Raw genomic sequence first — 72089 nt, forward strand, 5'->3', positions numbered from 1 at the left:
ATTATTGGATGGGTTACTTTCACAAATTTTACTATATTTTTATAATTTTTTAAAAATATGTTTTTTAGTATTTTCAGTATATTAACAATTATTTTTCTTGCTATCGAAAAAATTTATTTATATTTCACACTTGATTTCAAGTCCAATTGAAATATAGGAGGCTATTGTATGTTTGCATTTCAATTGCTTTTGAAAACAATTAAATACTATTTTATATTTGGAAATTAAACTTTGAAATTTTCAAAAAGATTTTCATTTAATTGTGTTAGGCCCCGCAGAAGCCAATTAATTACACGCGCATACCCTATCCAAATGGATGGATAATGCTATAAGAAATTTTCTTGTGCGGACCTGCTTGACCACCGAGTCCATTGGTCAAACAAAGAGCTCAACTCCCAAGTTCATCTTACTTGCTTAACTTGCACCTTCTTTTTCCAACTATAAATAATGCTAAACCCATTCCACATTTTTCATTCTCCATTCCTTCAATTTCTCTTCACTGATCAGCCACATCCTTCAAATTCAAATGGCTTCTTCCCTCAAAACCCTACTTCCAATAGTGTTTGTCGCTCTTTTGATCTTGTTCTCTAAAACTCTACCTACCTCGTCTGCTGTAGTTCATAACAGAGTTTCTGATTCTCTCACTAAAATTTTTTACCGAAACCTCCTTCAAGTGACGGATCGTCATCAAGCTAATGGTAGAAGGCGAACTCGACGAACCGTTGTGAGAGATCAAGCCCAAGCTCCGAGTCCATCGACTGCAAATCGGAGTCAAACCTTGTCAATTGGGTTTGGCTCTATCCTAGGTCTTTTTATTATTGTTACTCTATTTGTTTGAGTGAAACGTTACCTTTATTATTACTTCTTTTTTAATGAAAAATTAGATTGTATTATTATTGTTATTGTTTTATTTCATCGAGAAAGTAATAGATATGTGTATTTATTTGATGAAAAGAAAATATTGGATTGTATTTATATATTATATATTATTTTATTGTGATCTAACCTAACTCACTCCAAATTTTATGCTGCCCAAATTATAAACATAGCAAATATAATTTCTAATAAATAAAAGAAATACACCACAAACATATATAAAGTGACAGAAAAAAAAATGAAATGAAAGCATTGCAATTAAAAACTACCGCATCCCAGTTAGAGTTATCTATTCACAGCGGAAGATATAGTCGAAGAAGATGAGGTGAAGACGATCAAAGAATTCAAAAAGTAGAAAATGAGAAAAACGAATTTATATAATGACGATTGCAAATACGAGAAAGAAAAATGAGTCTTTCAAGATCGTATTTGAAAAAGAAAACGAGATAATTAAATAAACCTCTAGTTAATTAAGTATTTAACGTTTGTAATAGCTAGAGAGACAGTAGATGAAAATAACACAAAGAACTTTGGTGATCCAGTTCCACAAATATTGCCTACGTCTTGGAAGCTGCACATAGCCTTGATGAATTATGATTCGCACATAGTCAATATACATTAATACAGTAAATGCTCTGTGATCAACTATATGACTATATCTTAACAAGCGTAATAACTTAAGACTCCAGGCTTCCCTTGAACGTTTGAGTGAATCTCCTTGACGACGTCTTCATACTCCCCTTGAGTTTAAAGTGACCACTTTGGTCACAACTATATCTTTCAAATTACTCATCAAAAGAATCATCACAAATCAACTTGTTGGTACCATAGATAAAAGGTCGCACTATCTTGCTCATAGCTTCTGCAACAAAAACTCTCTACTATTCTTCTGCAGAGGATTAATATATATATATATATATATATATATATATATATATATATAATCAAAAAAGATATTGATAAAAGATTCCTAAAATAAAAGAAGATCTTTTATTTTTTTTATAGTTAAATAAAAGATAACCTCATAAAATATTTTTAATAAAAATCCAACAATATTGAATTTTAAAATACATTTTCTTTCAAAAATTGTGATAGCGTTACAACAAAACATCACGGTGGGAAGGCACCTATGGTGCTGAAATGGCAAAAGAGTAAGAAAAAAGCGAAAATCTTGATAGAAATTAACTTGGAGTGAAGGCTGGCTATAAGAAAAAATGTTAGTTTTTATTGGAATTTTTTGGAGCATATCATTCTTCGATAGCCTGCTTGAGATAGGATCATTTATACAAAAATTTCTAAATTACGTCATCGATATTTATTTTAGCTAGAAATGGATATACATTTTGCATTTTTTAAATATCTTATTCAATCATTCTATGGCATTTTTTAAAATATAACTTGAAATTTGCAATTATTATTCATTATTCATTATTATTATTGTTATTGTAGAAAAGTAAAGTAAATTACATACTAATAGTTTCAAGATTTGCAAATTGATTTTATTAGAAATCTAATCTTTGGTGAATGATACTTATAATTCAAATCTTTGTATTTCTCACCTTTTTTTTCATGAAATTAGAATTTCTAACTACTTTTATTTCCTAACTAACAAAATTTTGAATACTAATTTCAACATTATATTGCTAATGAAAATTACACAGAGACTCTTAAAAACTAAAAAGAAAATTTGGAATTAATATCACAATATAATTATTACTAAATAGAATGCATTCACATTTTCCCAAAAATTTCTCCAGAAAAGACGAACAAAAACTTTTCCAAAAGATGTTCATATACTTTATATATATATATATATATATATACATACATTTCTTTTCTTTTTTTTCTTATTTACTATGGGAAGCTAGAAATGAACTGAATTTTTCTTTTTTCTTTTAAGTTAATCGATTAGGTTATACTCATTATGGTTAATAAATTTTAAGATTATTTTAATTGAAATATTGATTATTTTAAAATAAAACTATATTAGACGAGGGTAGTTTTGAAAAAAATAGAAAATCATTCTATTGAGTAGGAAAAAGTTTTTCAAACAAAAAAGAAAACAATGTTAAATGATTTATATAATTATGATTGGGTCCCATAAAACTCAATGAATTAATTTCACACGTACACCCTTTCAAGTGGAATATTTCTTTTGAGGACCTGTTACACGACGGAGTCCAATGATCAAAAGAAAGCTCATCTTACTTACTTGACTCGTATTCTTTTCCGAACTCTAAATAATTCTAAACCCATTCCACATTTTCCGGTCTTCGTTCTTCAATTTCTCTTCACTAATCAACTGCATCAATTAATTTCAAATGGCTTCTCTCGAATCCCTAATTTTTATAGCTCTTGTTGCTCTCTTAATCTTGATTTCTGAAACCCTACCGACCACTTCTACTATGATTCATGGTGGAGCTTTTGATTCTCTTAGTGAAAATTTTCATCAAAACCTCCTTTGGACGGTGGATCGTCATCAGGTTGATGATAGAACGCGAACTCGACGAACAGTAGCAAGAGATCAAACTGAAGCTCCGAGTCCATCAACTTCATATCAAAATCAAACATCGTCATTTAGTATTGGCTCTATTTTAGGTCTTTTTTTTCTTTTTTGTTTTGTTTATGTGAATGAATTATTCTATTTATTGTTATTTCTTTACGAGGTCTTTTAAAAAATATAACAAAGCGGCAAAATATTTACACTATATAGAACAATTCCGAAAACAAAAAAAAGCTCAGAAATCCACCGTGTAAAATACCAAAAATGTCTTGTCAACCACAGCGTCAATAAGCGTGCGTAATATATTTGCTATACGATCGTTTAGATTTAGCTATTGTTTGGTGTACGATCATTTAGATATGGCTACAATTTATTTTTTCAATTTTATCGTTTAATTTTGTTACACGATCGTTTAATTTGATTATGTTTAAATTTGGTTAAACGATCGTTTAGATTTGGCTAAACAATTTTTTTTTTCAAAATTTGGTTACACCATCGTTTAGGTTTGGTTAAACGATTTTTTTTAATCCTTTTGCTACACGATCATTTATTCTTTTCTACAAACGATCATTTAGATTTGTTTACACAATCGTTTAATTTTGGCTAAATGGTTTTTTAAATTTTTTTTTTGTACACAAACATTTAGATGTGTCTACATGATGATTTATTTTATTTACACAACGTTTATATTTGGCTACTCCAATCTAAATGATTTTTTTTTTCAAAATTCTTTATACACGATTTTTTAGATTTTGCTATTTTTTTCTTGTACACGATTGTTTAGATTTGGTTACCCAAATTTAAACGACGTAAAAAATGAATTAGAAAAAAAAAAGATGGAAATAAATCGCAGCAGAAAAAAAAAGAAAGGAAAAAAAGAAAGACGATGAATCGCAACAAGGAGTAAGACGATGAAAGAAGCACAGTGAGGAAAAGAAGAAATGCGGAAGGACAAACTTAGAATATTCAAAAAATGACTAATTTTATAAATTTTGTTACATGAACCGTAAATAGTTTGGTGTTTTCGCTTTCATATCTTTTCTTTATTTTACATTTATTGATGAAATTATTAGATTGTATTATTGTTATGGATTGAATTCACTCATGAGAAGAAAAGATTGGATGATCAAAATGCTTAGAAATTTAAGGAAATAGTTAGACACAAATTGAGAGCTCAACAGGCTTTACGAAATACAAGATTAAATGTTTAAAAAATTATTAGATACTTCTCAAGGTTTAGGAAAATATAAATTAGCTCAAGTAAGAAACTAAACTAAGTCACTATATTATAATTATAAATTCAAAACAACATATTGAACATGGAGTGAAAATATTAAAAATGAGTAATTAGATTTTTTTTAAAAAAAAAATTGTTATTCTAAACCTAATGCATAATTGTACCAAAATATTCCAAAATATAAAATAATTTTTCTTAACGCTTCGTTCATTGAAAGATATGTGTTTTCCAACATTACCTAGAAACTGTGCAAACACTACGAAGAAAAATTGTCTCTATCAACAATTTTTTCAACCAAGCTAACTTTTGTTGATGCACATTTCTAATGTGTGTGAGCATAACACCATTTCAACCGATTGGAATATATATATATATATGAACAAAAAGGTTATGTGATCTTAGTGAAAATTATTATATTGAATTTTTTGCGTCGAGAGAGACGAAAATTCTTGTAGTGAAATGATACATTAAAAAATGTTTAGTGATGAAAAATAGACAAATTCAAAGTTCAAAAAAAAAACTTATGAATTAATCAGATAATGGTATTAAAACAATAGAATTCTTTATTAAATATGGAGTGAAAATATATTAAAGAGTAAAATTTGGTAAAAAGAAAAATCGTTTATAAAAATCTGAATTCATAAATGTGAAGTTTTTTTCTTAAAGATTGTTATTTAAACAACTAATGAAACATAATTATTATTTTTGTCAATAAAATTTCTAAAACCATATGTGGCATTGTGCACTCAAATTCTTTCGAGCAAAAAAGAAAGAAAGAAAAAAGACCAAACTCAAATCAAATCAAATAGGTGCAATAATCAAATATTCAATCTTGCTCTTCTCGTGCTCTCCAAACCTACATCGACTTCTGCTATGGATCACAACAAGATTTTTAACGGAATACTTCGTCAAAATCTCTTTCAGACAACAAATCGTCATCAAGTTGTGAATAGATATCACTACTCTGTTAAAGATGAAGATATATCTTTTTGCTCGAAAGAAAAGCTGCAAAGAAAGCTCCTTGTCCAAATAATAAATCGCAGGCCAATCATAATGGAACAATGTTATTTGGCATTAGGTCTTTGCTATGTTTTACTATTGTTTATGGTTTCTTTTTTTTATGGTGAAAGGAATTGAGGAAATAATATGCCACTTGGAATGCTTTGGTTATGCAAAAAATAATATTTCATTTGATTGTAATTTTTCTCTTTGTATTAAAAAACAAAACTATATATATATTATTCTCTAGTATATATATATATATATATATATATATATATATATATATATATATAAATGGTGCAATGCAGGATAATTCTCTTTTGCCCCTAATTTCTTAATAAATTTATGTTTTATCTTAAACACAACTTTCTCTTTAAATAAATTTAATAAATTTTTCTAATGATAAAAATATTTTACATTGATTCAAAGTATAAATAAAATTTAGGATGTTTAATTATGTAATTATAACTAAATAATTAAATTTATGAGTATTGTTTTTGTTTTATTTGTTACATTATAGTATTATAAAAGAAAAAATTTGTCGTATATGTTATATAATTAAATACTATTTTAAAATATAAATTAAACTTTGACATTTTCAATAAATATATAAAAGATATACGTTTTCATTTAATTATGATTTGACCCCACAAAACTCAACTAATTACATGTGCACACCTTGTCCAAGTAAAATTGAAAATCGAATATTTCTTTTGAGGACCTACTCGAGGATGGAGTCTATGGTCAAACAAAGCTCAACTCAAGTTCATCTTACTTATTTAACTTACATTTTTCTTTCAAACTATATATAAATGATGCTTAATCACATCCCATTTTACACTTTTCAATATTGATTTCTTAAGCTACTTATTGATCCAAAAGTTTAAGTCAACGAATGAAGGTAAATTTAATATAAAGATGGTTACAAATATATATAATCATTAAATTTAAAATATATACATCAACATATATTTTTAAATTAGCTTAATTAAGAAACTAAACTCCTTACTTAACTAAATCAATATATTATAATTATAAATTCAAAACAAACATTAATTAAACATGGAGTGAAAATATTAAAAATGAGTTGATTGGATTTTTTTTTTTTAAAATGTTATTCTAGACATGATGCATAAGAGTACCAAAGTATTGCTAGAACACTGTTTAAGAATATCTTTCCAAAATATAAAATGATTTTTGTTGACGCTTGACCAAAATTACCTAGAAACTGTGCAAACAGACTACAAAAGAAATTTGTCTCTATTGACAATTTTTTCAACCAAGCTAACTTTTGCTGAAACATTTTCAACGTGTGAGTGTAACATCATTTCAAATCTTAATGAAAATCATTAGACAAAATCTTTTTGTAGTGAAACGATATAGTAAAAAAAAAGGTTTAGTGATAAAAAATAGACAAAATTCAAAGTTTAGGAAATATGAGGTTTTTTCAAAATAAATATAACAAACCAACAAAATATTTACATTGTATAGATCAACATTTTTTAAAACGAAAAAATTAGTCCACAAGTCCACGATGTGAAATACCAACAATGTCTTAGTCAACATGCGATTAATTTGCCACATGTTCGCGTGTATATTTTTCTTCTAAACGATCATGATACGTGATCGTGTAGAAAATGATACACGATTATCTAGGAAATGATACATGATCATGTAGGTAGTATCAACACCGGCCACACGCGCGAGTATAATTCTTCTTTTAAACGATCATGATACGTGATCGTGTAGCAAATGATACATGATCATGTAGTTCTTTTTTACGATTGAAAAAATGCTTCGTGTAATTCTTCTTTCTAAAATATCATGATACGCGATTGTGTAAACAATGATACACGATCGTGTAGGCAATGATACACGATCGTGTAGTTCTTTTTAGCTATGGGAATTAAAAATGTTTCATGTAATTCTTTTTTTAAATGATCATGCTATGTGATCGTGTAGAAAATGATACATAATTGTGTAGTTATTTTTAACGATGGAAAAAACATTTCATGTAATTCTTTTTCTAAACGATCATGATACTTGATCGTGTAGGAAATAATACACGATTGTATAGGAAATGATACACAATCGTGAAAAAAATTATACATGATCGTGTGGTTCTTTTTAATGATGAAAAAAACTTTCAAATATAAACCATCGTTTAGATCATATGAAAGTGATATTTAAAATCTTGATATTCTGTAAGAGAAGATGTAAGAAAGAAGAAAAAAAAAAAAAAGAACATGAAAAAAAATAGAAGAATATATATTTTATTTACTCAAAAGAAGAAGTTTATCACTAGAAACGAACTTTGTCCCAAAAAAAAAAAGTTAGCATTATGTGAAATATTTTTACAAGACTACTTAACATTGAAATGTTATAAACATATATTATGCATCAAAGTATCTATATTAAATAAATTGATTATTTACTTAAATACATTTAATTTTGAGTAAACTTTTCTCAAATATTAGACCTAATACTTTATAGAACTTATTAAAAAACAAAATAAAAATTTTCATTTTTTATACATACATATCTTAATTTCTATGTCAAAGTAATAAAACAAATAAGGTAAGCAACAACTAAAGTTGTTGCAACATGAAACAACACCAACGATAATTTTTTATAATCTCTTTAAATTTGTGTAACCTTATTTTACGTTTCAAATTAATGTTGGATGCTAAAATTATGTAAAGCCTAATTAAAATAACTAGCTAGGTTAGCCTTTATTATTGTGAATTCTATTTAGATCAAATATGATTTAAGGTTGAATTGATGGGAGTTTGGACAAGAGTTGACCTAATCCCATCTATGATTAATAATTCAACTATTTGAGTTTAGTTATTTTATGAAATATATTTCAAAATTAAAAATTTCATTTATATCCTTCAAAGTTTCCAAATATATATATATATATATATATATATATATACATTACTATTGACACTTTATATAATGAGGATTTGACAATTGTAATCAAAATATGCTCAATGACATGAAGACATGATCATTCATGTTCTTGACAAATTAGCTTTTTCTTAATCATTTCATTAATCAAACATGTCTATGACTTCTAATATATGTCTTGCCCATGCTAGGTCAATTAATTCCTCTCATCATATTTTTTATCATTGAAATGATAGCTTTGATGAAATTTTTTATATAATAATATTAATTGAGAATTTTTAAGATTAAATAAAAAGAAGTATAACTAATAGATATATATTTTTATTCAAACATGCCTAACCCTACCTTTCTTATAACTTAGTAAATGCATTTGCTCAAACTATAAATTTAGAATCCAAATTGAATATTTCATGATATTGTTCAGTAACCTTTGTGTTGTTTTGTATTTTTTCTAAAATTTAAGCTTATTTTTCATCTCATTTTCTTACGATGGGTTTTCACCTTTGTTACCTAAAACAATTGAATTTTTAGATAGATTTGTTCTTGAAACTACTTTTTGATTTGGTTTTTTAAAACATTTGTAAAAAAGAGAGTTAGTCAAAATCTTCTGCTCGTCAATCGGATTGTGATTTTTTTTGTTTATGAATTTGGACGTGGGTCTTATATCTCAATACAAATGTAAGCAATACATCATAAACGTAATCACACAAGATCTATTTTTTTTTTTAAATTATCGTTCATTCATTCCTATATATATAATGCATCACAAATGTAATCACAATGGTGTTAGTTATACAATCTATACTATTACAATGGAGTTGAATTCAATGGTTATAAATACAATTTATCACATTGCACAGCAACTATATAATAAAGATACATTACAACCACAAAATATAAATTCTAATATGTATAAAGAGGACTTATCCAAACACACGTTTAAATATATATATATAGGTACAATATGTCTATGCATAACAAATTCCTTCGTGGCCTTAAAAGTTCCATTTTTTTCACTCGCTAGATGTTAGATATTATATTAGATTTACCTTCAATTACTAGTTTAAACATTCTTAGGTCAATCGGTGAACTCAAGACTTTGTTATCCTACTTGCTAGTATGTCATTTTATAACATCGTTAATTAGTTTTGATTTGCCTTTTGTTTTAGCTTATCTTTTGGTATGTCTAGCTCTATATCCATTTTATTAACCAGGTATGACGACTTTCAAAATAAATAAAATACTTTTCACTAATATATGAATATATAGAAGCAATCTATTTCATTTCATACATTTGACATAAACATGGTTTAAGTTTTATTAAATATTCGCTCTTTCAAAGAGAAAACCCAAGAATCAATCGACCATTTTATGTGGAATATGTAAAAAGAGAAAATAATATTCATAATAATAATAAAGAATTGACATTTTTCCTCTTCACTTTTTTTTTTTTATAGAAAAAAGCACTATAATTTGTCACCCTCTCTAACTGTGCACACACAACAAAAAAGACCTAGCCACCCTACCCTCCAACCCTCACCTTTCTCTAGCAGGGCTTTGCATGGTTGAGATATGGTGGTGTATTATCATATGTCCTTTTGAAAGGATCAAAAACACAATAATATAATCTTTCTTTTCTTAATTAATATCAAAATGGGTCACATCTCATTTCCTCTATATGTCAAAACAAAAAAGCTATGTGCTACCAAAAAGAGATTAATCTTTTTTAGGAAAATAGGTTAGATACATCTCGGACAAAATTGATCTGTTTTCGTACATCTCACCAAATTATTCAATATAAATGAACATTATTTTTTAAGTTTCCTTTTATAAATATTTAATTTATCTTTATACGTAGATAAAAGTATAGAATACATGGAAATCGTAGCTATACTTGTAATATACTCAAACATTGTTGTTTATAAATCGTAGGAAGTGGAGTATAGGACATGATGTGCAATTGGGGAGGGTAAATCTTAAAAAAGTTGGTGAAGATGAGAAAGAAAGAAAAGAATATAAAAGGTTACCCAAAGTTGCATTTAATTTCTTCCATCTTTGGATGAAAGAATCTTATGTTTTGGAGATCCCAAATCTTCACATTTAATTAATGCTGTCATTTCATGGGTTTTCTTTTTCTCTCTTTCGGTTTTAATTTTATTGCTAAATTAGGGATTAGGGTTTTTCAAATTTAATTAAATACTATAGTTTTCGAATAGTATGTTTTTGAAGAAGTTATTTGTCTTAAAAATTGCTCTAACTAAATGTAAAAGATAAATATGGTTATTTACCTTCTATAATAAAGATAAAAAGTTTAAAATATTCATCAATAAGTTGAGATATTTGAACACACCAAATGATCAGTAATATAGCTGATGTACACAGGTTGAGATAAGACGAGTTTCATAATCTATTCATCTTATATCCTATTGTAAATTGACGTAACTAGTAATGATCAATCACCTATTTACATGCAACATAAAGACCTAAGAAAAAAAATTATAGAATCGAAGAAAATGGAGCTTAATTATTTAAACTCAATTTTCTTAAATCTTTCAAATATTATTTTTCTTAATCAAATTCAATTTCAATCTTTATAATAATAAACAATGTGTTAAAGAGAAACAATTTTATCGAAATGTCTAAGACCCAAGTTGAATTCTGAAATCTGAAGTTAGAATATTCAAATACATGTAGATCGAAATTGTTGTTTAGTTTTAAAGTTCATCGATAAATGTGAAAAAGAGAAAAAGACAATGAAATTTTTTTCAAAAATATGTAAATATGATCAAAATTTTAAATTATTTAACACCGACTTATATTATGAAATTGGTAGGCCAAACACTCTTAATTCTTTTTAACGTTTTGATTCTCAACTCTAGCTTTAATTGCTGTGTAAAAGTTAGTTTTCTGGTATCTCTTTTTAATTTTGTTTTTGTTGGCTTTTGTGTGGCTCTAGAAATCAACATACCCATAATTTGTGCATCCTATAGTATTTTTCCACATCTCATCACATTCCACAATTGAAAGGACATGTTGAAGGGTTAATGATGATTCCATGAGAGACAAACCAGTAAGTCTCTATTGCAATTATATCCCAAAAATGTATACACAGTTTAGGAACTCACAAAACAGCAAGTCTCTATTGCAATTATTAGAAATTTGAACTTTGGCCAACTTTTATTTTTCAATTATGTCCCCAAAAGCATTGTATTATTTTGGACAATATAAATTTTCTTTTTATCAAAAAAGTTGGAAATATATCTCAACTGCCAAGAAGACAGGAATGGTCATCTCAATCTTATATCAATGATGTGAATATAGTTTTACAGCATGGAACAAATTAGAGAATTAAATTTGTATATACAAGTAAGAAACAATATATTGCCTATTTTTATTGTTCATATATAAGTATAAAAGTCTTTTATACAGTGTAAACAAGTTACTTTTTATCCTTATCATGACAAGTAACAAAAGATGCATTCCTAACGTCCTATATATTAAGATAAACTTAGGTAGGAATATATAAAAAAGGATGCCGAAACTGAGCAAATTGAAAAACGACTCCTTCCTATCATTCTAGCTAGACACACATGTCGTAAAAAGATTCTTTGTATTTTGTACTCTAACGTATAGTTGGATATAACACATTTTTTTAAAAAAAAAAATCTATTAGAGTCTAAAACTTAAACAATATAGATTTGACTTGAATTAAAGTTGAACGGATTTCACACCATTGTATAAAATATGAAGAGTTCATTACCATTATTACGTTGTAATATCATTACTATTGTTGTCAAAATTCCAGAGAAGAAAATGTTAAGATGTTGAGAGTCCCACATTTGCATGTTTTTCTGAGTTCACCACTCTTAGATCATATATTTTTTTCAATTGAATATCTATTTGAATTTCATGTGTCCTAGTATTATATATGATATCATATTAGATAAACATCTGATTTTCCATCTCAAAACTAATTAACAATGAGAAGAATAACTCATAAATCTTAACAAATTGTGACGAGTACTCTTCACCATTTCTAATGTAATCTTTGACCATTAATTAATTATTTCCTAAGTCACAAGTCTCACAATATATATATACATTTATTTCTCAACCATGTATTAACGTTTTTTTGCCTTTAAATTCAATAACGTGAAGGATTGGAAAGAGATTCAATAGAGAGATATATCGATGGGTAAAATATATATATATATATGAAGTGATTGTTGAAGTGACGTTGATAACGGCCGACACTACAAACCCTAATTAACTCCAAACGCAAGTAATTAATTACATGACTAAATAATATATATGAATACAACCTGTCAAGCTATCAGAATATTATCCTCAACACACAAGCATTTGAACATGAGGTGATTGAAGAGGGTTGATGATCAGGATAGAGCTGAAAAAAGCTGTTCTTATTATGAAGTGATTGTTGAACAAGAAAGAGACCACAGATAAAATTGTGAAGAAGCTGTGTGTTATTTTATACGACTTGGAAATGGAAGAGTAGTACAAGAGTTATTAGAAAAAGAAAAGAAAAAGGGTCATTTCAAAGGGCATATTTGTGTGTAAGAGAAATGGCATTTAGGCCCCCACTTATCAAATTAAGTTGGCTGCATGCCTCAACTACAAGTGGATTTTCTGGAATTGACATCTTCCTCTTCTATTATTGTCTCCGTCGGTGAAACCCTAATTTTACCCTAAAATATATTATTCACTACTTTTGTCTATCAATTTCAATGTCAGGCCAAACCCTCCCAAAAACTATCTTTATACTTTAAAATCAAAATTTTCAAACTATAATTCAAATATAATAAAATTTATCCTAATAATTAATTTAAAGTTTTTTAATCCTATATCTAGTTAGAATTTAATCTAAACCATTACTATTTAGTTTGTTGGTATATGAAAAACTCGCAAATGGATCTTGGATTCTTCTCTGACCTACTCCTTTCGACCTGACCTCGTTAATAGAATTGACTTGCATAAAAGGACTCGCACCACTATAGTACTCTAAGTATATTCTAACATCTATTCAGTTAGTCCACAAACTATTTAGTTAAGTTAATTAGGCATGTGAGTTTAGAGTTTTATTTGAAAGTTGTTGAAATTAAACTATTTATTAACATTATTTCCTCTAACATCAATAAACATAAATGTAGAACTAAAAGGTGGTTTGAACTTTAACCTAACAATTACAATTTAGTATAAAATAGATTTAATACAATGTGTGTTTTTGATATATAATATCTTATACAATAGCCATATTCAATTAACAAATAATTTTTAAATGCAAGGTGAGAGTAGAGTTTTGAGCTTTGAATTTCAATGAAATAAAACAACCTAATGCCAATCATCTTTAAACTCACCTATAAGCATTGCTAATTAATTAGATAACAATTTTTTGAAAAATAAAATTGACACATAAAAGATTTTTATGGGAATGTGCACAATAACAATTTTTGACCATTTTAAGAATAATAATTAATTATACGATAACTTCTTTTAAAAAAATTACACATTAATATATTAATATATTAAAGTTCAGTGATAGACTATTATTACTTATCATCGATAGATTCTCACAGTATATCAAATTTATCATCGATAGACTTTCGTAGTATATCAGTCTCATCACCAAAAGACTTTAATAGGTTTTTTTTGTTATATTTACGACTATCGATTTATATTTATTTATTATATTAAGAAAATTAGAAAAGTAAAGGGTTCACGGGTACTTTTCAAAATAATAATAATAATATATACATTATATATTTATATATATCACGGATAATATTGACACCTAAGGTAAAAATGTATTTAAAAAATGAGTTTACATTTTTAATTTCATAAATTGAAATGAAAATAAAAAAGTGTATGAGTTAATAAGATGATTATGATGGAAATTAAAACAAGATTTGGCCACCTAACTGACAATGTCGGGTGGATGTTTTAAAGCTAAATCCAACTTTGATCATAGTGCCCAACTTTTAATCACACTCCACACCCCTCTCTATTAATTATATTTAACATTTTTCTAGATGCAAACCTAAAAATTTAATTAATTAATTCATTAATTAATTAATGTTGTGAATGTGATCAACCAAATATTCCAACTTCTCAACTATTTATTATATCAGATTTTCTTTTTCTACTTTTGATATTAAATACAAATTACAAACTTTGTTAAATACGAATTACAAATTGTTTCACATATATAAGAGAATAGACTTAATTGAGTTTAGTTAATTTTCATGACTATTAAAATTGAATTTTAATTTTTTAATTAATAATCATTAATAATATTATTAAAAGTGAAAAATCGAAATTGGAAAGTCTAAATTTTGAAATCCTATAGATCAAATACTTGAAACAAAGCTTGAATGTATCTTATCTTTGTTGGATAAAAAAGAATTGATGAATCAAACATATAACTATTATTAACTAAGATATATAATGTGTATAGATAGTTGGAAAGAGGGCCTAATATCAAAATGGTTAAACCTATAAATTAGTATTTCAATAGTTCATGTGATTTGTTTGTCTAGATAAACCCTAGAACAAGAATCAAAAAGTATATAGGAGGAACCTTTATTATTTGAGGTTTTTGTTTTGGATATTTTGTCACAGATAATGGCAGAACTAGAAGATATATCCATTGGATATTGCAGGGCTATTTATAAAATGGAAATTCTACTTGTTGAAATTGTAGAAGTTTCCATGGATGTCTTTTCAATGTTCCTCTCTCCCTTTCTCTTTTATCAATTTTCTCAAAACACATTAATTTTCCTCTTTAATCTGTGGATGGTTTTGAATTATCTACTTTCCACTCATTATTTTTATTGTCTATTACGGTCCACCATGGATGGTACAATCTATAACTCATTATTTTTATTGTCTATTACGGTCCACCATGGATGGTACAATCTATAATATAAGGCTATAAGTAACAAAAAGTCGACTTAACCTAAATTTAAGATATATAAATTAAAACTCTAACGATCTTTCTATTTATTATTGCATTTACACAAATTAAAATTAGATTGAAATTTGACACTTGATGACTTCGACATTCTCTTGTAACTTGTTCATACTATCTACTTATCATAAAAACGGAGTTAAAAAATGAATACTATCCTCATCAATAAGTACGAGTACTTTCGACCTATTTTGTCCTTGTTCACATACTTAATTATTTTAGAAAAATTATTGCCCAAAACTAAGCTAAATATGCTTAACTTTGATGTTCCCATGTCATTGAAAAATTAAAGACGATGTCCACACCATCTTGTTTAGGTTGTAACTTTAATTTTTATTTTTAAACCGTTAAAGATCCAATGATAGATTTGTTCATTCACGCAACCCTCTAAATTCGGACGTTACATCATAGGATACGCAAAATAAAATATTCAAATGTCTAGGACAAAACCATAATTCAAATTTATATTTCTTGAAAAGTGATGCAAATTAAACATAATTTTACAAAAATACATGCATCTATAATGTGTGAAAAAGTGAATCAAAAGACATGATAATTGTGAAATATTCTAGTCTATGTGAGTCTAAAAAAACCCTTTTGAGTAGGGATAATATATATGATCTTTGCCCTTCCAATTTTTCCTAGTACAAAGAAAATTATGATAGTGTGTTATTTTACCTTTACTCTTTGTTATAAAAGATTCAATATTTGTTATTATTTTTGTAACTTACCAAAATTATTCTTCTTCCAAGAAGGGTTGAGACACAAACCCATCACTCTCAAACTTACATCATTAAGATATTATAGGATTTCATACTTACTTCAATCTTAATTAATAATTCCCTTCTTCTTTATTCACTAGCTTTTGTTTAGTTTATTATTTCTTGGCTTTGGTTATTTGTAATTAGAGAAAAAAACAACAATATTTTTGTGGGTGTGGGCATCACTCTCAAGATGGAAAAATTAAATCTTTAAGTATATGAGATCTTAGATTTGATCATAATCTTAGGCTTTCACCTCCTATATTTAATCCTTTCCTAAACCTACAACCTAAATGGATTGGTCATTTAGAGAAAGAACATATCATTTATATTAATTAAAATAAAATAAATTTTAAGAGTAATGAAAAACAACAACTCTCTATATATATGGGTTAGAGTACTATGAAACAAAATGAAAATGATGAGAAGAAGAAAAATTGGGAGCTATTAATACATTATAAATATTCTCAATTACAAATTTTTATTTCATTAATCATAAAAGCAACTAACAAATCAAGAGTAATTAAGGTTCTCATCAAAATTAACCAACCAAATCAAGAAAAAGGCATAGTCCGAAGAATATCCTTTCATCATCCTCAAGTGTTGAATTCGAATTTTTTGGTTAAAATTAAAAAAAAAATCTCTCGATCATAAGCGCAATACTATAAAATTTTTACTTTATGCATCGACGAAAAAGTTTCATTAGCCATAACTTCTATCCATAAACCCCGCGTTGCTTTGGTAGAATTACCAACACAAATAAAATGTATATATAGATTACGAAATACCATTTTTGTCTATGCAAACTTACATCGACAGAAGAAAAAAAAAAAAAAAAAAAAAAAAAAAAAAAAAAAAAACCCTTTCTATCAATGCAATAAAATTTATGAGCTAAAATACTATACTTTGCCTGTATAGAAAGAATGGTTGTTAGGACAACAAGCTTCCCGAATATTGTCCACTTTAGGTATACATCTTAATATCTTTGCTTTTGGGTATAATCTCAAACGACCTTATATTAATTGAGATAGTTGTCCTTACTTATATATCCAATATCATCCTCTTATCTAACCGATGTTTGATTATGGTCGAATTCACAATGACCACATGTATATTTTGAAGAATGTACACGTGAACTCATTTATATTGTGTTATTGATATTGGTTAACTAAATTGTGATTGCATACCCAATTCTTGGAGGAAATTGAGAAAAATTGAGAGGGAAATGAAAAATGAGAAAAATATGTTTTATAATATTACATTAAAGTTTCTACTTTTAATTTTTTTTCTCGAAATTTCTAATGATATTTTTTTAAAAAAATAATTGAATTAATTCCCTAATCAATACAACTACTTAAATTTTCTAATTTTGTGGGGGCTGCATTATTTATTTATTTTGTTGAAAAGATAATATTTTTTCCTATATTATCTAAAATATATGAAATGGTGGGATAGTTGAGAATATCATTTTTAGCATTTTCTCATTTATATAATCCTAAAATTAAAATTCCAAACCTGCTCCTACCAATAATGAGAATCTCTTTTATTAAAATATTAAATATTAATATTTTAGAACTAAAATCAATTGCATTAAATTCTTCAATAAGTAAATAAAAATAAATCTCATTAAACTAATTTTTTTAGTGCACTAATAAAACTCTTTTTTTTAAAAAAAAAAAAAAACCCTAACTTTTTATGTGCAATAACCTTTTTCCAAACCAAACAAAAACATTATATAGCACTTCTTCAAAAAAAAAAAAAAAACATAAAATCATAGTTGAATAAGTTTTGAGATAATAAAAAAAATGATAACATTTCATAATAGGGAAAATAAATTAATTACATATTTTCTTTACCACCGTTTTCAAAAACAATATTTTAAAGGAAAAAATATGTGAATTATGGTTAGATCAAAATAAAATTGTTCAATTTTAATTTATATACTTTTAAACATCAAAACTTAGATATTGTATTTTGAAAAAAAATCTTATTTATATTTTAAAATATTTTAATTATTTTTTAAAAATTTCGTTTTAATTATATATATATAACAAAATTTTGTATTAAATAAATTTTGATAAAAGTAATTAGTTGTGAATGACTAAAATTAAGACTTAACAAAAGTACAACAACGACTATAATTGTTGTTTTTTCTAACCTTCTTTTGTAACAAATTTTGTATCCTTGCATTCTATTGAAGATATGATATGGAGATGATAAATGTGATATAAGAATGTCCATCTAATAGGGATACTTAGGTGCACCTACTGATCCTATGTATCTTTAATTAGTCATTTGATTATATAGATATCATAAGTAAACTAAGTGCCGAATACCTATTTGAACCTTATTATTATTATTATTATTATTATCATCAAAGTTTAAGGGAAAACGTGTTTTCTTTTTGGAGAAATGGCCAAGCTTAATACATTAGGGTAACATGTCATTTGGAATATTGGGGAGGCTGCCACGTGGCAAAAGCTAGGAGAAAAGGGTCCCACCTAACATCTTCTTTTTCTTTTTATTTTTGGTGGTGAATATTTAAATTGAAAGGAAAATGGGTGTCTTATTTTCTTTGTAATTTATCTCCAAATATTCATATGCTTTGTCTTAATTCTCTTTAATGTTCTTTAATGGTGCTGGCCGGCCTTTCTATATATATATATATATATATATATATATATATATATATATATATATATATATATATATATATATATATAATTAGTTAATTAATTAATGTTAATTCCAATAATTGTTATGTTAGTATATTTAATTACGTGACACTTTTTACAATTAATGATGTAATTCTGTTTAATTATTTTATTAGTCCGAACATGCAACCCCTCCCTTTGAATAAATAGTTATACTTCTTTTCTTTAGATCATTTGAAATAATTTTAGTGGTTAGAATCTATTAGACTTCATTTATATATACATAGTTCGTTGAAAAGTTTAACTTGCAAAGGGTAACCGACACCCGTGATCTCGATAGAACAAAAATTTTATGAAATAATTAAAGTTTTGTTTGGTATCATTTGATTCTATTTATTTCTTTAAAAATCCAATATACATATATAGTAGGTAATGTTGTTATCTACTTTCTATTACTTTTTTCAAAATTAAGTCAATTTTTGAAAAAGTAATAAGTAGTTTTTATATATGTTTAAATCTTTTAAATAATTACCTAAAAATAAAAATAAAAAAAAAATCTATTGTGTTAAATTGAAAGTAAATATTCATGATTTTAGAAAACAAAAAATAAAATAATTACTAAACTTGGTCTAAAATGTAAAAGAAAAAACAATAGATATGGATGAGATATTTGCTAAATTAAGGATTGTTTTTATTATGTCTTCTAATTTTAATGCTATCAACTTCCATCACATATGTGTAATTTACTTTAACGATATATATATATATATATATATATTTGGTAATAATATAAAATTCCAAAGTACATCTTGAACAAAATTTAATATTCAAAATAAAAAGCATAATTGAAACATAAAAATTCTGTTCATTTTCCTTTTTAAAAAAATTTGTTTTAAAAGGGATTGGAGACAGCATTTGAACAAGAAAACAACTACCTTTATTTATTTTTGTGAAACCCGAGGGGGGGGGGGGGGGATGGGATTGGGAAATGAAAAAGGTAAACGAAAAGTCAAAGAATTAAAATTAGAAAAATGTAATTAATTTGTTATATATATATATATATATATATATAGTTTATGAATTATAATATTTGAAGGAGAAAAAAGCTGTGTATCCCACGTTGGAACTCCATATTCACTTTGACTTCTTACTGTTCATTGTCCCTAAAGTGGGTGACCAAACCCATTATAATATAACACATTATAATTCAACCTCACGCCCCTTTTCTTACAAATAAAAATACCTCATATTCATACTCATATCTAAATATGTATGTATATTTTAATGTGTCTTAGATTTCAAATTTGTATGATACCATGAAGATATATACAAATATCAATATTAAACCCTCAATTTATTAATAAATCAATATAATACTAGAAAATTTATTTTGGTAAAATTTTTGTGTAATTTAGGTGGAAGTTTTGAAAATATTAATATTTTTTAAAATTTTATTTTGTTGGTGTTATGGATAAGAGAGAGGGAGGGGGGGGAAAGACCTAAGAAGGTAGGGGGGGGGGGGGTGGTGCACGTGCAAAAGGGAGTCAAAAGGAGAGAAAAAGTCAAACATTAGTGGCAACGTGGAGGTGAGAAGACTTTACTTTGTTGATAATAATAATAATAATGTATAAATAAATAAAAGAGACACACACGGTTTGGTTTTGGTTTTGGTGAGAAGAATCCAAGCATGGGGGAGACAAACAGCCGCGACCAGGTTGTCTCTTTCCCCTCTCTTTTCACTAATTACTTCCCTAAAAATCTCACCTAATCACTTTTCTTTTCATTTTAACATCTCTCTCTCTCTCCCCCCCCCCCCCCCCCATATAATTATTTCTCTTAATCACTCTCCATTTCCATACAAATTATTAATCCATCTTAGTTGTTTATCATACACATATATATTGCAATTTTATTATATTAGCTAAGTTGTTGTTTTACACATAAATTTATTCTTAAATCTAATAAAATTTTAACTCATAGATTTTTTAATACCCCGCATTGCATATACGTGGAGTGTTTATATCCGAGAGATGAACTATGAAAATATATAGCTTAAATAATTAATCATTTGAGGGGAATAAAACAAGCATTGAGCTTTTCGGTTAATTGGTAAAAGATGATCCATTAAATATTGTTTGTGAGACAAGTTGATGTGCACCATTTAAATTATTGTTATCAATACAATTTTGACGAGTAATTTGATTGTTGACACACTTACATATTTAACTCGATTAACAATAAAATCCGTCATTTTAGATATAGAATATGTTTAATAACAAACGCTTTTAGACAATCTCATTTTCCCACATGTTAGTATTTTTACAAAAAAAAAAAATTCTAGTTCAAAACTCTTAATTCATCGATAATAAACTTGTGAATTTTAGAAGACTCAATTAAATTTCAACTTAATTTACAACCGACGAGTTTAAATATAATTCAATGTAATTTTTCAAAAAAGAAAAAGAAAGAAAAGAAAAAGAAGCTGTGAGTTTGAATTTATCTTACTTCAATATATCATAACAATAATTTAAAAAGAAAACAGTAGGAGTTTCTTAATTTAAACGTTAATGTCTATTAATACATTTAGAATAATTATGAAAAAATAAAAATTTAAAACTAAATTTTATTAGTGAAAATTAATTAGTTAATAAAGATGTTAACATTAAACAACGAAAGTGGGTATTTATGAAAAAAAATTCAAATCTAAATATTAAATTGAAACAATTCATATCGTAAAGATAAATTTGTACCGTTATAAAATTTAAGATAATTAAATTGAAACCAAACTCAAGACTTAATAATAGAAACTATACAACGCCAAAAATTTAGAAACTGATGACTTAGGACCGTAATATATTATTTATTTTCTTAATAAAAAAACTAAAATGCTATCTATCTCATTTCCATGTATCTATACCATGATAAAAATGAATAATTTAGTAAGATACGAGAAAAAACTCTTGTAAATTTGGTCAATAATAGAGAACTTCAAACCAAGTTAAACTTTCTAATTTAATTACGTCTTAGACTTAGACTATGCTTTTAAACACCAACTTATAATAATGCTATGAAATCCATTAGTTTGAAAAACTTTTGTTTAGATTGAAAAAAGTTTAAACTATTTAAAAAATATCACTTTTCTAACTAATAATCTTTTGTAACTTTTTCCTAATTTCTTAGCAAACTATTTGGTAAAAGAATTGAATCATATTAGTCAAATCCAAAAAACAAAAAAAAAGGTACCATTTTATAAAATTACACTTTTAAAATTAATAATAAAAGGCAATTATGTTTTAGATGACAATTAAAAATATTTACAAATATAACGAAAATTTTACTGTTTATCAATATCACTATTTTTAATTTAATAGACAGTCATACTCATAAATAGTAAAATTTTGTCATATTCGTAAATATTTTTAGTAATTTTGCTATTTGAAGAAAATTCTAATAGTTAAGCGTAAAACAACATTTTTAAAAAATTGTAAATATAGAAATATTTGAGACTGACTCCTCTTGGTGATAACATTTATCAATATTATATATAGTAATATTGATAGACAGTGAAATTTTGTTATATATATATTTGCTATATTTTAAAGTAATATAACAATCTAAATAATTAAATGTAGAACAACAGTTTAAAAATAAATATAAATATATAAAAATCTATAAATGAATCCTCTTCTTGATACATTCTATAGTAAAAAGATTTCTATTAACGATAATGATACAATGGTATTCTTAAATGGCAGTAGAAGTTAAATCTAAATTTTTCTATATTAATTATAAATTTCTTAATATTACGTTATTTATATTTTTGTTAATACTTTGAGTTTGATTGATATAACAGTTCCGTTCATATTGAAAAGCTAGCTTTCAAATTTTAACTTGGGATAAAATCATTAAATGAATATTAATTCTCAATTTCATTCTCCAAACCCCAAACTAACAAGATAAACAAACTCACAATTTATTTAATTAAATAAGCAAGCAAACAAGTTACTCACAAAAGAAAAAGAAAAACTATTCTTGTCCCAAGTTGTCCTTTAAATTAATTAAAACTCACAATCACCATTACCATAATCAACATATAAAATAACACAATAAACAATCACAACAACTCTCTCTTTTCTCCCTCTCTTTCTCTCTCTCTCTCTCTCTCTTGTCTCAAAAGTCATGTATAAATACAAAGGGTTTCTCCTCCTTCAAACCAAAGCTTTCATCAAAATCTCTCCTCGTAACAATAATTTAAAAAAAAAAGAAAGAAAGAAAGAAAGAAAGAAAGAAAGGAAAAACCTTAATTCTTCCAAAAAAGAAGAAAAGAAAAACCTTAGTTTTTCCAAAAACAAAATTGAAGAAACATGCCTTGTCCCACATCAATTAGAACCAAAAAAACCAAAGCTGTTGGAATTCCCACCATAGATCTCTCCCAAAGCAGAGCAATCACTTCCAAATCCATTGTTGAAGCTTGCCAAGAGTTTGGCTTCTTCAAGCTAATCAACCATGGAGTTCCCCATCATGCCATTGCTCAACTTGAATCCCAAGGCTTTGATTTCTTTCAAAAACCCTCCTCCGAAAAGCACCGCGCCGGTCCTCCCAACCCCTTCGGTTACGGCTGCAAGTCCATCGGCTCCAACGGCGACATGGGCGACCTCGAATACCTTCTTCTTCCCTCCCACAACCCAGCTACTTCCATTCTCCAAAGCTCCATCTCCAACGACCCTCTTACTTTCAGGTTATAAATCTTTTTATACTATAAAACATTTCTTACCATTCTTTTTACTATCTTTTATAAATATTTTGATCAATTTAAAATAATTTTTCTATGTTATACGTGTTGATTTCTTTCAATAGAATGCATTTTCTTCTTAGCGGTCAAACCAGTTGGCCTCAAAAGCTGCAAAATTTCATGTGTGTGTATATATATATATTCAATATCCAAATGGCATCTTTTCTTAATGGAGAAAGGACAATATTTTATCTAATGAGACCAATAGTTTCTAACATACGTTGAGTCGTTATCGATGGAAAAGCATATAATATTATTAGAATATATAAAGAATATATAAATATAAGTTTATATTATATGAGAAAATGGGAGAAGGGACAACTATTTAGTAGATATGATAATTATTTTGTATTTGATAATTGTGCTTCAAAAGTGAATTTTGTTTATATATAGGTTCTTTTTTTATATCCTAAACTCAAGTTGTAGCTAAAAAAAAGTCTTAATCATTATTATTATTGTTTTTTGTTACCAAATATTAATTTTTTTTTCTATATTTGAAATATATCTTTCCAGAAGCATGACGTTTAAATTTTAGAAAATACAAAAAGAATTATGAATTTTAAAATAATTTATGTTTGCAAGGGATTTTCAAAATAGTTTCTTTGCTTTGTTTTTTAAATGGATTTTATGGCATTATAATTAAATGGTTTGTTAAAAAAAAAAAAATCAAAATTGTTCTTACTTGAAATTATTAATTGAGAGTTAATTAATTTATTCATATTTGATGTTTTTGAATTAACATGCAAAGTAAAAAAAAAAAAAGGTTGTTCATGATATTTTGAAAATGAGTTGCTACTCATAATTCTGTTGACATTTGTTCTACGACAGATTGGAAAATTTTGATTTCTTGCTGATTGATATTTTAATTTGTTGCAGCCATGTTGTGAATGAATATGTTAAAAGTGTGAGAGACTTAGGATGCGAGATTCTTGACCTAATTGGTGAAGGTTTATGGTTACCAAACAAATCTGTGTTTAGTAATCTCATTAGAGACATCCATAGTGATTCAGTTTTGAGGATCAATTACTACCCTGGAGTCCAACACATTGAAAATCGGGAACTTTCAACAAAATCTCACCCTTCAAATGACCGAATTGGATTTGGAGAGCATTCTGACCCTCAGATCTTGACCATCTTGAGAGCCAATGATGTCGATGGCCTTCAAATCTCTCTGCAAGACAGTATCTGGGTACCTGTTTGTCCCGACCCGTCTGCATTTTACGTGTTGATTGGCGACGTTTTTCAGGTAATTAATTAAATATACGTCACATAGTTTCATTTGTTCGATTAAATTGCGATTTAGCTAATTAACAACAAGAAGTTGACATAATACTACTTTTTAAGTTTTTGTATCATGTGATAAAAATATACGGTGCTTAGAAAAAGCCTTTAGAACTTATTTTCGTCCTCATATAGAACACTGTGGTCGTTGTTGCTAAACTCTAACATAAACTCACACTTTTGCATAATTAGTTAATGAAAGACAAGCATTTGAAGTCGCATGTATTTAGAGTTAGAAATGTTGAGTTTGTAAACATCTTCAAACGGCGAATCGATCGTTGAGATTTGTTGTCTTTTGTTTTGAACATAGGCAATGACAAATGGGAGATTTGTAAGTGTGAGACATAGAGCAATGGCAAACAACTCCAAGAATCCAAGAATGTCAATCATGTACTTTGGGGCACCATCATTGAATACTTGGATTGCACCTCTATCAGAAATGATGCTTCCAAATGACAAATCTCTATACAAACCTTTCACTTGGGCTCAATACAAAAAAGCTGCCTATTCTCTTAGATTAGCAGACTCACGTCTTGATCTCTTTAAGGCTTCCTAATACTCGTAATTACTTATAACTCAATCACCACTTACCATAGCACATATTCTTGTACATAATTTATGCATTTGAGTTATTGTAACTTGCTTTTGTATAGTGGAAATGGAAATCTTATATTGGTTGGAAAAAGAGAGTTCGTTTCGATCTCAATATTGATCTTTGAAGTTTGATTTCATTTTGTTTCGACCCAATGAGAACCGAGTAAATAGATATCAACTTTGACCGTTTCGACCCAAAGATGACTTGCTACCAATCAATACCAACTAAGCTTTATCTTCTTGTTGGTCACTTAGTTTCAATGCCATTGAAATGTATCAGTTCATTTCAATCAAATGATTCCATTAAAAGAGCACTAAACTTGCATCTGCTCAGCTCCTACTAGTCTGATAAAGAAAGAACAATTAGTGAATTGAACTTGATATTAATTTTTTTATTTCATTAAACTAAAGTTTGAATTGAAATAATTGATGAAATTAATGCTGAAATAGTATACTTCAAATTTGTTTGTCTTAGCTTGCCTTAGTCATTTTTGTGATGTTGAAATAGTATACTTCAAATTTGCCTCAGTCATTTTTGTCTGCTTGGTTTTGTGGTAGCATTGAAAAGTTTTATGGCTAAGTTTGACCTACATTGCAATTGGACTTTGTTGTCCATAGTCTACGCCTTATGCCTGATCTTAGGCCCTGACTCACCCTCACTACAAAGTACAAATGAGAAAATGGACCTTTTATCCTTAAATTTTTGCTTGATCGTGTGTCACAAGTTCTATCATTGAATGATATATAATACAAAGTTATAAATGAGAAAACAGAACGAGATACTGAGCTTAGGAATCTTCTTCGACCTCATCCTCGGCCTCTCCCGAACCATCCCACCACGAAACAGGACCCAATCCATCTTGGTCAAGTGATGCCTACCCCAACCCAAAAAAGAAAAAAAACCTTATTAACAAAATAGTTGCTATGTAATGGAATGAACATAATATTACTTTTGTATTTACACTGACTCTACTACAAATGAGTCTTCCTTAGACTAATGCTATACAAACACATTTATCAAGTAAAGGAAATGGTTGAAGTCGAGAGTGAGTGACATACAGTAATAACCATGGGAGCGAATGGTTTTACATTAATACTCTCTTTTGGTTTCTCCTCCATTGGAAATTTTGAATTACTCTCTTTTGGCTGCTCCACTAGGATTGCAGGGTACTCTATGCTGTGTATTTTAAATTTTATCTGCCATTGCAAAAAACCAAAACTAAGCATATGCACCATCTCCAAAATTCATACTCCATGTAACCTAAGAAGCTTAACACAACAATATGCTAATTTCGAAATATCTACGATACAAAATATGTTGGGGACACAATTTTTTTCTTTTTAACTTTGTTTTTTAAAATCTTTGGTTCAAAATATGGGCTTTTCTTCTGTTTTATTAACATATAATTGAGATTGAGCTTCAGATTTGGGTCCAAAACTGGACCATTTTCTCTCTAAATTTTTTTGCCCCAACTATGTCTACGAAGTATCCTAGCACGGTCTAAAGCGTGTCCAAAATGGATACTCCCACCTAAAATGGAGCGTTTGTTCTGCAACATTATCACTGAACAACAATATACATCATATACTTTTTCCTTCATGTTTGTGCTTATTATATTAGATTCTCACACTACTAAGTTTTCAAAAAGAAATTGAGTAGGTCTTTTGCAAAGTTAAAACAAATCATTTCACAGTTTAAGAACCTAAATGAAACAAGTATAAAAGTTGAGGACTAACACTGGATTTAAGCCTATCATAATTGACAAACCTCATCAGATTCATATATGTCGAACGGTACTTCATTATAGATCCACACCCATCTGCGTCTTCCACTGCAATCGTTGCAAAAAGAATAGTCACAAATAATATTTTAGATATATCAACAATAGAAATTATAGTTCAACAGAAACACCACTTATATTTTTAGTTAGTGGTTGTGTAAGTTGCACAGGGGAATTACCCATTATTTTCATCTGGTGTGAATTCAGATCCAGAGGGCATAAGCTCGACCGGAACATAAATATCCTCGAAAAATCCAAGTGATACTGCAAATTTAGCAGACATCCATCATCACCATTCACCATTCCAAATTTATCATATGTTGCGTTCATAAAGCAAGAACGAGAGGTTTAAGGTAACTCCTAAAGACTTTAAAAGAATTTATCCAATTCTAAATCTCCAAGCTGACATGAACCCAAACCAAAATTCCAAGCACGTCATCAATCATCAACATGAAAATCTAACAAAAGACTTGTGTGCGTGTATACATATGTACATATTGGTATGATTACAAGTTCCTCTTTGTACAGTTAGATTACAAAACTAACATTGCCAAAAAATTTAGAATATAGATCTAGACCGTTGAATCAATCAGCAAAACAACTCATTTTCGAAATCAACACCAGAGCTCCTGCTAATCACTAATAAACCAACCCTCTCAAAAGACTCATGCAAAGGGACTAATTTTAAATGTAAACTTAATACGAAGAAAAATGCGACAATATTTAAAATGTTAGACTAAGACATTCAAATCAAAAGAAAAAAAAAAATCATTACAGAGAAACATCCATTCTTTAAGGAAGTAAAAAAAAAAAAAAAAAGACATTACATTACATACTTCGCAAACCATTTTCATTTGATTCTTGAACTTTTCCAATAATTACCTCCCCTGTGAATGGACGAAACACAATCAACGTGAACACAACCTGCCAAAATATCCACACATAATACTCAGGTCATCAATCATCATATTTCCAATGAATAAGTATCCCCAATGTAGTTTTGACAAAAATCTATGATTTCAAATGACAAGAATAATGAAAGACAAATAGTTCATAAGATAGATGGATAAAGAAGAAACTAAAGTTTATTAATTACGTGATTTTGACTTTACAAAAGCATTTTCCTTTTGTACTTGATAATTAAATTATACCTTACATGTTAGATACCGAATATGCATACACATTTTGGACATTCAAGAGTGTCTAAATTAGCATGTACCTTGACTAATCTCATGGGAAAACTAGTCTAACCATACAATATTTAGACGTCATGAAACTCGTAATATATTACATCTTAGGCAGGTGACCACCATGGATTGAGCACGTTCATTCTAAGTCCTTTATTAAATCCATGACCCTTTTTGATATACCAGAATTAGATCATACATATGCACCGACACTAAGTAACAAAGAAACTTCAATGTAAAGTTTCAATCTATAAAGATAAATGCAAGAATACCTTGTATGTTGCAGCACCATCGCTGGGAAAGATAAAGCCACCATCAACCGATCTTATATCATAAACAGAAATACATAGCCCCAAGTTTGCAACCACCTACATGACAAAGCTCATCTCAGTAAAAGTGTTGATCCCAAGGCACATAGTAAAATTAAGGTTAATCAACAAGCTTACAAACAAAAAATACACGAACCTTATCTATGAATAGTTTCTCCAGCTCACCCTTAATAGCATCAAGGATAGGTAAATTAAGCAAGCTTGGAGGTACACGTAGTGTGTGCTCAATTCGGCTAAGATAGAACATCTGGATGTTCTCTAAAGCTAATAGTTCCAACCAAAACACAATTCTTCAGGCTCTGGATAAAGGAAACCAATGCAAAACATCAAATTTCAAGCGAAGGCATAAATGATAAGGGAAATTCCATACTACATAATGTATAAAACAGAAACAAAACTACCCCACAAGAACTAAACTCTAATAATTACAATCACGAAAACTCAAAGAGCCAAATGTATAAAAAAAAAAAAAAAAAGAGACAAGAAAACAAGAAATTACTAATAAATAAATAAATAAATAAAAAAACAAAACATCACATAATTAAATCAAATGAGAACAAAGTAATGCACAAACAAAGCAGCAGATGAATTCAGCAAAAACAGAGAGTTCAAACCCAAGTATGAAAACAGCAGTGAATCTTACAATTAAATCAAACAGAGAGAATGGGTCATCTGAAGACTAAAAATTTTGAGGAAGAATGAAACGGGTATTGAGAGAAAGAATCAGACGGAGAAGAAGCGTAAGATAATGCCAGAAAGAGAAGTCAAGAGAGAGAGAGGAAGAGGGAAATAGGTATAAAGATAAATTTCAGAGACACCGGTAACAATAAAGTAAAAAGATCCAGTTCACACTGGGTAAAAGGGAGGTGGTGCGGCGATATTGAACGGAAAAACACGGCGGAGCCGGCTGTAAGGGTGAAAAGTGAGGAGGGAAGCACGTGTGACGGGAGAAAGAAGAAGATGAAAATGATGGGTTTTAGGGCTTTTTTTCTTTAGGAAAAGTGGGCCGCACTTTGGGCTACATCAGTGGACTGGGCCGACTTCTTTTCTAATCATTCTAAAGGTAACTATTTCAAAGGGATAGTTAGCAAATATTTATTCAAAATATTAGCTTATATTTATTGCAACATTTTTTTTAAAAAAAAATTATAAATATTTACAAAAGCTTCGAAGTCTATGTGTCGTTGATAGACTATATTAAAAATATTGATCTATCACAAATAGATCATAAGAGTCTATCATCGATAAAAGTTCTATCATTTCTTTAAAATATTGCTATATACTTAATTATTATATCTAAAATTGTTATATATTATAATTATCTATTTTAAAATGATAGTTAAAATAATTAAAAATATTGGTTGATGGTTTTTTTTCCTATTAATTGTTTTAAAAAATACAAATACAAAAACAAAAAAACGTAAGAGGAGATGAGATTTTAAAGGTCAGATGTCAAAATGAGTTTAACTCAATAGTAATCGACACCAAATTTCATTCTTAAAATTAAAAGTTTAAAAAAACTATTTAAAAAAATAACGAAATTTCAGATTTTATTAATAATATATACTATATACTTCTATCAATGTGTATCAATGTACTGATAGACACAGATAAAAGTCTATCGCTTTCAATCAATTTTCACCGTTAATGAATTAAAGTATGCATTAATGGTTCTTTTTTCATTGAATTCAAATAAAGATTTATTTTTTTAAATTCTAAAACGGAAATCCACAATATCTAAATTTTCGAAAGAAACGAAAACTAATCGGACTCAATTTTTTTTTTAGAAAAAGAATTGAATTCAAATTAGAGTTTATTAAATTTTTATGGATTATTATCATATCTATCTAAGTTTATTAAGCAGTGATCATAAGAAAAGAATGACATCAATTTGAGTGGAAAAGATATTGTATTGGATAGAAACAAAGTTGATTTTCATTTGATTCTAAACAAAACAAATCAATTAGGTTAGTCGTGAATCAAGAACATTGATATTAGATTCTAATATCAAAGATAAAGTAATTAATAGTACAAATAACTTCAACCAATTGATTCTTTTAGGGAAAACGTGGAGTTGGTTAAGATAGTCTATGAGTGATAATAGTTAGTGTTTATGATGAGTTAGTTAATATAGTACCCAAAAACGGACAACTTCTAATTAGTGCCCCAAACGACTTCTTGGTTATTTAAATCCCTAGCTAATAAGCGTTTGGAACCATGATTATTTTAAAACTATAATAACTACCTTTTGCTACCGTCAATACTTGTTTCAAAAACTTCATTTGCTACTATATTTAATTACTACTTGCTATAGTGTTAACCATCTTACATTCATCATTTTTTTTTTATCCTTTGTCGATAGTATTTATTATTTCCTTTTGAAATTAAAATAGTTTACATCTTAAATACATATTGTTATAACCCAAACTAGAATAATATACTAACAAACACAAACTATATATTATAGCTCTAACTATAATAACCTAAGATTATAATAATCAACTCATTGTCTCAAATAATTCAAATATGGACAAAATTAGATACAAATTTGATATTTGATTAAAGACCCATAGACATAGACACATAGTAAAAGGAAAAAAAGAAGAAGATAATTTTTACTTTGTCCTCTAATATTTGATATAATCTCCATCATCTTGAGTTCAACCTCATCCATTATAGTGCCCTTTATATGATCATTAAGTCAAATATATAATGGCTTATGACCTACAACCAAATCCAAAGGCCAATTTTGAATCAAATTACTAAATTAAACTAACATTTGAGTTTATACTCATCCATATACATACATATATATATTGCAATATATTAATTTGAAATAGACTTTTTTTTTATTATTGTTTTGAATTTTGGGGTTGACCTACAAATTTGAGGCAACTAGCCTAACAAATAATATCCTTAACCTAACCAAATCAAACTTGTATTATTATTTTTCCTTTGCTGACCAAAACTTGTAAACCTTTACAATACAATGACCTTATTGAGATTAGGGTTAGGTTGATCAAAAGATATATATCTTTTGAATGATATGAAATAATAAAAAAGAAATGCAAAACTCAATTAATGTATGTGTGAATGAAATCTAAAACTTCACTTAACTCAATCTAATGAATCCATTGGTTGGTTTTAATCAGTTAGCCAATAAAAACAAAGGGTTAACTTTTTTGTAGGCTACTCATCAAGTAATGTAGGGTTTAGCCATATTATTGAATTATATTGTAGTGGATGAAGAAGCTTCTAGTTTGACTTTCAAAAGAGGAGAAAAAAGAATGCTATGTTATATATATATATATATATATATATATATATATATATATATATATATATATATATATATCATATAATTTTGTATATATATAATATATTAATGTGATTTACATTATCTAATAAAATAAGAAAATAAGAGCCCTAGTGGAGTTGTCTGCTATACCATTGTAACATGAAATTATCTTGCTAGCTTTAACTATATAGAATATCGAATATGATAGGGAAAAATTATGCTTTCTTTCTAACTTTAAAATTTCACCAAGGAGTAAATTACTAGGTGTAGGTCAGAATTGAATTCCTTTTATAATTAGTTTTAATGATGATCGTAAAAACACGCTTTGTCGATGAACTTAATTATACTACTTTTTTTTTTAAGTTATTATAAATGATAAAATTATTGAAAATATTTATAAAATATAGAAATTTTTTAGATCCGATTAGATATCGATAGGTTTCTATCAATATCTATCAACACACGAAGATAGATACACTTGTAGAAGTATATTATTAATGTCTATCAACGTTTTACTGTATTTTATATTTTACAAATATTTTGATTATATTTTTTAAAAAATGCATATGTATTGTACTAACAAAAATGTTAATTCTTTTTTAGAAAATGAATACTAATTAATTAGGTTTCATTTTAGTTGAGTTAATAGTTTCATAACACTTACCTTAATTTGCCTAATTTAATATGACAGAAAAGGCAGTAGTAATTGATTTAATGGTTTATTTAAGTAGCATTGTTTTTCTTCTCTTAAAAGTTAAATTTATTTACTTGCAAATTTCATTTAAAAAATAATCTATTTTTTAATTAACATTAATACAAAAAAAAAAAAAAAAAAAGTTAGTCAAAAAGTTTTAACATAAAAAACAGTTTTCTTTCCGAAAGTTTAGTTGAAAATGTCAAAATTTCCTTAAATAAACAAGAATTAATTTAAGTGTTAATCATGATCAAATGCACACATATGCCCTTTAATTAGTATTCTTTTCATTTTTTAATGTGTAAGATTGTTCATTAGTGTTAACATATAGAAAACACTTTCAAATAATTAGCAAAATATTAAACTATAACACTTTCTAAGTTAGGTAGATAAAAAATATATATTAATTAGTATATAAAAACTATATCTATCATTTTTCTATAGAGAAACTAGAAAAAAAAAATTATTTTGGTCCCATATTTTGATCCTTAAATTTATGTTTTTTTAAAAAAGAAAAATTAATGTTCTAACTCAATAAAATATATATAGTAATTAACAAATTAACATTTTCGGTAGAAAACAAATTCAAGGAGACCATGAGTGTGTCATTTCGATTACCTTTTAAGGCATTTAAATTTGAAAAAAGAAATAATTTTCAAAGAATTTGAGATGGTTGGTAACTTTTCAAAATGCATTATTAAAAAAGAGATTAAAAAATAAACCAAATTTTGAGAAAATAAGTTTTTAAACAAAATTATGTTAATAAAAAAATTTAACCAAACATTTAAGTGTTTAAAAGAAAATTATATTCTTAAAAAATATTTTTTTTCCATATTTAATCCAAACATACTCTATGCATCGTTGACATCTTAAAAAGAATAATATATGTGTAAAATTACTACAATACATAAAAACACGAAACGAGAAGAAATTTTTATAGCTAACAAGATTTAGGGTTTTCTTCGGAAATTTTTATACCTAATAAGATTTAGGGTTTCCTTCGGATACACACACACATATATATATAAAATAAAAATTCTAAATGTATCTTCTAATGTCCGAACACGACAATACGAATTATTTAAAAACACTTATAAAACATAGATATAAATATAGAGGTTGAAATTAATAATGAATATATATATATATATATATATATATATATATATATATATATATATATATATATATATATATATATATAGGTCATTTTAGAATGTGGGCCTTAGTCACTTACAAGTTCCACTGAATATAGACCCCTCTCTTTGTTTATTTTCCCTAGTTGGGAGTCCTTACAAGTAATTAATTAAAATCTCCACACAATTATATTTGATATATATATATATATATATATATATATATATATATTAATGATTCAAAGAATGTTAGGCCTCTTCTTCTCTTTATATTTTATTATTTCAACATTTGAATGTTGAATGAATTTTGAATTGACTTATATATGCTTATATATGTGTGTATTTTATTAATTAACAGTGTTATTTACTACATCTTCTATAAGTTCTCCTTTTGTCGTTGGATCTAACAATTGTGTGCTTGTCTATTCTATTTAACAAAAGAGAATTTGGACTTCTTTTCGTAATTCAACTATACATTTTTAGTTATATATCCTTCGAAATCAATATATAAATTTTACTTGAAATGCCGTCGATTCTAACTATTTGGGTTTTTAAAATTGATTAAGATTATTATATATACTATGATCTTTGATCTACGATTTTATTTATTTTGTTTCGTAATTGTTAGCTATATTTTCTATAGGGACGTGTTAAAAAATTAAGCTAAGTTGTTAAATAAAAAAAATTTAAATGTTGGAAAAACAAACATAGTTTTTGATAATTTAAAATTAAAACTCAAGAGATTGATTGAGAAGTACACTTTTGAAAATTTAGCCTAAGTAGAAATACATAATCTTTTTCTTTTTTGAGTTTCCTCACTTTTTTAAAAATGATTTAAAAATATTGGCTTTTTTTTTTCTTAAAAGAAAATGTTCATGAAAGCTACTCATTTTTTTTTTTAATATAATGCAACTGAGATTTCTTACTATTTTTTGATATATATAATTAAATAAACTTTAAAAATTACCCTATCGAACAAAAAACATTATTCAAACATAAATAAAACTCAACTATAATTAATTTAAAGATTCGATAGTTTATCTTTTATAACTTTTGTATTACAACAAATACAAATTTAAGATGATAATCAAAAGAATATATTCAATAATTATTACGTATTCCTTTATTTATGAATTCGTAAGATGCATATATGTCTTAGTTAGTCAGTCGTAGCAAAAAAAAAAAAAGATTTGGAAAAACGAAAGATGAGAAATTTTCCTTCAAATATATTATAAGCACTTCACCACCAATTCGTGCGGTGATTAATAAAAAAGAAAAAAGAAAAAATTGGAAATGATGAACTATATCACTTTGAATGAGTTGTCCCTTTCACTTTCTTTTTCCCCAAAATTGTGTTTCATAATGCAATTTTGAAAACACAATTTTGAAAGGTTTTTTTTTTCAAATAAAAAATATTTATGAAAGTCCTCAAAGAAAGAAAGAAAAAAAAAACTTTTGTAAATATGATTCTCAAAATCATATCCATCTTTAATCGACGAACTATCAACTCAAACGAGAGGCTTTCATATCATCTAAATTGAAGAATAATATATGCAGGGTTTTTCTTTAATGAGATGATGAGTTCGATTTACTTTTAATTTTGCATAAGATATTTTAATTTTTTTGGAAGGATATAGCTGTAAGCCTCATAGAAGGTAAAAGAAAAATTTAAAGGGTTGAAAGAGTTTGAAGAAGACAGCTTCAAATAAGCTAAGTTTACAACAAACAAACGCAACTTTGGGCGGTTGAGCTAAAAGATTTGGTTCTTAAATCCTTTGATTATTAGGATCTCTTCTCTCTTTGTCTTCAACTTTTCTAATCGATACGTGGCAATTTTTTAATACATTTTCATATCATTTTAGCTACTACATGCTCTTTCTTTATCAAAATAGATAGATATCGTTATATTGTGTAAACACGAGTCTAAACTAATGATGATATATATATCCAAATTTTTCGTAAGAGTTTGACTTCCAACTTATTTTTTGGAAAGAATTTGATGGGTTAGGGGTGCACCCGATCGAACTCACGAACTCTTTTTATTTTCAATGTTAATAAGGTCTTTTTTGTAACCATGTTCTAGTTGTAAATTTGGGTTTCGAATTTTATGATTGAAATTGATGGTTTTGGAGGGTACGTAGGTTTTTTAGGTTATGAAAATATACCATTTTAATTCCTTTACTCTGAAGTTTATGGATCTTAGTCCATGTAAGTGTCATTGTGTAGCTAGTTCTAACCATACTTTTAATGAATCTTAAATTTAATCCCTTTGTTGGTTTATTGTTGATTTTTTTTCAAAAATTGTTTGTTATCCGTAGGGGATGTGTATCGGGATATCAACATATATGGAGACTTTTAATTAACATATGTAATTGTTGTTTAAGTCCTCCAAATATTAGTTTGTTATTTATTTTCGTTTTTTATGTTTTTATGAATATATAAAATATAAAAAAGAAACAGTGAAAACATGTTTGGTATACTCTTGAAATAGCTTGATTTTTAAAAAACAATAAATTCTCATATTCTTTGTTTTACATTTTATTTTATAAAGTTATGAACATGTGAATACTATCCGAGAAAACTTGTTTTTTTGTTTGTTTTTATTAAATTCTTTTATTCTGTTTTCTAAAACAATTTTCAAATTACGAACTAAATGGGATCTAATTTTTTTAAAGATTGTTTCCCTGTAATATTTGAACTTCATAACGAGATCTAAGAAGTTCGAAATTAAAAGGTTTGACGTTTATTAATCTATTAAGAGTAAAATTTGTATTGGTGCCAACCTGAGCTTAACTTAACTAATATATATATATATATATATATATATATATATATATATATATATATTCAAAGACAAGAAATTGTAGCTTCAAATTTTCCACCTCAAAGTTGTATTTAAAAAGACATTTATAAAAATTATATTGACAATTTTTTGGTTCAATTCCACAGATAATGATCTATCTATATACTAAATTATTATTATTATTTTTTTAAAAAAAGAATAAAAAAACGAAAGATAGACACTCTTAAACATCTCGATTAGATTGACACACGTTCTTAACATTCATAGACACGAAAGAAGATACAAGACACATAAGTCAAAGTTTGATGCTAAAAGGAGGAGAAGGTAGAGGAAAGCATTGATTGGAAGAGCAATACAAGATGTACAAAAGTACTAATTGGGTAATTTTATTCTTCAATGGCTTAATTTTGAGTTATAACAAACATGGAATTTAGTATTACACTTTTAATCTTTTCTCACCTCAAACCCAAGAATGTCTAGATTATTCCATTTTAGGTCAAATGTTCTCTTTTTCATATATATTTTTCTAAATGGAGTTATATGTCCACCTAATTCCTCTTTGACCACATATTTTAAGATTCACATTTTTTAAAAAATAACAAATAATAAACACAATTATTATATGTCAAATTTTATATTTTCATAAACCTTCTTTAACATACCAAGAATAAAAGGGTAACTTTCACACATATATATATATAAAGACAATGATTCTTTACGACTCTAACCCTAATTACATACAACCCTAGTTTAAAAGCAGTTCAAGTTAAAAACCAACCTTATCTATATATCATTATTAACAAATGTGATAAAGATTTGAAACATAGTTATAGCTACTACTAGTTAGCTAGAGAGATAATACATCAATATCCAATTTACTTCTCAACTTTGCTAACTTAAAAAAGAATCTAGAGAAAAGCTAGTCTAGTTTTTTTTTTTTTGTATATATATATATACACTAATACATCAAATTAAACCTAACCCTAGGTCTAGCTAGGGTTCTACTATATAAAATAGGCTTTTTCGTTGTGTTAATAATTATTATAACCTAAAGAATTAAGGCTGCTAATTAAACGAATCAAAAGACAAATTTAAAAAGTTGAAAAGTTCAACTTATAAGTCCCATCAAATAATACTTGACAAAGTAAGAAGAAATTGGATTGAAAGGAGAGGCTTTTGAGTTGGCATTACCTCCGGATGCCATGGACCTTCCACACCACAAACCACCAATGTTTACACAAGTAGTGTGTTGAGATATTGACAATGATAGTTCTAAATTCTTTTGATCTATCAACTCAAGATTTCAATTAAATCAAATATTTGGTCACACCCCTCCAAATTTAATGCACATCTCTAAACTTTGGATGCATTATAAATCTTTTTTAAATTTTGGAAGTACGATCAAATCCACCCATATTCAAAGAGAAGGGTACGAGACGTATAACATTACTAGATCGTCTTATACGATCATTGCACGTAAGAGAGAAATTGAAAAAGAAATATAGCTATAAATTGAAACGACTTGGAATTGTTGAAGAATTTTTTTTTTCCTAAATGTCTTTAGTTTGTTTGTTAAAAATGAAAAAGATTTGAGGTATATAATTAGTTGAGACAATAGGGAGGAGTGATAAATTCGAACCGGTACAAATCTTGATTGTAAATACATAAGGTATATATAATTACAATAGTATGGTTGAACCAACATTTAAAATATATATACCTATTAATTTTGAAATTTTAAAATCAAATTTTTAGCTTCATAAATTAAAAGATATCGATGAATAATTTCCACACATATATCGAATGTAAGTCAGGTGGATTTTAAAAACTAAAATTTTTATCTATATTAATTTGAATAGTGGGATCTAGGTGGGAAAAAAAGAATTAAAAAGCTTTGTATTCAAAGATATGGTTATGCACTCAATTGGCATATCATCTCCAACCAATTTTATCATTTTTAATTACATTTAAGGTGACTCTAGATTGGACCAATCTAAACTCAATGAATTATAAATCCCTATTATCTAAATGTAAGAATACTAATAACTATATGTCTAAAACAAACAACTAATATTGATTATTAAATTTTAAAAATTATCTTTTAATATTTTGTTTGACCATATTTGTTGGTATTTATATTGCATCAATGTACCTTTACAATAAATGAAATATTATATATTAATATGAACATTGATATTTTAATCTCTATGAGTTTCGTTATTTTATTATATGCATTTAATATTAGTGTTATTGTTTCGAACCCTTATAATCTACAATTTGATGTGAGTGAAGTAAGATTATTACTCCGATTATAGAATACTCGATATTTGATTATTACAGAAACTACTATAATCTACAATTAATTATTATAGTAATACTGTTTCAAATCCTTATTTATTATATTGTGATTTCTAATTTCTACCAATCATCTCTTTACATTTTTGTGAATGTGTCTTTACTATTTTCCATTCAGATTAAAATAGTTTACACTCTAAATTTGACTCTTAGCTTATAATAATGATCTTGATTAAAATATTCAACACCCTTAAACCCAGACCATGGGAATCTACAAACTACAATTACTTACTTTTGACTATATTTACCAACGACCCAACGCGTTCCATACACCTTGCGAGAACCTTCTTTCCACAACTTTCCAAGGACATAATTACTTGTAAACGCTAAACTTTATAATTTATCTTAATTCATTCCTCCAAACAAAAAAAAAGTATCCCCCCATATCTTAAATTAAATTAACATGACCTTAATAAATCTCATTGTGGATCACATTGAGATTGATATATATATTGGAATCATATTCTTATAGGCAAGATACATTTGGTGCTATATGCAAATGAGAATACTAAAAGAAATAATGTCATCTGTATGGCTTACATTGCACTACTTAGTCTAAACAAATATTAAAATTAATCTAAACATTCTTTGCTTAAAAGACATATCTTTCTTTTTCTTATTCTAATCGTTTGATAGGTTTTTTTTATCACAAAAACTAGAATCAAGAAGAACAAGCATACATGCATTAAAATATCTCAAAGATGTCCACACATGCATCCTCAACAACATTATTCTTATATATTGATTTGGGCGATCTTTTTTCCTAATTAAAATTATCGACCTTCAAGTCAAATGAAATTTTTTTACCCTACTAACCCCCTATATGATCAATAAGAAAAATAACATCGTAAATAATTTTGAAGTGTATATATACATAAGTATATTATTTTTTATGATCTTAGGTTGATGTCGAAATTTTCTATAGATTGTATAACAACTAGTTTAGTATAACAAAATGTTTTGCAATAGTAAAAATGGAACCTTAATTTTTGGCTGTCTTTCGATTTTTTGACTAATTTGTGGAACTAGAGATGACCAATCCACCAAGTTGAGTGATGCTTGGGAAAATTCGTTCTACTTAAGTTTTATTCCTTCCAAGATGTTAGTTCAATCTTTATTTAATGCTACAGAATCATACAATAGAACTACTTTTAAATTTTAATTTAGGGAAAAAGTAAGAAAATTAATGGACGAAAAGATTTAGGTGATCTTAATTAGGTTGATACGTTTTATTATTGACGTTCACATCATATCTATCTTGCAACCAAGAACTGATATTTAGATTTAAATATAATTTTAAGAAGGTTAAATTCTTGTCATGTTTGAATATAAATGGTGACGACTCATTCATTAGGTTCATATTTCTTGTTTCTTGTTTCGTTTTACTTTATGTTTTAAAAATTTCAAATTTTTTTATAAAATGTGAAAATGAAACTAGACGAAGTAATGCTTCTAATATACCTAGGATGAAAGATTGAACCTAAAACCTCAAAATTGATCTTATAATTCTAGGTATGCTAAGTGACTCATGTTTGGAGAACTAAATATATTAGTGGTTGACTTGATGCAAATATTTTTTTTTCTTTACATCTACTTCGGTGTTTTGAAAAATTAGTGATCGAGACTAAAAGATGATGTGTTTTTGTTTAATTTTGAAAATAAGTCAATTTAGTAAAAAAAAATGAAATGTTTTATGCAACCACCCAAAATAGCTTTTGATATATTTTAAAGTATATTTAAAACAATTTTTAAATAAAAATGATTTTTTTAAAAAATATTAATTTTTCTCTCTTTAGTCCACCTAAACATGTTTTAAATAATTTATATATATTTTTTAAAATCTCAATTTTATATAGTAAAACTATTTTTTTAAGAAAAGAAAAAACTAGTATAAAAGATGACTCGATTAGGTCAATAAATTAGAGACTAAAGTAGGTGTTAAACCAAAGTCGAATAATTAAATTAAGTGATGATTAGCTAAGTAAAAATTATATAGATTGTTATATGTTAAATAAAAGAAATATTCCTATTATACACACATTTGAAGTTTTAAACTTAACCAACAAAAGTATTTATAATTTACTTAGGTTAGAAAAAATATAATAGTAATTTTCATCAATAATAATATTAAAACATTGACCAATTAAGCAATAATAATGTTATAAGTTCCGTACATGTGAAATGGTGTTGTCATTGAATCTTATACTTTGTGTTATAACATATTTTATTATTGGTTCATGGTTTCCACTTATATAAAATTAAACTAATATATGCATAGGGGAATTTATTCATAATTTTCTTGTTTAAATTAAGATAGTGTTTGGAAGCCAAGAAAGTGAGAGGGCTCCATGTGTCAAATGGGAATTGTTGTTTTTCTACCCACCAATTTTGCCATCTTTTAGTCTCTCTTTAGGGTGCAAAAACTTGAAATTAAATTAAAGCCTCACTATACAATTAATTTTCTCAACTCTCTTCCATTAACTATTGTCTTAATTTCATCTAAAACTAAGAAGAAAGAAAAAGATCCTTGAAGATTTAGATCTTTACTTTGCCACCCTATATGTTCTTTGGAGTGAGTGAATGAGTGGAATTTGGATGTTCTTTATTAGAAAATTTGAAAGGATAAAAATGTGAAATTTATATTTACATAAATAACAAAAGAAGACATATATATATATATATATATATATATATTTTCGAAAAAGATACTATGGATTAATTGGGTACATTTGGACATCTCCATTAGGTAAACACCCCTGTATGTTTATAAATGAAATCAAAGCAAACTTATATCAATTTTTATCTATAATAAATTTGTATAAGTTTTTATCATAGACAAACACTGCAAACTCTATCAACGTCTATAATGTCTATTTGAATTGTTATAAGAAAGATAGAAAGTTTTGTTTTAACTCGTAGTTAATTTAACCTTTTTTCTATATTATTAAAAGGCTCTCTTATTATTATTATTAATAATAATAAATATTATAGTTAAATAATTTGGTTCAACTTCATGCATATGAAGTTTCTAATGGTATTGCCATATTTTGTCAATGGAAGGTATGAGAAAAATTGGCCCTAATAAAGTCAAAATTGCAACAGCTAGTTATTGACTTGTTTATTTATTTATTATTTCCTCTCTTCAATTATACACAATTTCTTGCAATTTTTTTCTAGCCCACCTAACACCAATTTTGAATATATTTCCCAAAAAAAAAAAAAAAATTATGCATCAAAGGTTAATTAATTTGAACCTTTCATCCATGTAGCAGAAAGTTAAATTAAATCAATACCCAATTTTTCTTTATTTAATTTGGTTAACTTGACTAAAGTCAAGCACTTAGAAGTGAGATACATATAATTTTAAACCCAAAAAATAATTAAAGAAAAACAAGAAAGGGAGAGACCAAATAATCAAGTTGAAAAATATGGTAGAAAATATAGTTGATTTTTTTTTTATAAAAAAAAAGCATAAATTATAATTATGAAATCAGCATGAGATGAGATAGACATATATTATATCATTTGAAATAAAAATAAAAATAAAAATAAAAGAATAAAACCCAAAGAGTATTCTTGTTTTTATTTACAAGAATTTTTTCATGCCCTACTTTGTTGAGACATGTAGACTTTCTTCTGTGTGTTAGAATTTTCTCTCTAATTAATCTTTTCTTTTTCTTAATTTTTCTAGAAGAAGCATCTTTTCTATTCTGCTATAGTATGATTTCCATTAGTCATGCAACACATTTAATTGGAAAGGATTGTATAGAATCTCTTCAACCAAAACAAAATTAGTCATGGAACAAATTTAATTGGAAAGGATTGTATAGAATCTCTTCAACGAAAACAAAGTTGATGGTACAAAATCTAACTCAATTTTTTTAAGGTTAAAAATCACTTTTAGTTCCTAATATTTTAGGAAAATAACAATTTTTTTTTAAATGGAATTAAAGGTTATTATATATGGCAAACCTAAGAATGGAGCAAGACATTATATAACCTTTTACAAAAATAACAATTTAGTCGATGTAAATTTAAAATTTGTAGTGATTTAGTTTCTATGGAATTAAATGAGAAATTTAATGAGATTTTGTTTTTGCATAAATAAATTAATAGACTACTTAGAGACTCGATGATTTTATAAAGTATAAAATATATAAATCATAAAGTACTAAAGATTGACATTAAATTTTGATAATTTTTGTTTATGTTGGGATTAAATTGCTATAAATTTGAAAGTAAAAGAGACTAAATTGTTACGTACGAAAATTCAGAGATTGAATTGATATGAAATTAAAAATGCAGGAACTAATTCAGTTTTTTTTTCTTTTAGAGAGGAAACGAAGGAAATTATAGTGGAAGTCGAAGGCTATAATAAGCCCCTAATGCACTATAATCTCTTGATTCACTAATTAGAGTAGTAGCATACATGGTATAAGTATCATGGAGGGCTAGAGAAAAGTCCTAATTACAATACCATTATTTTATGAACGCCGAAAAGTTTAAAGAGATTGTGATTGGATTGTAGTCAGAAAACAGTTTATATTTGCTAAACCACAAACCGATGAAATTGCAAATATCTTCCCAAAAGTTTTGATAGTACTTTTCTGTGTTTCTTTGGAGATTCGACTGTTTCTCTCCTTCCAAATAATCCAAAGTAAAGCTACTCCACCACTGAGTTTGATGATGTTTTCTTCACCTATTTGATTTAGAGAGCATAAATAATATCTTCCTATGGATTTTATGCTTCCTCTATTGAGATTTTTACCTATTTGCATTTTACAACTTTTCCCAAAGAGCTTTTGTTTTTTTTTTTTTTTCCTATAAGGAAACAGTAGAGTTTAGAGTACAAACCAGGGAACTTCGAGGAGAGAGACTGGTGCACAAAGAACTCCAAATATATTAAATAGACATGTAACATACAGAATAAGTTGAAGGGCTAGAGAAAAGCCCAAAAAACAGATAGATTAGCGAATGAAAGCTTAAAGGATCCTCAAAGATATTGAAATCGATTTGTAGTACTTTGTGAATAGCTTATTTCTACCTAGACCACAAACCGATATAATGACAAATATCTTCCCATATGTTAATAGTTGATTCATGTGGCCGGTTATTTTGCAGTTTAGGAATAGATCATGATTCATGTCTTCACTTTTCTTTACAAAGAACACAGATATTTGGATTCAAGCACGAAGTTGCCAACTTTTTAATAAACTCAACAAAATTTTGAATTGAAAAAAAAAACCCAACACATAAAAAATAAATCTTTTAAAGCAACACAAATATCAAAGAGAAAATCCAATGTAAATATAAGTTTAATTACATGAAAAAAATGCCATTCAGCTAGGTAAAAGATATCCTAAACTTTTAAAAATCTAAAAAAAAATACCTATATCATATTAGGTTTTGAATGAAAATTACAAATGTACTCTTAAAGCTTAATAATAATTTAAAAAACGAAAACTTTAGATATAAAATTTAAGTTAGATATATTTTTGACACGAAGTAAAAAGTGGGATGATATTACAACATATAGTTCAGTGTAAATATAATATTGGAATTGGGTTGTGAAAACCTTAGACTATACTGCCATCATTATTTGACACATACACACACTCACATAGTCTAAAACATATAGCAAACCTGACTTCCAAACAAACCACCAAATCAAAAATATCTTTTCTTAAAAGAAAAAAAAACAATAAAATAAAAATAAAATTTAGTTGATAAGTTGATGAAATGGAGAAGGAAAGAAGACTTGGACTCACCTTTTTGCCCCTCCAATTCTTCTAATTATTAGTCTCCTACCCCAAGTTGCCAATATGGTTTGCCAAATGTTAAAATTACAAGTCAAAGGGTCAACTCCATTAAAACATTTCCTAATTAAATAAATAAAAGAAAAACTCCCCTTTCATACTCAAAATATTATCACATTTAATTAACCACTTAATATAATTAAATTAACATGTTAATCTAAGTTTGATTAATTAATTAATTAATCAAACCTTTATTTTACATCATCTCTTTTTCTTTCGATTACCACTTCCATATCACACATATATATAAACAATACATAGATGGATATATCATCATATAGTACTGATCTATCTTCATAGCCTTTTTCCTTTCTCTCTCTCTTTTCCTTTTCTCCATCTTAAAAAAAAAAAAAAAAAAAAACGATCCATTATCCTTTCACTCTCTTTTCCTCTGCTCGATTGGATTAAAAATTAGGGGTTTCTTTTTTAAGATTATTTTTCTCTTTTTTTAATTTATGGATGTTAAAATGAGAGGTTTTAGGTGTGGAGAACCTCAGAAGATAAAAGAGGAGGAGGAGGAGATGGATGTCCGGAAAGGGCCGTGGACGGCTGAGGAGGATTCTGTTCTGTTTAATTATGTTAACTGCCACGGCGAAGGCCGTTGGAACGCAGTCGCTCGTTGCACCGGTTAGTATTTGTAATCTCTCTCCTTTGTTGGAGGACGTTAGCTAGGTAGAAACTTTTGTTGGATATTTTGAGGGGAAGTTTATGAGAAATTATTTGTGTTGTAGGTTTGAAGAGAACTGGGAAGAGTTGTAGATTGAGATGGTTAAATTACTTGAGGCCGAGTGTTAGGCGTGGCAATATCACTCTCCAAGAACAGCTCTTGATTCTTGAACTCCATTTTCGCTGGGGCAACAGGTAACTGATCCAAGTTTTGATTTTTTTTTTTTTTTTCTCTTTCAATAATTTGGTTAAAAATGGAATCTTTTGATGACCCAAATGAAAAAATGATTAAACAAAAAGGGATTTTTGTAATAGGTCAGGTAGAGATTGATTTCTCATTTTAAATTCTCATATGGGTATTGGTTAAAGATGGAGTCTTTTGATATGACCCACATACAAAATCAGTTCTTTTTAATGACCCAGGGGTAAAAGGAAAATGGGGAATTTCTTAATGGGTCAATATGGGAACTTTATTTATTCTTTTTAATAACTAAAGTGAAGAGGGAAAATGATGGAAGAATTGTGATTGGAACAGGTGGTCCAAAATAGCGCAATATTTACCGGGGAGAACAGATAATGAGATAAAAAACTATTGGAGAACAAGGGTTCAAAAGCAAGCTAAACAACTTAATTGTGACGTGAATAGCAAGCAATTCCGTGACGCCATGCGATACGTGTGGATGCCTCGTTTGTTGGAACGTATTCAAGCCTCAACCGATTCGACCGCCACCACCGTTGATGTTATCCAACCATCACACCCACCTCTCGAGTTGACTCAATCTTCTCCGTCTGGGTCGAGTTGGGTCAACCCTCATGTGGCTCCCACAACTTCGTCATCAGACTCTATATCTGATCAGGTTTAAAGTCATTACTTAATCCTTAAAACAACGTAATAACCTTTTATTCAAAAACTTCTATCAATAGGTTATGATTTTTTTTAACCATTTATTCACATTCTTTATTATAGGTCCAACTTCAAGTTTCACCTATTTCAGACGTAGTAGAGAACTTTAACATGGTAGATACGACCGAGGAAGATAGGGTGGTGATGCTAATGGAACACGGGTGTGACGTCGGAGAGGCAATGAACGAATGGATAGGTGGCGAGGAGCTATTGGAGAATGGGTTATGGAATGAAGAAGATATGTGGTCATTGTTGCAACAACAATTTGGTGATGATGTTTAAAAGGAAAATAATAATTAGATATATATATATATTATATGTTATATATTAATTAGAAAAGCCCTCAAATTTGAATTTACTTACGTGACGGCAAATATTATAAATAGGGGAATGAATGACTTGACAAATTAGAAGTGTAGGCTAAAAAATACATGATGACAAAACACACAAAGCGCAAACATTGACAGCTTATGATGTCCACTAGCTTTTGGTGTGACACATTTAGGTTTTTGTAAGTTTATACCATTAAAGTTTTATCTTAGATTTACACACTTTGATCTCTCCTCCTAATGTTATGTTTAAAATTAATATCAATTTTATACCTATACTTTTCAAAATTTTCAATTTATATATGTGTCCATATGATCAGTTTACTTCCAAATGGTCTCATACCATTATTAATTAATTAATTAATTAATTAAAAATTATAATCTCGATCAATAGTGGTTGATTGTATTAATCTAATAATGAAGAATATTAGAAAGAGAGTCGATCAATAGTGGTTGATTGTATTAATCTAATAATGAAGAATATTAGAAAGAGAGTCAAAAGATGAAAAATATAGAGCAAGAAAGGAGAAGAATATATAGATTGGAATAGAACATCATTCGTTATAAAGTTTGCTACGTAAACCTAAATAAATAAATAACATGTATATGATATATAAAGAAAACTAAATAAGATGTTAGTACATCAATTCTAGCTCTATGATCGTAAATAAAAGGTTTTACAAATTTGACCATCATGGTTGATATAAGGTTAAAAGGGTAGTCATTAGGGTCTAAAAAAGTCTTTATAGTAATCTCCCATAATTTAGTGTATTATATCGAAATTATATAAATTAAATTCTAAATAAAAGTTGTAAGGATTAAATTCTAATTTTTTAAAAGAAAATTATTTAGAAAAATATTTAATCAATAAAGATTATATTTATAACTTAATCTTCTAAAAATTTTGTTATAATAGCTATTAGCACAAAATTAGAGGTAACAACGAAGATCCTAAAATGTGTTCTCTTTCTTTTTCTACAATCTTTTTATCAGAACGTTTTATTTTACTTTATTAGCAGGTGGGATGGAGATTTTAACTTCCAACTCTATTATACTATCGATTTTTTTTTTTTTTTTGTATTTTTTTACATTACAATCTCTTTAAAAATATTACTTGAGAATTCAATTTTTTATTTTATGTCTGTAAAAAACTTTATGACATTTGAAAATTTTAACCTATATATCTAACCAAATCATTTTTATTTAAATTTCAAATATGGAAGAGACCTATTAGACAATTTTATGATTCTATATTGTATGATGAAAAGTTGAATACTAAAGTGGACCTTTTTTTTTTATAGCTTTTACAAACACAAATAAAAAAAAACAAAAAAAAAAATAAAAAAAAATAAAAAACAGGATTTTAGACTGAATTTGTAATTTAACAAAAAAAAATTAAATAAAAAAATTGTTTGTAGTAAAAGAGTTTCATTACTACATATACATATACTTCTTAAATGACAACCAATTTAGCCTTATAAGGATAGTCCGATCACTTGTGCATTATTCTATATCCTCATGCAAAATTTTGAAAGTAATCTTATTATGAAACACAATTATAATAGAAAATTATTTTAGACCATAAACCTACTAAAAATATTTATAAATATTATCGCAATCTATAAGCAGTAGCTAGGTCGCGGTAAACTATAATTTATATCTTTCGGTATATAGATAGTAGTCTTTAGTTAATATAACAATAAAATAGCGCTATATTTATAAATATTTTTATTTATTTTGATATATGTTAGATTAGTCCATTATTATCATATATGAATAATGTGTTAAAAATCAACATTCAAAGAAATTAAAAAAAAAAAGTAAAATTAGAAGAAGAAAATCAATATCAAAATTGATGTGATTTACTAATCGTGTTAGCGTTGTATGCGCCATAAATATAGAAAAAATTAATTTTTATTAGAAATAAAATATTAGATAGAGAGTATTTATATTAACACAATCTTGGAGTCCAATTAGAGAGTTTATATTATCAAAATCTTCTAAATACTTGGGTTTAAGTCATAAATAAATGAAGTAAATAACATAAATACGAGAACAAATTAGGGTTTAAGGACATTGTCTCAAGTCCCACAATCACAAATTCACTGATTAATGAGATTTCATGTTTAGTTGTTTGGAGCACCACAGAACTTATTAGAGACATTTCAAACCAAATAATTATATTTTTTATTATTTCTAATAAACAATGAAAATGACATGGCTTCCTTTCTTATTAATAAACATGACCTTGTCTTACATTATATATATATATATATTGTTCTTTCATACATCGTATAGATGTGTAATATATATATGAACTCGTGTGTAGTGTAGTTTACCACTTTAATCTTGCATTGAAGAAGCTAATTAGGCAATTGATTTTACTCTATAACAATTGTTTAATTCATTGCAGATTTCTTTTTTTTGAGTTTAACATATTCTACATAGGAAGTGATTTGGTCGAGATTGTATGTTTTAATTTAAATTAGTTATTAAAGCGTGGTGTGAAAAATCAAACATCTAGTTTCAACATTGAAAATACAAGATTATCTGATTGTGAGGAACTTACATGAATGAATATACCGAGATTACTTAATCCTAGGGGTTTGGCTTTTTTATGTGTCGAAGTTGGCATGATTTTTCTAAAATTTTAGCTTTAGGTTGGCAGTACATTGTATAGTTTTCAAAGGAAACATACGTATATGATATTTGAAAAAAATGAATACGTAAAATTTTTTCGTTAGACATGTATTTAAAGAAGTATTTGATACATATTCGATATTGATTTTCTACCTTATCTAAATTAAGGATTATATATTTGTGTGATAGATGCTGATTATAGAGAGATTGAAAAGGAAAGGAAAAAAGAGAAGAAATATTGGTAAGAACAAAATTCCAACATATATGAAAATTAAATTTGAATGGATTTAAATAAGCACAAATTGAATATTTTTATTAATGAAGCGGGAGTGATGAGGGTGCTAAGGGGGTGTCCACCTAATGGAGATGCCCGGGTGCACCCAACTGATCCAAAGTATCCTTATTCAAAAAAAAAAAAGCACAAAACTTCCCTTAGCATTGCATAAATCTTTGAAATAATTAAAGATATTTGGTATTTCATTATTTATCTCTCTAAAATTATATTTTATTTTTCCAATTATTCTTTCTAAAATTTACTATTTATTTCTTTTCGATCAACTCATCTTGGGTTAATTCTACAAATAAAATTGTAATTTTAAAAATGACAAAAGTTTAGTTGTGAGAAAATTTTTTCTAAAAATAATATAGTTATAAAAATAAATGTCTCATTTAGGTCGGGTATAAAAGTGTCGACAAAAAATAGACAAGTTCGTTCATGCATGATCATCTTTCTTCAATTCAAATTTGGTCAAACTCAAATGCATGTCATCAACCTCAGGCACATAACTTATGGACTAGAACCATAAGTACTATGGAAACTCATGGATCGATCCACGACTATGTTTTTTCTTTGTAAGATTCAAATTAAATTTAAACATTATTAAAACAACTAATCAATTTTTATTTAAATAAAAAAAATACATCATCTAAAGTCATCAAAACTATCTACTACAAGCCAGCAAAAACTTATATGTCACACTCATGGTATCTTGTTGAGTGATAACAGACGAAAACTCATCATGTGCATAACACTTGTGTCAATAACCATAATTCTATGTGATGTTTTTTTTTTTTTTTTTTGAACTCCTACTAAGTACTCAGACGAAGTTGGAATCAGATCATGAGCTACACGAGGGTTCTAGATCAGCGTGTTGCTCTAAATGGATCATGGAGGAAGCTAATTCTCTCTTATACTGGTGTAGGCTAACAAGATCAAGAAGAAGAGTAGAGAGATTGTGAATGAATGAGTCAATCTCTACAAATTAAAAACTCTCTAAGAGAAAGGTATAGGAATAGATCGAGAGGGAGAAAATAAGAGGAAAAACTGTACAATCACATACCAAGTCATCAATAACTAATCAATATAAAAAAATCAATATAACAATGCTAAATAAACTAATCACTGTCGTATAATACTTTCATTAGTGATCAATTAACATTTTTAATAAATTCACCATTTAGAACATTTCTTCAAATCTCGGAGACTATGAAGAATAGAAAGGATATTATGTTTTTTTTTTTTTTCGGATCAAAATTAAAAACAAAAAGAAAACAGTAAATTATGAAAAGTAAAATGAAAATAGTAATTAATTGGAAAGTTAAAATTGTTGAAATGAGAGAGAAGAGGGTCAACTTTGCTTTGGCTGCCACAAAGTGCCGCAATCCTTGAAACCAAATTAAAAAGTCTTGTTTTGTTTGTGTAATCAAAATTAACTAATTAATTAATTAATTTTAGAGAAATTAAGAGAAACAAAATTAAGTGATTAGTCTCACCTTTTGGACTCTTAATTTTAGTCAACCATCATTTTTAAGCTCAATATATAATAATTAACCTATTGCCATTCCCTTTTTCCAACCCTTTGAAAATATTGGCTTCTTTTTTAATTTCCCCTAAATTGGGTCTTATATTCTAGATTATATAGTGGAAACCATAATAATTATCTTTGTAGATTAATTTGTCCATTGCACACCTACACATACATTACAAAAACTCCTTTTTCTAATACATTTTTCATGCAAAAATTATTTATAACCCTATCTCCACGTTATGGAATCTATTCATTTAACAAGATATACTATAATGTATTGTAATATCTCATCTTTAGTAGTCTCATTATACACGAATACCAAAATTGATGCATATTCAAATGAGAGAGTATAGAAATTAATATACACAATAACGAGCTACAAAAGAGCTCAAATCAAAGCAAACAAAAGACACAAAAAGAGACTAGAGAAAAGTTGCAATCAAAGATGATATATTGTTGCAAAATTGATGAGATTTCGTACACTACTGACCTAATTAATTGTAGAATTAAGGGTGTCGTCCGTAGTTAAAATATTCAATTGAAAAATGTAACGTATATGTTATTTTTCGATTTTGAATTCGTTCGAACTTGTATAATTTTCAATTAAACCTAATTAATTCTAGAATCGAGGACCTTCCTCAAAAAAAAAATTTTAATCGTTTAATTTCCCAATTATGAAGCTTGTATATAAAAATAAAAGATCTCTTTTTCTACATAAAGGGGTACATGTTCTCATGCTTACCTCATCATGATCACCATTTCCACTCACTACAAATCAATAAAATTAAAGATTTTATATTAATCTCATTATATTATTTGTTTCTCTATATCAATGGATTTTTACGTCACACACACATCAAAATACTATAGTTTTTATTTTTTCTTTTTGAGGAAAAATGTCAATAATTTTTTGCTACATATTTCCATGTTTTGTCATTAAATATTTTGAAATTCTTAATTTAAGTGTTAAACGTTGTTTTTTCTTTTAGGAAAACCCTAATAATGTGTTTGTCACATTAACTAGTGTCTTATTAACATATATTTGAAAATAAATTTATAATGATGTACAAAATAACTTGTTCATAGATACATTAAATTTTATACGTAGTATATAGTTGCGTATGAAGTTATAGCACGTTAGTTGTTCACACATGTTAATAATTAATATAGGTATCAATAATGTAAAGATTCAAATTTTTCAAAACCAAGTTGAGGTTATTACTAATCTAATTATCTTTCTAAAATCAATAGCAAAAGCATAAACCAAGTAGTTCCTATATAGCCAGTCACTGGTCCTTCTTTTTTGTCGGTCGCTAGCTTGCATTTCCTATTACTTGGCCTAAAAAGTTAAATATGGAAAAGAGTGAATATATACAATATACCCAGTAAGTAATCCCCTACCAAGACCTTTTGGGTGAGTTGTTAAACTCATTTCAACATACGCATAATGTATGAATGATAACATGATATAGGTAATGACCCCTGAAGGATCACAAATCATTACATAGGTAGTGAACCTAAGGGAAATACAAAATATAGCATAAGTAGTGATCTCGAAGGAACACAGTTCAAGACATAGGTAGTGATCCAAAAGGGACACAAAACATAAGATGTACATAACCTGTCATGAGAGTTAACAATCACCGCTAATCTTATTAGCATGCATTCATCAATCAATAGACTTTAGCATAAGGTTGTAGTCCAAAGTTTCCAATGTAAATAATATCCATACAATACATAACATGTAAATTTATCCTTATACAATAGCATGCTTATATATGGTACCATGAAGGGCGGTGGCTAGAGGTTTTTCTTAGGAAAGAAGACGAAGAACATTTTTTTTTCTCTTTTATTTTCCTTAAATGCACGAAACCCTAACCATGCATTTATATCCATTAATAATAATAATGATAATTATAATACTTATCATTATTATATTATTTTTCTTTCATAATATTTATATATAATACAGATACATATTTTTTTTTGTGTTCCATTAATTCTCATTCATCAATCAATTCATTATCTCTTCCCTACCAATTAACATCCATCGTCTAGTTAACTCATCTTATTTTCTAACCATTATAATTATATTTTATCATATATAATTAATTTTACTTTTCCATATTAATTATTTATATAAAACCAAATAATGTATATATACTTAGTTATTCTTAATTAAATTTACATACTAATGTATATATACTTAGTCAATTCCAATTTCACCAAAACCAACTTTTTCTTTCAACGTCCCAAATCAACTTGAATCTTCAATTCTTTTAATTAACCAAATATATTCTTTAATAAGTCAATTATTTTAAAATGTCATAAATTCTAAATTGAATTATCTTAACCCAATAATTCAATTTTAGCTTCAATCCTCAAAATAACATCAAAACAATTTAAGATAAAAATTTCCTAAAAATTTCGAATGTTATATTAAACTAGTTGAGATTGTGTTCGAGTGTAGTTCCTGTGACATTTGGTATATTATTCAAAGAAAAAGAAAATAAGACAACAATAATATTGAAATGAGCTATCATAATATTGTGTTACAAATTATAGGAGAGAGAAAATGTGAAGCCTATTACCCTACAATATTATTATAGGTAGAGCTTTATAATGGATACATTTATACAATTATAAAGATAATGCACTATCCTAATTTTATAATGATATTAAGAACCATATCTCCTCTCTTACTTAGCCATTTAAATGAAATTAATTTTCAATGTTGAACATAAAGTGAATGAGAGTCAAGATTATCTTTGTGTTGGATATGATATTTGTTTAATGGAAGGACTCAAGTTAAGATAAATCTAATCTCTTAGGTTTCTAACATGTTCCTATGTAAGTAAAGATATATATTATTAAATAAATACACAAACATATCCTATGTCTTGTTTTTTTTTTTTTTTATAAAAATTACTTTCATTATTTTTAATATCAGAGCCAAGTTTCGATCTTGGGACCTGTGGGTTATGGGCCCACCACGCTTCCGCTGCGCCACTCTGATTAGTCATATCATATGTCATGTTAGAAACTATATAATAAAAAATTAGGTTAACAAAATACCTATATGATCTTAAACTTAATTCAATAACAACCAACACTTTAGCTTCTAATATACTTTCAAATTCATCAAAATTTAGTCTCCAAAAAAACTTTTAATAATAATAATCCAGTCCATATATATACTTTTTACAAATTTGTATATTGAATTAGTCTCTACCGTTGTGAAACATTCGTTAAAATAAAGCATCAAACTTTTTTGCATAACTACTTTAGTCTTTATAGATTAAAATAAATAATATAATTATACTTTCCTAATTAATCTACCTAAGGTAAAGAATTTCACTGGATTATGCTAATACTTTTCATTATAGAGACTTAATTAATCATCGCAAATCGTAAATTACAAGGATTAAATCATTATTTATTAAAATTGACTAAATAGTTACATAATTGAAAACATAAAAACTAAATTGTAATTATATGAAAGTCGATACAGACGAAAAGTGTTTTTTAACTTTAAAAGATAGAAAAGAGTTAGACAAATTTGACGAGAACATGCCATCAAATAAAGTCAAGCCCTTCAAATAACTACTTGAGTTTTGACGTTGAAAATATAGTTAAGAGGCACATGTATAGGTGGTCACAAGACTAAAGGACCATGAGAGAATTCAATTCCCTATAGCATTGCCCCACAGAACCACAAAATATGTAGGAAGGGATGACCTAAATATCATATCAATCTTCCACTTTAGGTTTTAAATATGGAATACAGCCATGCATTCTCCATTGTATACAAATATGACAGTTTGCACCCAACACCAACAAAATAGCCTTTATCAATTGGGTCTTGTAGAATCCCTAAGTGGAATATTATATTCTTCACAAAGCCATGTGATTGGTCTCCCAATTGGGTCCTAAAAATCAAAGTCTCTATCTTACACTACATATATATTGACAATTTTTTAGGGTTTTTTTCATACTTCAGCCAAAACTAGAGGTATTGGCAACAATGAATCACTTCAAATTTATTCTACTTCTTCTTCTCCTTTTTGTGTGTAATTTGTTCCTACAATCTTATTCATTGAATATTGAGGAGGAAAGGGAGGACTACAAGAACTGGTTGTCATGGAACCTTCAAAATTACAAGAAGAAAGCTGGTTTGGTAAACAGGTCGACTGCCAAACTCGGTCGGTCTTATAAGGGTGGCGGAGTTCTTGACGATAAGTTGAAGAAGGCCGAGATGAATAAAGTGAGAATAATTGTTAGTCAAGATGGAACGGGTGACTTTAAAACGGTTGGAGAAGCTATTAGTAGCATTCCTAAACCTAATAGTAAAAGAGTCATTTTGGTCATCAATCCAGGAGTTTACAGGTAATATATTTACAACTCGTGTAAAGTTAATCAACAATAAAATCCATACATATTGTCTTTGTAATAAAAATGTTGCTAACAAATTATGAAAAATACTCAAATATATTTTAGTCTACATCTATTTGTGTGCATACGGTTAACAATTTTTCTAATAATATATAGTTTGTCATTGAGCAAATTTTTCGTACTTCAACTTTGAAATATTTTTTTGATTAGTTAGAGCGAGATATACAAAAATGGATACATCTTGAACTACACTCAAACATCGCTCATTATAAATATTTCAATAGTTTGAAGAAGACATGTAGAAGTGCAAACTAATGGGTGTACAATGTGATTGGCTTCCAGTGAAAAAATCACCATTCCTAAAAGCCTACCATTCGTGACGTTTCTTGGAAATGGCAGTGACGACCAACCAACCATCACGGGAAACGACACAGCATCGGTGACCGGAGCAGACGGAAAACCATTGGGGACTTTGAAGAGTGCAACTGTGGCCGTAGATGCCAATTATTTTGTAGCTATCAATATGAAGTTTGAGGTAAAAAGATTCTTTTTTGCCATCATAGAACTTTCTTGTACTATAAAATCCAAAAAAAAAGTCTCGTTGGAACACTGAAGCAGATGAATATCATCTCCATTGATATGCGATTTTTTTTATTTTTTTTTTTATCATTTTAACATAAAAATATATAAAAGAACGTACTGATTCGATGACCGCACTTCTGCAGAATAGGGCAATGCACGAGATCGGATCGGTTCGAGGACAAGGAGTAGCATTAAGAATATCAGGAACAAAAGCTGCATTTCACAACTGCAGCTTCTATGGAGATCAAGACACACTATATGATCACAAGGGTCTTCATTACTTCAACAATTGCTACATCCAAGGCTCAGTGGATTTCATATTTGGCTATGGAAGATCCTTCTATGAGGTACGTTGTAAATTAATCAAATTAGCTTTCTCACCTAATTTTTCTGTAAAAATCGTTTGCATTAGTGTGTTATATATATGCTAATATATACACTAAGTAGCGTGATTGCTATATTTAACAACTGAGCCTGAAATGAACGGGGGTTTGTGCAGAAATGCTATTTGAAGTCAATAACAAAGAAAGTGGCATCTATGACTGCCCAAAAGGGATTAAAAGGATCAATGGAAAGTGGGTTTTCATTCAAAGATAGTGTGGTAACAGGAAGTGGACAAATTTATTTGGGAAGAGCATGGGGAGATTATTCGAGAGTTGTTTTCTCATATACTTTTATGGATAATATTGTTCTTCCTCAAGGTTGGAATGATTGGGGCTCCCAAAAACGCCATTTGTAAGAACCCCACTCTCCTTCTTTTATTCTTTTCATAAATATATACCCCATGATTTGTGAATAATTGTATAACACTTTTTTTTTTAAAGAAAATGATGAAGTAGTAAATAATGAATGTTTGTGTATTGTGTATATATTTATGTATGTGTAGGACAGTGTATTATGGAGAGTACAAGTGTAGTGGACCTGGTGCAGATTTAAAAGGAAGAGTTCAATGGGCTCATAACTTAACTGATGAAGAAGCTCAACCTTTCATTGGGACTCACTATGTTGATGCTGATTCTTGGCTTCTTTCCCCTTATTCCTCTTAAAACCTTTCTTCTTTTTCTTTTTCCCCTTCAAAATTTATCCAATGGAAATTGGATAGTCTCTTTGGATATTAAATATTTAAAAAGGGATGATTTTCCTCAGTTTATAAAATTCTCAACAAGTTTAATTATTATTATGCTTCCCTATATCTATATATATCTTTATGTAATATATTGGACTTTAATGTCGTGGATGGAAATTTAAATGAATGAAAAGAAACCCATATAGAAATGGATTGATTATGAAAAGGAAAGAAAGAAAGAAGAAGTTTTTTTTTTTTTTTTTTGATGAATTAAAGGTTTAGCTTCAAGTGGAAATTATGAATTGATTATTAAAATGAAAACAAATGAATCGATTATATAAGAATAATACTTACGGTCGAGTGTTACACTTATCTACATACATCCATCCCCTTCAATCACTAAAGAACGTAGAAATTGTTTATCATATGGTAACTTGGGATTGTACACTTGGATAGACTATAAAAAAACATGTGAAACCTTAGAATGGACTTTCGAGCAATTTTCTTAAAAGAATAATTATTGTGATGGGGAAAGTTCGAAGGTATACAAATTGGAAGGGATAATTTGAGTTGAAAGAAAGTAGGGAATACATTGATAAAATTGAAAGAAAAAATTTGTAATTAGATATATCTCATATGGAGGAGATTATTATGATAAGGAAATAACACAAAGGAAAAAAAGAAACAATATAGTTTAGTAGATTTAACTTTCAAGGCCAAAGACAGCTCTCTCCAAGCAACTTCCATATCTTCTTCAACTCCTCTTCATCCTCATCTCCACCACCACCCTCCATAGTTACACAGCTCAAAAACTCAAACTCAGATAATCCATCAACAACCTTCCTCTCAAGATCTTCATCATCTCCATAGACTCCCATTAAAGCCTTCAATAACATCAAAAGAGACGACATTTCCCTTGACAACAACAGCAAAACTCGATCTTATATTAGAATAATTTGAAGGTTTGAAGGAAAGAGAGATGGAGTCATTATGGGGAATATAAATAAGGTAGTCTTACATATAGTATATAGTTCAATGCAAATTATATTTTTTTAAGGAAAAAGTAGTAGAATAATTTAATTTCAATGGCAGCTTTTTACATCCAAAAACTTTCTTGTCTTACAAACAATAACAAAAGTCGGTTTTAGGAGAGAATTAATTGTAATAATTGGTTGTTTTTTTGTGCATTACTTTGTTGTGTTGCTTTTTAAGGTGAGGAGTTGGTCATCTTCATGCCAACTTTTCCAATACGTCAATGAGCATTGTACTGTTTTTTTTTTCTTTCTCTAAAAGTAATAATTATTATTGTGTTATCGTTTGATTATTATTTTAGGGTGACATTATAGTTTCTTTTAGGATTGTTTGTCACTTAAAAGGAACATCTTACTAATTTATTCTTATCTTTTGTTAGTATTTATGGTAGCTTATAGCTAAGGAGAACTCATTAAAAATCAGTACTTGTACTGTGAAGCATATACTAAATCTTTACACACTTTTTCAAACTTCAACGAACTTTAATTGTTATACTTTCAAACAACTCAAACGTAAAAGTTACATATGAAAGTACTATAAATTCAATGCATAATAAATACTCCATCGAGACATCAAAAGTACATTTAAATTCATAATTAAATTGACTTCAAAGAAGATTCAAGCCCCCAAAATTCTTTCTTCTTTATAATAAAACCGTTTTGTTTGTTTGCTTTTATAGACTGCATTTTTCACGAGTGGATAAAATAAAACATAACAGCAAGATAAAAACATGGGAAAAGAGAACTCTGGCATAGCAGAAACTAGAAGGCCATGGAGGATAATGGGAAGCAAATGAAGAGAGTAATGCAATAAAAAGGTCCAAAGTAATTTCTTTTCAGCAATCCATTCCAAATAACAAACATGGTTCTCGTACAAATACACCTATTTTAAGAGCATCATTTAATTCATTACATTAAAATTTATAAAAAAAAAAAGAAAAAAAGAAAAAAAGAAAAGGAAACAATGCTATTGAGTCGATAACATGACAAAATACTTCAAAATTTCTTTCATTATTCATAGATCCAACACCAACCTAGGAATCATCCATTAGGAACGTCGTATAGATCAGGTAATCCAACAAAAATGCCCGTAAACAAGGGATAAATCACATCAATTTGATTTTCCAGAAGCAATCCCTGCTTAAAAGAAACCCCCATCTACGCCTGCAAATAAGGAAAACGAAACAATCTTATCATCGACCACGCAAAGTTGAACTTCCACCGCAAGCTGCTAGTAAACTTTTGTACACTAATATCCCAACCAAACTGATTGAGAAACAAGCCATTTCCTAATCCCTCTTCTAATTCTTCTAAATATAGTTCCTTTTGCAGGCAAAACTGATGTGGTTATTCTTATTCTACTGTATACTGCAGCAAATTTGTTCATTGAATTAAACAAAGAACATTGTTATTTTTTACCTTGTTGGCAATATTGTTTGAGAGCCAGTCAAGTCCTTCATACAGCCCTTCACCGGATGTGGCACATGTGCTCTGGATGTACCTGAAACAGGATTTCGAGACATGGAACTAATTACTACCTCAAAGTTTTAAGCAATTGCAAATTTTTTAAGAGTTTATGATCATCAAATGTACCAGTGACGTTGTCGGAGGGAGTGAAGACCAAGCTTGTCGGTGATCTCAGCAGCATTCATGGCATTAGGAAGATCTTGCTTGTTGGCAAATACCAAAAGCACAGCATCCCTCAGCTCGTCCTGTAAATGCAATGCAGATATGTTATCATCTAGACAACATACCAGAACGAAACAATTGTTCAGAGTATCAAAGTCTAATAATCAATTTTTATTATGAGTACCTCATTCAACATTCTGTGCAGCTCATCCCTAGCTTCGACAACACGGTCTCTGTCATTGCTATCCACCACAAAAATAAGTCCTTGGGTGTTTTGGAAATAATGCCTCCACAATGGTCGGATCTTGGAACAAAACAGGCATCAAATCAGTGGAAAGAAGAATTAATTATCACCCATGTGCTAGAAGATTGGCTACCAACTATGAGTCCGTGGAAGCACAGGTGTTGAAATATTTAAACATGTTAAATAGAAAATTTTAATGCCAACATTCCCAAGAAAGTTGAAAAGTTTAAAGGGATGCAGTAGTAAAATCTATAATTATGACTAAAAAGCTAGGTATGACAAGAAAAAAAGAAAATGATAAGCCAGATTTAACATCTAACAAACACATTGATTGATTTAAAACAATCATCTACCAAGTTACACATGTACCATGCTCAAGGAATTCTGTACAGTAACAGCAACAACATCTTCATTTAAACACACTGTCACAAATCTAGCACCTTGAGAAAATCAAATGTACCTTGTCTTGGCCCCCCACATCCCAGACAGTGAAACTGATGTTCTTGTATTCCACAGTCTCAACATTAAAACCTGCACAGCCATACGCCAGAGAGTTATACCTCGGATCTCACATTCTCCTTTTTCAAAAACAGTAATTGCAAACTAAGATTACGTAATCACAATAAATTTCTAGTACAGAAATCAAAATGCCAATATGCAGTTAGGTCAAAGTGTTTAGTCTTGAATATCACATTGTTTCTAAATTCTATCACCCCACTTATTCAAAAATTTCAGGTCTGGAATCCTCTGGTGAATTATGACAGAAACTTATGTTTGCAAGGTTCACTCAAAGGCATAGGCTCTAATTAACTCAAATTCACAAAAGAAATATCCCCCCTTCCCTATTGATAACAATTGAAGGCGTACAAATAAGAGATGCAAGCATGAGCCTTTACAGATCCTAGGTGTTTAATTAGATTAATCATCCAGTTTTCCTCTATAAATTCATCTCCTTGAGGATAAAACAACAATTCATTAGACTAACTTTAAATTTTTGTGACGGGGGCAAGCATGCAAACAAACATGGAAACGCCAAGTTAAACAAATATGTTCAATGCCTATGATCTAGACACAAAAGACTAATCATCAAATTGTTGTAAACAAAACGCATCAATTGTACCATTTATTAATCCATGAAATCAGTAGTTGGATATAAAAACAACTTACCGATGGTAGGAATTGTGGTGACAATTTCTCCCAACTTGAGCTTGTAAAGAATTGTCGTCTTACCAGCTGCGTCAAGACCCACCATGAGAATACGCATCTCCTTCTTGGCAAAGAGCCGGCTGAAAAGCTTGGTAAAAGACAGCCCCATTTTTCAAGTAAACTGAATACAAACACAACAAGCCGGCATCAGTTACCCCTTAAAATACAACGACATCAAATACTTAAACCAGCCAAAAATCTTAAGACAACCCAAAATAGAAGAGGATCCGATCTTTGTAATTCAAAAATCAACTAGCCAAGATTCAAAATCAAACTCCAAACACATTACAATAATGCCATTTTTACCCACAATTCAAATTAAAAACAAGGACACCTAGATCCAGCACAAAGAAAACGCATCCAACCAATCGGTTAAACCCATGCATCAATAAAAATCCAGGTATAAACATGGGAAAAGCAATTCAAATAAAAAAAAAAAGGGTCGTCAGATCAGATCCAAATACAAAACATCAAGGCGAGAAAACAGAAACCCAGATCAGAAAATACAAATCAATGAAAACCCACAAAAGAACAATCAATTCCAAGATCAACAAAAGATAAAACAGGAAAAGGGAATCACCAGGAGCACAGATCGAAGCAGGAAAAATGAAAATCAAAAGGATTGTAAACAGATCTCGGAGAGAAATGAGAGAGGAGAATGAATGAGAAAAACTTACGGAATAGAAGAGAGGAGAATAGAGAGATCGGCCCCAAATAAGAATGATAGATCTCTCTCTCTTGAACACAAGGGAGAAGCTGTCCTTCACGATCAAATGCGCATTCGCGATATATGAGGACTCTATTTTTATAAACCAAATTTATTAAATTCAATTATTTAAACAAAAAAAAATGAATATTGCCATTGACGTGAAGTAACGTTTGACTGTTCCGTTTTTCTTTTTCTAATTTCTTCATATTTTTCCGTTTAGTTCGGTGACGCCGTTATAACGTTGCTTAAATTTTAAGTGCTCTGTTTGGGAATGGAAAAAATTCGAATCTCGGGTCGGTTTCTTTGTCCGGAATCGGGATAGTATCGATCCATTCCCAATCCCCAAAAACCAAACGTCATTTTGCTAAAAATAAAATTATTGCAAAATTTTCAATTTTAATTGTTATAATTTAGACTCTAAAGCTTTTCATTTATTAATTTCAAAAATATAACAAAAAGAATTCTAAATAAGTCATAGAGAGTTTGATAGGTTTGATTATATTCTAGTGAAAGAGAAGAAGAAAATGATATAACAATCTTTATAAACTCAATAATTTCAATAAAATAAAGTTGACCACCGTATAAAATAACCCATTTTTAAAGTTCATAAAACTTTCAAAAAAGATTATATCTAATGTGTTTTTCGTCCCAAAAAAAGAAAAAAGTAATCAATTTTTATATGCCATATATGTTCTATAATTTATTAAATGCACAAGAAATTTTCTAAAACAATTCTTGGAATGAGAATTTATTACATGATTGAACTAAACAAGGAGTTTAACCAAAAATTAAAATTTGTAGTACACTTTAAATATGAGTTTATTGTCAAATTTAAAACTTTTGAAAATTTTCCATTCAAAAATTCTTTCCTTCTTAAAAACAATCAACACATGCAACTAATCTTTGTTCTTTCAAAACTATATGTTAAAATGAGTAATTATATATATATGTATCTAGTATCATTTTCGTTTTAAAAAAATCTTAGTTCTTTCTATTTAAATGTTTTTCACTCTAATCTTTCGTTTTATAACTATTTAATCTATGTATATTCAATCTTGTAAAAATTTACTCCATAAAGTTAATGTGCATTAACTAAATTAAAATATTTTTAAAATTGTAATAGTTTAGTTTTTAAAGCAAAAACAAAATTCACCAAACTTAGATGTCAGGTTTTACTATATTGCAGTCTAAATATAGACTTTGTGTTCGATTTATTTATACAGAAAAAATTTTATTAAACCTTAACAACAATTTCTATAATATTAATATAAATAGAGTCATTATAAATTTTAAAAATACAAGGACTATATTGTGTAAGATTCAAATGTATCAAAATTGAAAGAACATAGAGTAGATTGTTACAAACTATAAGTTTAGATATCAAACTGCTACTTCCATGAAAGCTTAGGAGCTAAAAGTGGTTTTTACCTCAAATAAAATTATAACATATGTATAACCATAGTCCCGTTCAATATTACATCCTTTGAAAAACAAAGATGTGAATGGAACCAAAATGGGTACCATGAATAATCATAATATGATATTAAATTTGTCTTCGTCTACTAGCTTGAACTTTCGAATCAATTAATAGTTTAAAATGGTATCAAAGAGTACAATTAAATGTTATATCACTCAACACGTTTCTCTTGTCTCTGTTGATTCAATAGAGAGAATTCCCTCCACTCCCTATCATCCTCTCTGTGTAAAGATGCATCTCTAGGAAGTAAATGAACATCTCTACCCACGACCACAATCTTGAGTTATTATTGAACTCAAAAGAAAACAAAAAATAGGATTTTACATCAAATACAACCACATATGCAAAAATTTAAACAAAAAGTCTTAAGTAAATATATTAAAGAACAAGACAACTCCTCTCCTAGGATTCATCATCTAATCAAAGGTATATTAGAAGATGGCATGGTAGCTTATGCGTTGATTATTGCCTAATGCGGTTCATTTCTTTATGACAACATGAGGAAGTTACATATTTACAAGTCTGATGTTTTCAAGAGAAATAAACTTATCTGAATTACACAGCTTATAACTTATTATTTCTTTTATTTTTCTCATGTCCACGAGGACCAAACTGAGGAAGGTAGCCGCCAACACCATGGAACAAAAGTTACAAACTCACCAACATTTTCTCTTTCTTACTGTGTTACTCGATTGTTGTCAGACATGTCGGATCGTCCTCCAGTCATTCTCTCTGCTCTTTCTCCTCGTTCGCCTGTGCATCATGCATCATGTAAGGCATACCATATACCAATGTGATAATGAAATAATCTTAATGTTTCTAACTTTCATTGAGTAAGCTACTTGAAAATTTGATAGTTGCTCAAAAAGGCTACCTGTGCGAATTCTAATCACGTCTGAGATTGGTATCACTGTGTGAAAGTCAAAAGTGTGTGTTAGAAGTTTACAACAATTTGATAAATTAAATAATGAATTCTATTCACGTCCTTATGCTTTGTATTAAAAAATAACTAACAGTCGGCTATGTAAGAGTGGAAATTTAAAACCACCATTCAGCCAACAATTTCACATGAGGTTGATAGAACTTGAATATATAAAAGATATAAGATAACAGAAATACAAGATAAACCAAAAGTTTGAGGTACTTGAACCCTCCCAATCTTGAGATGCTCTCAAGCTCTAATTTATTACCCAAAATATTGCTTATCTTCCCTATTCTCTTTATCTGTACTTATAGCCAAACTCCATAACCAACTCTCCTAGCTAATTACTAATATACCCTTCACATCCCTCTAACACCTTAATATCATTCCCATCATTCATCTGTCCATCGAAGTAACCATTTTAAGTTAAGATACCAGAGATTCATACACCTTAATATCATTCCCATAAAAGTGTTTTGAAGTACAAAAACAAAAACGTCTTTTTAAGTACTTTATGTATTCGTGAGTGTCCGGACAGATCAGTTTACGTGCTCCTCAACTAATCTAATTGGACAACCCGTCTGACCCTATAACATTTGGGTGTTAAGTAGACTTAAAGAAAATTAATTCCTATATAGGTGGCTACCATGGATAACGTATTCTTAAGTACTTAAAAAGTCATTCCAAACTGGTAATGCATAGAATTTAATGACTTTTCGACTCTTATATTGCTAGACTAGAACTAAGAGATTTCATCACAAAACTTATAAGAAGAAACAATTTAATTATCTAACATTGTATTCCGAATACTTACCATTTTCTATGAATTTGTTACTGATAATTATTTACCATATAAGGTGTTCATCCAGTTAACATGGAGAACTAGTGTTCATGGTAATGCATAAATGAAAATCAAACAAAATGAAATAAAAACATAACAGTAATAAACCGCAAGACAAACAGAACAGCAGATTCAGAGAATAGAAGTTAAGCAAACAATAACAACATAAGCAGATAAGGAGCTAAGCAGTTAACAAAAATAAAGTATGTTTACCAAAAATTTTGCCGTCACCAATTTCACCAGTTCTGGCCTCCTCAATTATCTTGTCTATGACAGCTTCAACCTGTTAAAAGAATACTTAAATTTAATCATAACTCCTTAAATTTAATCATAATACCCATAGATTCTAGTGCAGCACTTTTCGTAAGAGATATGTAACAAATTTGAATTTCTTCTCACAATAGCAGAACACTATTTTACCTGGTCTTTAACAACCACAATTTCCATCTTAACTTTAGCGACAAAGTTGTCTTCAGAAAATTCAGACCCTGTGAACAGTATATAAAAGGGTATAAAGTTAAATGGAATCATAAGCAACCATCAGTAATGACTTATGGAAAAGGACATGAGAGTCTAGAAACAGACTAACATGTACAAATAGATTCCCCTCACCAAGCATTAATACCGAGAGGATCGTCAAAGATAAACTTACCACCATGCCTCTCTTTGGAGCCACCTTGAGAACCAAAGCCTTTCACATCAGATACTGTTACACCTCGAATACCCATTTTCAGCAATGCCTTCATTGTTTCCCCCAAGAAACAACAGAACAATTTAATACAAACAGTACATAAAATTGGATGTTAAAACAACAAAAATCTGCATAATCTCCATTCATTTGCTACCATTCAAATGCACAAAACGTGTACATCTTTGCCAGGCATGATAGGTTAAATGTTGAAAGCAACCTTCATTTGATTCTTTTTGGCTATGGACGAGTACATTTGCTAGACTTCATAAAGTAGTTTAGCCTTTTTTATTCTATGACATTGACAAGATATCATGCAACCAATCTAGAATGCAAGTGATCCTAAACTTCATCTCCTCTGATACCAAAAATTCAAACTTTTCATAACTCTACAATCAAAATCCCATGGTATCCTAATTTTACCATAATTAACAATAAAACCAAACAAGATCTTACACATTCCAAAATGAAAACTACGAATGAACATATTCAAGGTTAACTAGGTCTTACCGAAGAAACATTTTGGATTCTCCATGGCCTATCCCGTCCAAACACACCAACATAGCACACAGATAAATAAGTATCAGATGCAACAAACTCAGCAAGGTTACTCAATACACACTAGATGAAAAAAAAAAAAAAAAGTTAAGAACTCCAACTTTAGCAGTAGAGAACAAGATGAAGTAGGTAATTTGGTACCTAAGGATAGCCTCCACTTTGTAAAATTTGGAATCAGGCACATAATCTACAAAGAAAAACAGCAAGAAAACCGCATATTAGAAATTGAGAAGCTGTAGAGTGATGCAATGTGAGGCGAGCGAAACATACCGAGAGAGCCTTGGGTGGCTTTGACGAGAGGGAGGATTTGGCGATTGGAAGGGTGATTGTTGGCGAGGTTGAAGTGAGAAAGTCCGACGGGGGTGAAGTAGGGAGTGATGAAAGAGAAAGAAGTGAAGGGATGAAACTGTGGACGAGGAGGAAGAAGAAGAACGGTGAGGTTCGTTGTAGTAGCCGCCACCGCCATGGGAGTTGAGATTGTAGAAGCAGAGTGATGACGACAAACCGATCGGAAGTTTCAGAGTTCACGTTGGAATTTCCGCTTCGATAAAAAAAAAAATTAATAAATTATGATTGGAAGATTTTTGTTTGTTTGTTTTTTTTTTTGGGTCTAATTTTCTAAAAAAAAGCAAAAGCCCATTTTAATATTTTGAACTCTTCATGGTCACCAAAGGCCCATAGGGGAAAGGTTGAAAATTATGGAAAATAATTGGGACTTCCAAACAAAAAAAAAAAAAAAAAAAAAGAACTCCAAAGTTTTATAAAAAATAAAAAAATTTGAACTTAAAGTTTTTGTTTTTCTTTTCAATATTCCAATTTGACATCAAATGTGAAAAGTTGGTTGATATATTACATTTGAAACTATATGACTTAAAATAAATTATTAATCTTCAATTGACCACTAATTTAGTATGTTGAATTTAATGAAATATAAAATTCAAAAATTAATTTTGAATTTGGCAATTGTTTGACCCTTTGGGTTGCTACCATCGTTTTCTATAGTTTTGACTTTCGAGTCATATTAATACAAGACAAATTGCATAAGATAGACCAAAAAATTTAGAAAAGAAAAACATTCTATGTCACATCGTTTTTTATATTATAAACATGACAAATATAATAGCTATCAGATAGTTATTAGAGGATTATCAGAAGGTTATCAAATAATTATCAAAGGGTTATCAGCTTCTAAATTTACTACTTTTGTAATTTAAAAAATATAGTGACACGAGCTCTATTTTTATAAAAGAAATTTGCTATTTTTGCAAAAACCCCTTAATACTAATATCATTAGATGCATCCCTTTACTAATTCAAACATATGAAAAAAATAAAAGATAACTATTTATAAAATTGGTGAGTTTATTGGTAATACTCGATTCAATTTTAATATTTAAAATTACATAAATTTTAAAAAAAAAACAATTCTTTTCAAATATAGCAAAAGGAAACGAAACATTTTCAAAATACAACAAAATATCATAATATATTTACCATGGACTACAATATATTACTAACTATGTCTAATTGTATCGTGATAGGTATATATATATATATATATATATATAATAGTCAAACTAGTCCATTCTAGTTTATAACAAATAATTGTGAGAAAATATGAGCATTTTGAAATATAGTAAAATGAATAAAAATATTTACAAAATATAACTAAATTTTAAATCTATCATCGATAAACGGTCTATTATCAATGTCTATCATGTTTATAAAATCTGAAATTTTGTTGTATTTTGTAAATACTTTTAATTGTTTTATCATTACATCAATTCTCCAAATCTATACATATAATAATAAAAAAAAAAGTGTCTAGTCCATTTTTAACCTTTTTATCTACTAATTAATGAGAAATTGATGACCAAAATACTAGTCGACTCAAATTTTGAGAGTTCAACAACAATTATCCTAATCTTCTACGTTAGAAGTTGATCGTTTGATTTCTCATTTTACAATGGTATACAAAAAAAAAAAAAATCCAACTTCAATAATTAAAAGAAGATAGCGACTCAAACTTCAAAGATTAAAAGTACGAAATTCTCGCTAACAAAAAATTCCAAACTCATAATACCAAATTAAAACGATATTCTCAAAATAACATTTTTCTTTTGTTTAAAGTAAAAGTAGTTCTAACTAACATCTGTCATTGTAGGTGCCAACAAGAATTGTCCATTGTATTTAACTTGTTCTATATTCTTTAGACCCTTTTGAATAATAACAAAGGGTTCTTTGGAGAGAAAAAGAAAAAGAAAAAGAATTCTTTTTCTACATAAAACAAGTTGATGATGACAAATATAAAATGATAAAGATAGGAAAAGAAAATATTTTCTTCTTCTTTTCATTTTTTCCACCTCAAGTTGCAATCCTTGTGTAAATAAATTACTACTTTGTGTCCAAGTTGATTAGTATAGACAATTCTTTATGGCCAATATCTAAAGTAAATTAAAAGGCCCACAAAATATAGTTCCTCTCTCACATTAATCTTTGCTTATATTTCAAGATACCACCTTTAAAAAGGCTTTGCCCATGCATTTTTCTTTCTATTTTTTTTGGTTTATCAACTTCTTTTGTGTATATATATATAGTATTTGTTACGTGTCATTCACCAATATAGACGTATTAAATTAATATAACCCGTCAAATCTAGAAATAATAGAATAAAGGTATATTTGAGGTGTTCAAGTGATCATCAAAGAAGATTAGTTTACTAATAATTAACATACATTCGACTTAATTAAGATATTGTCTTCGGTCGTCGTCCAATGCTCTATGTTGGGGTTTGTTAGAATATATGCTTAACCCTTGATGTACTTAAATCTAAATCGTAATACTCATGTATATATAAATTGGAGTGCACTATATATTGAATACAACATTATGTTGTTGTACAATAGCTAGTTTTGTATCTGCATCAACGTCAACAAGTTTTAATTGAATCTTTATTTTTTTTCTTCAACATGTTGATCTTCATTTTATTGTAGGATAAAAAAATGATTTTGAACGATTAAAAATATATATAAGGGTGATTTTAAACACGAACAAAGTTATTTTGATTATTTCAAAATCACTTAAGCTATTTAAATAATGATAATAAGATCATGATATACCATACAAATATAAAACTAATTAATTTTCACACTAAGATATTTAATTAAGTAATGATGATATCATCAAATCATTATAGATTGGTCTAATGATAGTTGGAAGCATAGCCACGACGTGCATATATAAATAAATATCCATGTCGACTTCTTTCCGATATAAGAACTTAAATTATATGTGTAAAAAACATGGTAAGGACAGAAACCATCTCTTTTATCTCTTGTTCCTTTTCTCATATGCTTTGGAAGAAGGCTAGATCTCTTCTAGAGTGGAACAAAATTCTCACAGACGTGCCCTCTCTATGTAAAGATATGTACAGTATTAATATTAAAAGTAAAAAAGAATCCATCACTTTCAATACTTTTGCTGTGATATTATGGAAATTTGGTTGGAGAGAAATAACAGGATATTCAAACACTCAGAAAAGGGGGCTATAGAGCTTTGGGACAAAATCCTTAAGCTGGCTGGTTTTTGGAGCAACAGATCGAAATTATATTCAAATTATAATCCCAGTTCTATTGCTTTAAACATTTCTGCTTTTGTGTAATTTTATGGGGCTTATCTCTAGCCATTGTTCCTTGCTTTTTGTACTAAATTATTATTTTAATGAAACGGGAGTGATGAGTGTGCTAAAGGGATGTACACCTAGTGGAGATGTTTGACCGGTGCACCCAACTGACCCATAGTATCTTTTTTAATAATAATAATAAAAAAAGAAAAACGGTCGGATAATATATCATTGCCTAATGAAAAGAAAAAACAAAATATACACTTCTTAAAATATTATTTCATGATACTCCCAATATTATCTTCCTATTGAGACAGCCAATTTGAACATTATTGTTAGCCGGAAAGAAAGAAGATGAAAATAAAATAATTTTATTTGATTAGTATAAAGTTTCAAAATGTTACATTCTAGCTAGTATTATAATTTATTATAGCCACTATATTTTTAAATCTTCTCCATTGAACCATGCTTTGCTTTAGATTGACTTTATCGACATATCTAATTTAGTTCAATATTTCATTTAAATTAAGTCCAACCTTAGCATAGGAACAATTATTTTTCAAAATGACCAACATTGAAATCTACCCTGCAATTAATCTTGAAGAAAATATTTACTTCAATAGTCTCAAATTAAATCCTTCGGCACACATTTCTTTGTTTAATTAAAGTCTTCATGTAATATTAAGATAAACATTGTCGTGATTAAATAAGTAATTTATAGTTATATTATGTTTAGGTTAGTTGTTTGATTAAACGCAAAATAACAAAAACAAAAATTTTCATTGAAACTGTAATTAAACTCTCTATTCATTCTATTCAACTTTTTTGTTGTTGTTGTTGAGATTAAGATTGAAGAAACAAAAATTAGAGAGCGAGATTAAGATCCAAAGAAACCTCTCCATTTTTCACTCTCTTTTTATTCTTCATCGCCGCCGTTGTTGTCGTCGTCGTCGCCGCCGCCCTGGTATCTCTTTTATCAAGGTTACAACAAGGCTCCGGAAGACTCAAAGCTTGAAATTCTTCATCAAAATCCTCTCTCTCAAACTTCGGAATCCAAGTGGAACGATTCTCCACCATTTTCCCCGCCTTCATCCTCTTCCTCCTCTTCTCCTCCTCCTCTTCTCCCATATTCAACTCCTTCCACCGCTGATCACGCATTTCCTTAAAACTCCTCACCAAAGCGAAAAACCTCTCCATCTCTTCCTCCTCCAACAACTCCTCCGCGGTTCTCTCCGGCAACGGCTGCATTTTCTCGTTTTCCATAAAAAAAAAAATAGAAAAAGTTTCACGCGGTATTTGCTAATTTTAATTATTTAAAATTTAAAATTTAAGAATTGGAGTGGCGTTATTTATAATGTGATAGAGGTTGGAGATGAAAGACGGGAATACCCTCCACATAGCGGCGGGGTTATGAGGAAATACACGAGGGTATTTAAGTAATTAAAGGAAGAAAAAGTATGAATAATAATAATAAAAACAAACACTAAATGGGAGTCGTTGCGAGTCGTCATTTCTGTGAAGACGTTTTGGCATAGCGTGAAGGCTTACAAAATTCGTGTGACGTAATGATTATGACGTCATAGTTGTTGTACTATAAGTTACACGCTCGTCACGTTTGGTCCCACAGCATTCATTCTAACCTTTCTTCCCTTCCAAAGCTACCTATTAGTTATACACTCATACACCTAATATCCATATCTTGATTTTATCAAAATTCTTAAAATTGAGTTTAAGATTTGTTTTAATTGGCTTAAGAAAAAAATTAATTATAATTGATAA

At 28.2% G+C, this 72089-nt stretch overlaps 6 protein-coding genes across 11 annotated transcripts; 3 read left to right on the top strand and 3 right to left on the bottom strand.

The window, feature by feature from the left end:
- Positions 1-23064: 23064 nt before the first annotated feature.
- Positions 23065-25689, top strand: LOC103500006 (gibberellin 2-beta-dioxygenase 2). The gene is made up of 3 exons (XM_008463190.2): positions 23065-23669; positions 24600-24969; positions 25315-25689. Exons 1-3 carry the CDS (start codon positions 23296-23298, stop codon positions 25558-25560), a joined length of 990 nt encoding a protein of 329 aa, XP_008461412.2. The 5' UTR covers positions 23065-23295; the 3' UTR covers positions 25561-25689.
- Positions 25690-26271: 582 nt separating this feature from the next.
- Positions 26272-29861, bottom strand: LOC103500005 (uncharacterized). 3 transcript variants are annotated; one of them, XM_008463187.3, is made up of 8 exons: positions 29539-29861; positions 29032-29194; positions 28839-28934; positions 28262-28303; positions 27559-27643; positions 27336-27430; positions 26658-26795; positions 26272-26473 (listed from the first exon to the last, which is right to left on the bottom strand). In XM_008463187.3, the coding sequence occupies exons 2-8, from the start codon at positions 29140-29142 to the stop codon at positions 26387-26389; spliced, it is 654 nt and encodes a 217-aa protein (XP_008461409.2). In that variant the 5' UTR covers positions 29143-29194; positions 29539-29861; the 3' UTR covers positions 26272-26386. The 3 variants fall into 3 exon arrangements, with proteins under 3 accessions (XP_008461409.2, XP_008461408.2, XP_008461410.2); XM_008463186.3 differs by having other exon boundaries at positions 27367-27430; positions 28216-28303; positions 29539-29859; XM_008463188.3 differs by lacking the exon at positions 26658-26795 and having other exon boundaries at positions 27367-27430.
- Positions 29862-45277: 15416 nt separating this feature from the next.
- Positions 45278-47108, top strand: LOC103500004 (transcription factor MYB78-like). Its single transcript, XM_008463185.3, has 4 exons — positions 45278-45624; positions 45729-45858; positions 46199-46520; positions 46631-47108. The coding sequence occupies exons 1-4, from the start codon at positions 45453-45455 to the stop codon at positions 46847-46849; spliced, it is 843 nt and encodes a 280-aa protein (XP_008461407.2). The 5' UTR covers positions 45278-45452; the 3' UTR covers positions 46850-47108.
- Positions 47109-55327: 8219 nt separating this feature from the next.
- Positions 55328-57495, top strand: LOC103500003 (probable pectinesterase 53). Of its 2 annotated transcripts, none has more exons than XM_017047179.2 (5): positions 55328-55730; positions 56136-56271; positions 56462-56665; positions 56818-57053; positions 57205-57495. In XM_017047179.2, exons 1-5 carry the CDS (start codon positions 55369-55371, stop codon positions 57362-57364), a joined length of 1098 nt encoding a protein of 365 aa, XP_016902668.1. In that variant the 5' UTR covers positions 55328-55368; the 3' UTR covers positions 57365-57495. The 2 variants fall into 2 exon arrangements, with proteins under 2 accessions (XP_016902668.1, XP_008461405.1); XM_008463183.3 differs by having other exon boundaries at positions 55329-55730; positions 56079-56271.
- A 1737-nt stretch (positions 57496-59232) lies between these two features.
- Positions 59233-62345, bottom strand: LOC103500002 (ADP-ribosylation factor-like). Of its 2 annotated transcripts, none has more exons than XM_008463181.3 (7): positions 62172-62345; positions 61456-61615; positions 60749-60819; positions 60229-60348; positions 60009-60127; positions 59835-59916; positions 59233-59579 (listed from the first exon to the last, which is right to left on the bottom strand). In XM_008463181.3, exons 2-7 carry the CDS (start codon positions 61601-61603, stop codon positions 59574-59576), a joined length of 546 nt encoding a protein of 181 aa, XP_008461403.1. In that variant the 5' UTR covers positions 61604-61615; positions 62172-62345; the 3' UTR covers positions 59233-59573. The 2 variants fall into 2 exon arrangements, with proteins under 2 accessions (XP_008461403.1, XP_008461404.1); XM_008463182.3 differs by having other exon boundaries at positions 62075-62207.
- Positions 62346-64030: 1685 nt separating this feature from the next.
- On the bottom strand, positions 64031-67498 carry LOC103500000 (nitrogen regulatory protein P-II homolog). Of its 2 annotated transcripts, XM_008463180.3 has the most exons (8): positions 66960-67498; positions 66831-66876; positions 66642-66669; positions 66096-66183; positions 65864-65931; positions 65657-65726; positions 64555-64590; positions 64031-64433 (listed from the first exon to the last, which is right to left on the bottom strand). In XM_008463180.3, exons 1-8 carry the CDS (start codon positions 67153-67155, stop codon positions 64357-64359), a joined length of 609 nt encoding a protein of 202 aa, XP_008461402.1. In that variant the 5' UTR covers positions 67156-67498; the 3' UTR covers positions 64031-64356. The 2 variants fall into 2 exon arrangements, with proteins under 2 accessions (XP_008461402.1, XP_050943791.1); XM_051087834.1 differs by having other exon boundaries at positions 64031-64590; positions 66960-67271.
- Positions 67499-72089: the final 4591 nt, after the last annotated feature.

Source organism: Cucumis melo, chromosome 1, assembly GCF_025177605.1.
Source record: "Cucumis melo cultivar AY chromosome 1, USDA_Cmelo_AY_1.0, whole genome shotgun sequence".
In the NCBI taxonomy this organism is placed as follows: domain Eukaryota; kingdom Viridiplantae; phylum Streptophyta; class Magnoliopsida; order Cucurbitales; family Cucurbitaceae; genus Cucumis; species Cucumis melo.

What these genes read in the sequence shown, in the direction of transcription:
- LOC103500002 (XM_008463181.3), bottom strand. Translation starts at nt 61,603, where the DNA reads ATGGGGCTGTCTTTTACCAAGCTTTTCAGCCGGCTCTTTGCCAAGAAG. An exon ending in CACCACAATTCCTACCATCG is followed by an intron (nt 60,820 to 61,455) that starts GTAAGTTGTTTT and finishes ATGGCTGTGCAG; the next exon opens with GTTTTAATGTTGAGACTGTG. An exon ending in ATGTGGGGGGCCAAGACAAG is followed by an intron (nt 60,349 to 60,748) that starts GTACATTTGATT and finishes TTTTGTTCCAAG; the next exon opens with ATCCGACCATTGTGGAGGCA.
- LOC103500005 (XM_008463186.3), bottom strand. Translation starts at nt 29,142, where the DNA reads ATGTTCTATCTTAGCCGAATTGAGCACACACTACGTGTACCTCCAAGC. An exon ending in AAATGAAAATGGTTTGCGAA is followed by an intron (nt 27,644 to 28,215) that starts GTATGTAATGTA and finishes CTAAATTTGCAG; the next exon opens with TATCACTTGGATTTTTCGAG. An exon ending in TCGCTCCCATGGTTATTACT is followed by an intron (nt 26,474 to 26,657) that starts GTATGTCACTCA and finishes GGGTTGGGGTAG; the next exon opens with GCATCACTTGACCAAGATGG.
- LOC103500006 (XM_008463190.2), top strand. Translation starts at nt 23,296, where the DNA reads ATGCCTTGTCCCACATCAATTAGAACCAAAAAAACCAAAGCTGTTGGA. An exon ending in AACGACCCTCTTACTTTCAG is followed by an intron (nt 23,670 to 24,599) that starts GTTATAAATCTT and finishes AATTTGTTGCAG; the next exon opens with CCATGTTGTGAATGAATATG. An exon ending in TGATTGGCGACGTTTTTCAG is followed by an intron (nt 24,970 to 25,314) that starts GTAATTAATTAA and finishes TTTTGAACATAG; the next exon opens with GCAATGACAAATGGGAGATT.
- LOC103500004 (XM_008463185.3), top strand. Translation starts at nt 45,453, where the DNA reads ATGGATGTTAAAATGAGAGGTTTTAGGTGTGGAGAACCTCAGAAGATA. An exon ending in CGCAGTCGCTCGTTGCACCG is followed by an intron (nt 45,625 to 45,728) that starts GTTAGTATTTGT and finishes TTTGTGTTGTAG; the next exon opens with GTTTGAAGAGAACTGGGAAG. An exon ending in CATTTTCGCTGGGGCAACAG is followed by an intron (nt 45,859 to 46,198) that starts GTAACTGATCCA and finishes TGATTGGAACAG; the next exon opens with GTGGTCCAAAATAGCGCAAT.
- LOC103500003 (XM_008463183.3), top strand. Translation starts at nt 55,369, where the DNA reads ATGAATCACTTCAAATTTATTCTACTTCTTCTTCTCCTTTTTGTGTGT. An exon ending in CTATCAATATGAAGTTTGAG is followed by an intron (nt 56,272 to 56,461) that starts GTAAAAAGATTC and finishes GCACTTCTGCAG; the next exon opens with AATAGGGCAATGCACGAGAT. An exon ending in GGCTCCCAAAAACGCCATTT is followed by an intron (nt 57,054 to 57,204) that starts GTAAGAACCCCA and finishes ATGTATGTGTAG; the next exon opens with GACAGTGTATTATGGAGAGT.
- LOC103500000 (XM_051087834.1), bottom strand. Translation starts at nt 67,155, where the DNA reads ATGGCGGTGGCGGCTACTACAACGAACCTCACCGTTCTTCTTCTTCCT. An exon ending in CTCCAAAGAGAGGCATGGTG is followed by an intron (nt 65,932 to 66,095) that starts GTAAGTTTATCT and finishes TACTGTTCACAG; the next exon opens with GGTCTGAATTTTCTGAAGAC. An exon ending in TTGTGGTTGTTAAAGACCAG is followed by an intron (nt 65,727 to 65,863) that starts GTAAAATAGTGT and finishes TTCTTTTAACAG; the next exon opens with GTTGAAGCTGTCATAGACAA.